Source organism: Uloborus diversus, chromosome 9 (genome assembly GCF_026930045.1).
Source record: "Uloborus diversus isolate 005 chromosome 9, Udiv.v.3.1, whole genome shotgun sequence".
NCBI classification, from domain to species: domain Eukaryota; kingdom Metazoa; phylum Arthropoda; class Arachnida; order Araneae; family Uloboridae; genus Uloborus; species Uloborus diversus.
Window position 1 is genome coordinate 6,951,004 of NC_072739.1, and position 62,095 is coordinate 7,013,098.

The window sequence follows — 62,095 nt, forward strand, 5'->3', positions numbered from 1 at the left end:
TTCCCCATTCCCCCTCTTTTTTCCCATCTCATTTTTATCTATCTTCCTTTGTTTATTTTTACCTTTTTTTCTTGTTGACATCCCCCCCCCCCCCCAATTTTCTTCTATTTACCTTTTTTTTCCTTTCTTGCGGTTCACGGTTACTGACAATTTCTTTTCTTTTTGTTTAAGTTTTGGCTTAATCTTTGACCAATTGAATTCTTTCTCTCTGGGTTTCGTACCTAAGAGAAAGCTCTTGGCCTTTGCTTGCATTCCTATTGGTTCCTGATTTGTTTCTAACTTTGTCATTGGTGTTTGGCTAATCCGCTGTTTTTATCTTTTAAGCTGCATGCTTGTCCGCTCTTGGCTTTTGTCGGATGTCTTTTCATCCATAAGCTCATTATTTTTTGCATTGAAAAAGGCGTTCCCTGTAACGCCGAAACACGTGTCTGCTGTAATTTGAAAATTTGTGCTTCTTCTGAAGTTGTTTGTCTTACATTACTGTTCAGCACAAAGGTATTTATTAATCTTATTGGTGGCTTAAACGGGCCCTACGTTTATATTTTCCGCCGTTTTTGCATTTTCTGTTTTTGTTTTCTGAATTTTTTTTATTGTTGTATTTTGATCGGTGACTTTTCACTTCTTGTTTCTTATTCATTCTGTTATTGTTTGATTTTGTTTATTCTCATTCGGTTTTGTTTTTTGCTTTTGATTATGTCTCAAATCAATAGGTTTGCCAATCTTCGGATTAAGAAATGACGTTTTTTAAACCATTTAAAATTTCTTCAAGACTGTAAGCGCATTATTCCGAAGTTTATCTCTTTGAAATGTAATTTACCACGTTCTGTCAAAATTGACAAAATAATCTTTCGGTCGAAATTGGCTTTACTCAGAGCTTCGATCCAGGAAACTAGGAAGCATTTATCGTTTATTGAACGTGAACTTTATGATTTACATCTTTCGGTTTCTAATTCCATTCCCGACTTTAACATTATTGACAGAAATTCTTGGTCTAGAACCCTTCGTTCCTCTGATAAACATCAAATTGTTTTGAAAAAGAAATTAGCTATGCTTTGTGAATCTTCTCATGTCGTTCCTCTTGATACTTTACCTGTTGTTAATAAGAATGTTGTTGTTAATCTTTCTAGCGTTCCATTAGGCAATTCTAAAATTGAGGCTCTAAAATGTAAAAAAAATTTTGCTGTAAGTGTTAAACCTTCTTTTTCAAAGCTTGTTGCTCTTGTTGAGAAAGCTTTTAAATTTAGTGCCTTAACTTCCTCTCAAAAAGATTCGATTCGGCATCTTATAGCTTCTAATATTGACTTTAACTCGAAAATTTCTAAACCTGTATTTGCGAATTCTGTTAGCCGTTCTGTTAAAGACTTAGTTTCGAATTCTGATCTGGTTGTTACCAAAGCTGACAAGGGTAGCCAAATTGTTGTTCTTGACAAATTATCTTATGTTGATAAAACTAATGATTTGATTTCTTCTGGGTCATATGCTGAAATTTCTAAAAATCCTAGTGATAAAGAGTTAAAAACTATTTCATCTGCTGTCAAGTCTGTTAAGTCTATTCCTTCAAATGCTAAACGCTCTGTTGTTCCATCTATTGCTAATTGTGATAGATTTTATGCTTTACCTAAGGTACATAAAGCTGGTATTCCTTTCAGTCCGATTGATTCCAATATTGGTACGGCTTCGTACAAACTTGCAAAATATTTAGTCTCTGTGTTTTCTCCTCTTAGGAGTCACAATTTATTTACTATTTAAAATTCTATTGAGTTTGTTAAAAAAATTCATTGTTTCGTTCCAATTAATTCTTTTATGGCTTCTTTTGATGTTAACTCTTTATTTACGAACGTTCCCGTCGAGGGTTCATTGTTATGCCTTCGTGGAAGACTTTTTGAATTTCATTTCACCAATACGGAAATTGAGGATTTAATTTTCCTTACCCGTACTTGTCTTAAGCAATGTTCTTTTGTTTTTAATGGGAAGTTTTATATTATGTTAGATGGTCTGGCTATGGGAAACCCACTTATCCCCATTCTTTGTGATATTTACATGCATTATTTTGAGGTTAAGCTGTTCCAACAGGAGTTTCAACAACTGCAGTTTCAATTTTATGTTCGGTATGTTGATGATTGTTTTGTTCTAATGAACTAGAATCAGTTTGAGAGGGATGAGGTTTGATGTATTTTAAACTCCATTGATCCTCATATTCAGTTTTCTTGTGAGAAAGATCGGAATAATTGCATTTCATTTCTTGATGTACTGGTTTCTAGTACTGAAATTGGTTTTGAAACTACTGTTTATCGCAAACATTTTGCTGTTTTTTTACCTCCTCATAGATTATCGTCTCATCCCCCAAATCAAAAATATTCTGCTTTCAATTCTTTTGTTTATCGCGCAATTAATATTTGTTCTTCGTCGGAACTTCATAAAGTGGAACTTAATTATCTTAAAGCAGTTGCAATTGATAGAGACTATCCGCCAACTTTGATTGATTCCATTTATAAAAAACTTTCAAATAAATCCCAAACTAATGTTCTTAACCGAACCTTCATCAGAAAGAATTTGGTTGTTTTGCCATTCTTTCCATCTGTAAGCTATCAGGTTCCTAAGATTCTAAAACGTTTCAAATTCCAGGTGGTGTTCTCTCCTATTAATAAACTTTCATTCTCTTCTCTTAAAGATCCTATTCACCCTCTTAATTGTCGTGGAATTTATAGAATTAATTGTAGTTGTAAACTTGCTTATACTGGACAGACTCGGCGTGCTTTAAAAATTCGCTTGAAAGAGCATCAAAATTATGTGAAAAAACAACAATTAAATAAGTCTAGTATTGCTCAACATTGTTGGGATTTGAATCACTCTTTTGATTTTAACTCTTATCAGATTATCCAAAAATGCCCCAATTCATCAGATCTTGACTTTTGGGAATCCTTTCATATTTTGAGGAACAGTTCTAACTTAGTTAACGATCTTAGTGCATTTCCACATTTTTCCAACATTTGGCTCCCATATCTTTAATACTGTCCTTTCCCCATTTCCCCCGTTTTTTCCCATTCATTTTTATCTATCTTCCTTTGTTTATTTTTACCTTTTTGTCTTGTTGACATCCCCTCACCCTCAATTTTCTTCTATTTATCTTTTTTTCAATATTTTTTTTTCTGTTTATTTTATTTCATGATTTTCCATTCAGCTTTTCCTTTCTTGCGGTTCACGATTACTGACAATTTCTTTTCGTTTTGTTTAAGCTTTGGCTTAATCTTCGTCCAATTGAATTCTTTCTTTCTGGGTTTCGTACCTAAGAGAGAGCTCTTGGCCTTTGTTTGCATTCCTATTGGTTCCTGATTGGTTTATAACTTTGTCATTGGTGTTTGGCTAATCCGCTGTTTTTATCTTTTAAGCTGCATGCTTGTCCGCTCTTGGCTTTTGTGGGATGTCTTTTCATCCATAAGCTCATTATTTTTTTGCATTGAAAAAGGCGTTCCCTGTAACGCCGAAACACGTGTCTGCTGTAATTTGAAAATTTGTGCTTCTTCTGACGTTGTTTGTCTTACATTACTGTTCAGCACAAAGGTATTGATTTATCTTATTGGTGGATTAAACGGGCCTTACGTTTACATTTTCCGCCGTTTTTGCATTTTCTGTTTTTGTTTTCTGAATTTTGTTTATTGTTGTATTTTGATCGGTGACTTTTCACTTCTTGTTTCTTATTCATTCTGTTATTGTTTGATTTTGTTTATTCTCATTTGGTTTTGTTTTTTGCTTTTGATTATGTCTCAAATCAATAGGTTTGCCAATCTTCGGATTAAGAAATTTCATTTTTTGAACCATTTAAAATTTCTTCAAGAGTGTAGGCGCAAGAAAATTATTCCGAAGTTTATCTCTTTGAAATGTAATTTACCACGTTCTGTCAAAAATGACAAAGTAATCTTTCGGTCGAAATTGGCTTTACTGAGAGCTTCGATCCAGGAAACTGGGAAGCATTCATCGTTTATTGAACGTGAACTTTATGATTTACATCTTTCGGTTTCTAATTCCATTCCCGACTTTAACATTATTGACAGAAATTCTTGGTCTAGAACCCTTCGTTCCTCTGATAAACATCAAATTGTTTTGAAAAAGAAATTAGCTATGCTTTGTAAATCTTCTCATGTCGTTCCTCTTGATAATTTACCTGTTGTTAGCAAGAATGTTGTTGTTAATCTTTCTAGCGTTCCATTAAGCAATTCTCAAATTCAGGCTCTAAAATGTAATGATAATTTTTATGTGAGTGTTAAACTTACTTTTTCAAAGCTTATGCTCCTGTTGAGAAAGCTTTTAAATTTAGTGCCTTAACTTCCTCTCAAAAAGATTCGATTCGGCATCTTATGGCTTCTAATATTGACTTTAACTCGAAAATTTCTAAACCTGTATTTGCTAATTCTGTTAGCCGTTCTGTTAAAGACTTAATTTCGAATTCTGATCTGTTCGTTACCAAAGCTCACAAGGGTAGCAAAATTGTTGTTCTTGACAAATAATCTTACGTTGATAAAACTAATGATTTGATTTCTTCTGGGCCATATGCTGAAATTTCTGAAAATCCTACTGACAAGGAGTTAAAAACTTTTTCATCTGCTGTCAAGTCTGTGAAGTCTATTCCTTCAAATGTTAAACACTCTGTTGTTCCATCTGTTGCTAATTGTGCTAGATTTTATGCTTTACCTAAGGTACATAAAGCTGGTATTCCTTTCAGTCCGATTGTTTCCAATATTGGTACGGCTTCGTACAAACTTGCAAAATATTTATTCTCTGTTTTTTCTCTTCGTAGGAATCACAATTTATTTACTATTAAAAATTCTGTTGAGTTTGTTAAAAAAATTCAATGTTTCGTTCCAAATAATTCTTTTTTGGCTTCTTTTTATGTTAAATCTTTATTTACGAACGTTCCCGTTGAGGGTTCATTTTGATGCCTTCGTAGAAGACTTTCGGAATTTCATTTCACCAATATGGAATTTGAGGATTTAATTTTCCTTACCCGTACTTGTCTTAAGCAATGTTCTTTTGTTTTAATGGGAAATTTTATATTATGTTAGATGGTCTGGCTATGGGAAACCCACTTAGCCCCATTCTTAGTGATATTTACATGTATTATTTTGAGGTTAAGCTGTTCCAAAAACTGCAGTTTCAATTTTATGTTCGGTATGTTGATGACTGTTTTGTTCTAATGAACCAGAATCAGTTTGAGAGTGATGAGGTTTTATCTATTTTAAACTCCATTGATCCTCATATTCAGTTTTCTTGTGAGAAAGAACGGAATAATTGCATTTCATTTCTTGATGCACTTGTTTCTCGTACTGAAATTGATTTTGAAACTACTGTTTATTGCAAACCTTTTGCTTTATCTTTACCTCCTCATAGATTATCGTCTCATCCTCCAAATCAAAAATATTCAGCTTTCAATTCTTTTGTTTATCGCGCAATTAATATTTGTTCTTCGTCGGAACTTCTTAAAGTGGAACTTAATTATCTTAAAGCTGTGGCAATTGATAGAGACTATCTGCCAACTTTGACTGATTCCATTTATAAAAAACTTTCAAATAAATCCCAAACTAATGTTCGTAACCGAACCTTCATCAGAAAGAATTTGGTTGTTTTGCCATTGTTTCCATCTGTAAGCTATCAGGTTGCTAAGATTCTAAAACGTTTCCAATTCCAGGTGGTGTTCTCTCCTATTAATAAACTTTCATTCTCCTCTCTTAAAGATCCTATTTACCCTCTTAATTGTCGTGGAATTTATAGAATTAATTGTAGTTGTAAACTTGCCTATGCTGGACAGACTCGGCGTGCTTTAAAAATTCGCTTGAAAGAGGATCAAAATTATGTGAAAAAACAACAGTTAAATAAATCTAGTATTGCTCAACATTGTTGGGATTTGAATCACTCTTTTGATTTTAACTCTTATCAGATTATCCAAAAATGCCCCAATGCATCAGATCTTGACTTTTGGGAATCCTTTCATATTTTGAGGAACAGTTCTAACTTAGTTAACGATCTTAGTGCATTTCCATATTTTTCAACATTTGGCTCCCATATCTTTAATACTGTCCTTTTCCCATTCCCCCTTTTTTCCCATTCATTTTTATCTATCTTCCTTTGTTTATTTTTACCTTTTTGTCTTGTTGACATCCCCTCACCCCCAATTTTCTTCTATTTATCTTTTTTTCCTTTTTTCGAATTTTTTTGTTTCTGTTTATTTTATTTCATGGTTTTCCATTCAGCTTTTCCTTTCTTGCGGTTCACGGTTACTGACAATTTCTTTTCTTTTTGTTTAAGCTTTGGCTTAATCTTCGTCCAACTGAATTCTTTCTTTCTGGGTTTCGTACCTAAGAGAAAGCTCTTGGCCTTTGCTTGCATTCCTATTGGTTCGTGATTGGTTTATAACTTTGTCATTGGTGTTTGGCTAATCCGTTGTTTTTATCTTTTAAGCTGCATGTTTGTCTGCTCTTGGCTTTTGTGGGATGTCTTTTTATCCATAAGCTCATTATTTTTTGTATTGAAAAAGGCGTTCCCTGTAACGCCGAAACACGTGTCTGCTGTAATTTGCAAATTTGTGCTTCTTCTAATGTTGTTTGTCTTACATTACTGTTCAGCACAAAGGTATTTATTTATCTTATAATTAAGTGTGTTTTAGATATTCATAATTCTTTTCTCCTCATTGCTTTATATCGTACTTTAAATTAATATTCAGACTAACGTTTTATTCAAGTAGTTACCTATTATTTAAGTACCCTGTCAAGTGTATTATATACTTAATTTGATGTCTGTATTTATTGGGTTTTCCTTACATTGTTCAAAAAACAATAGCTGGTTATGCTACAGTAATTGTTTCATGTCACAAGAATTCTGCTCAAAAATCTTGCAATTATGAAAATTACTGTCTCTATCTTTATGGAATCCTTATATATTATTTCTATAGCCGGTTTTTGGTTTCTACGCGAGATTTTCCTCAATTCTTGATCGATTTCTTTGATTTACACCTTATTTTAAACCTTATCGTGCAGACTACTGACGAAAAATAGGCCCACGGTCTAAAAATTGTTTCTTCGGGGAAAGAAACCTTTTTAAAGAACCAGAATGAGGTTTTCGATTAAATTTATAACTTTAACTCGCACTGCTACCGATAGAGCTGACTAGCTTGATCGGCAGAGCGTTCGTCTGGTAACCAGGAGAATGCGTGTTCGGGCCCACGTCCGGACAATCTGCATCAAAAAATTAGAAAAATATCGCGCTTTACATGAAAAACAAATAGGAGGGAATACATGAGGAAAAAACGCTCCTAGCTGTTATGTAAACTTGATGCAACACGGAGCTAAATTGATACTCAATTGTGCGGGTTTATTATTTTTTAAGCTTTGGCTCCGGGAAGAAAATTAAAGCATAATGTAAGCGAAAATATAATTATCAGGTTTAAGATTTCAGATTACATTGGAATTGTTTTTTGTTCAGTAAAATATAATAAATCGTACGTTGAAATATAGATTCTTCTAATGAGTTTTTGACTCTTTGTACAAATAAAAGAATACTACCTCAATTTAAAGGGTAATATATATATATTTCTTCTTTTTGCAAAAGAACAAATAGCGTATCACATTTTTACTATATTTGAAAAGCTACGCTTAAAAAAGAACTTAGTTCAAATTATTTTGTATTTTAACCGTGCTATTAAAGGATGAACACGTGCTGCCATCCAAGTCATAACGGTTCAAACAGCCTGCGATAACAAATTGTAAAAATTTTAAAAAATAAAAACACTTCTCGGCAAGGAAAAAAATTTAAAATTACCTGTGTTTTTTTTTTTTTTTTCGGTAGAGCGTTGGGCTCTACCGAAAAAACCGAAACCTCTACCGAACTGTCTGAACTTCGGGCCAGTTCGAGCTGTCCGACATAATAGCAAATTTACAGTAATATTACGCACTACATGTTCTCATAACATACAACAGATAACACACGTAATAAAATAAATACAGTGGGAATGCTATTTGGTGTTTCGACTCCTTTACGCAGGCTACAGTTATCATTCAGATAAGTTGACTGTTAATCGAAGGGTGTTCTTCCCTTTTTTTTAAAGCTTTGACTCCGTCCAGACCACTGAGCATAATGTGAGCATGAAAAAAAAGTATTAGATATACCTCAAGGGAATCCTTTTTGTGCAGAAAAATATTTTCATTGTATGCTGAAATGTAGATTTTTCTAATAGCAGTGTTCGAACTTTTGTACAAATGAAAAAATACTACGCCAAATTAAAACTACGAGTTTCAACCAGTAAATTTTTAATTATTTATTCGAATACGATATAAAACATTAAAATTATTATCAACTTCATTAGTAAGAAATTCTTTTCTATTCCTCTGCTTTCGGCTGAAAAAAAAAAAAAAAAAAAAAACATTCTGTCTACGTTCGAAAAATTACACTTAAAAAACGGACTCAGTTCAACTGGTTTTGGTTTTGAATTTTAAGTGTTCGATTAAAAGAAAAACAAGTGCGGATTTTTAAGCCGTACAGGTTAAAGAAGCATGCTATGGGAAATTGTTGAATATTTAAAAATAAAAACACTTTTTTTTCAACCGAATTTATTACTTCTCTAGAATGTTTGTTTCAATCGCTACGTGAGATCTTCCTCATTCTTTAATCAAATTCCATGTTTTACGAATAATATTAAATCGTATCATGCTGGCTAATGACAAAACATAGACGCATGATCTTTTTATTTTTTTTTCGGCGAAAATCTTTTTTACTGTGTTTTATTACGCATTCCTTCAATGAATAGCATTCGAAAAGGAAGGCACAGTTGCTAGGTTTGTTGGAGCGTCGTACTGTTAATCAGAATGGCCCCAGTTCGAATCCGTGCCACTTAATATCTCTTTAATGTTTCTTTTTTTTCCGTCCGATGCTCACATGGGCAGGACTGTATTTGCCACAACCTGTTTTTGCACATGCAAAATTACTGATATTTCACGTGTCACTCAGTCACACTTTTAATGATATTTATATTTCAATTAAAAATACGTACAACCAAAAAGGGAGCGATGATCAAATTATCATAACGTTGTATTTAACGAGGTTTTGTTACTGATGTCTTCAAATTACATGCCTTCTCTTGTGCGCTTACTTTTTTCCGTTTACTTTTTTCGGTTTTTCTTCATAATATTCTTTCTTTGCAATTTTTAAAGAGCGAAATGCCTTATGAAACGATTCGAAGTACAGTGCGGAGTTCCGCACGGGTCGACTAGTGACCCTTATAGTGTATTTGCAGTCATCTATTAATAACGATTTCGATGACTCTAAGTTATTTAAGAGAAGTTGTTTTAAAGCATGTCGTCTTAAAAGTTATCTAGTTGCTGTTTTCAGTCTCCTTTGTAGATGTGATTCCCGTGGCGAAAACTGATTTTGCAAATTTTCAGTGCGTCCTGTTTTCAGTGTGTTGTTGAAACAGTAAGACAGCAAGGAGGTATGTGGAAAACGTTTTTGAATAATCATCAGAATTCATTGACAACAAATACCTCTTTAAAAGTAATGAGCTAATACTTCATAGAAGTTTCTAAATTTTTCTTTAAATGTGCTCAATATTGTTTGTTTCAATTTTTTTTTTATAACCATTTCAATTTGATGCTTATAGACATACCACATCAAGTTGGTACGTGGATATAATTTCACCGAGTAATCAATTAAACAACAGATGTACTCCTTGTTAACAGGTTAAGAGAGTCTGGAGGAGGATATCCTGGAAACAAAGATTAATCCTGCTGAGGATTATCCTTTTATAAAAAGTTGATTTCTGGCTCCTGATCTTCATCGTTCTATTATGTTGATAAGACACTCGTGATCAACCCTAAAACATTTTTGATCAACTGTTACATATGTTCTTTCATAAATTCAAAAAAAAAAAAAAAAAATTGTATTCTTTTTTCAGTTATTTGAGAAGCTATATTCAACGGCTGATTGAAATCCACGTGCGTGGACATAAATTCATCAAGTAATAAATTATCCGGATTCAACAGCAACAGATGTACTCCTTGATAACAGATTAAAAGAGATCCTGGTCAAATACATCCTGGATACATCGATTCCTCCTACCGGGGATTATCCTTTTAAGAAAGGTTGATCTCTGGTTCCTGAACTTCATAATTTGTTATATTTGCAAGACACTCGTGATCAACGATTTTAATCAACTGTTTGAGATGTTCTTCCATAAATTTTCAAAAAATAAATTTGTATCCTTTTTCTCAGGTATTTGAGTTATTAACTATGCATCGGTTGACTAAAATCCACGGTTGACTAAAATAAATTCACCAAGAAATAAATTATCCAGTTTCTACAGCAACAGATGTACTCCTTGATAATAAGGTTGAGAGGATCCTAGATAAGGACAACCAGGAAACATCGACTCATCGTGCCAAGGATTATTCTTTTGCAAAAATTTGATCTATGGTTGATGATCTTCATGGTTTAATTATGTTGGTAAGACACTCGTGAACAACTCCAAAACGATTTTAATCAGTTGTTACATTTTCAAAAAGTAATGTTGTATCCTTTTTTCAGGTATTTGAGTCAGTAGCTATGCAACGGTTGACTGAAATCTACGTGCTTGGACATAAACTCATCGAGTAATCAGATTCTACAGCAACAAACATATTTCTTGATAACAGGTTTAGAGATCCTGGACGAGGACACCCTGGAAATATCAATTCATCCTACCAAAGATAATCCTTTTAGAAAAAGTAAATCTCTGGTTCCAGGTCTTCATGATTTCATTATATTAGTAAGACACTCGTGATGAACTCTAAAATGTTTTTAAAATCAACAGCTTGCCATGTTTCTCCCATAAATTTTCAAAAAATAATTTCATACTCTTTTTTTAGTAATTTGAGTCAGTAGCTATGCAACGGTTGACTGAAATCCACGCGCGTAAACATAAACTCACCGAGTAATCAATAGGGAAGTTTTCGATTTTTCAATTATATTTTTATATGATAGAGTTTTTATATGTATGAACATCATAGATGAAAACATTTTTGCGATACGATAAGTAGTGTTTTTTTAATTAATTTTTAAAGTTCAAGCGATTGTGACGTCAAATGGCACAGGAAGTGACGTCATGCGCTCTTCCGCCTCGCTTAGCTGACAAGGAGAAGTCGAAAGATGTGCAGTTGCCTTCGTTTAAGACGGACTTTCTAGAACATTAAACCTCTCATCCTTTCGAAAATATTCGAATACCATCATTGATGTTACTTGAGGAAGATTATTAGATTGTGCTTTAACGCATCCGGCCTCCATAGTGTGTTCAAAAGGATTATTGAATTTCTTAAAAATAAAAATATCAGCGCGCTCAAAATGTGCGTAGCGGAAACAAGGGATCTTCGGCGGAAGGCTGCCCATTAGTGTGACGTAAGCTCGTGACGCTTCAGAAGCGCGCACTTTTGCGGGTGGATTTTTAAAAATTCATTAAAAATCCATCATGGTGTTTTAAAATTCGGCGATGGTGAATTTTTTAGTTTTGAGGGTCAATTAACAATATCCAATAGTCAAAATAGGAACATTTAATAGGTTGAAACTTCCCTATTATCCAGATTCTGCAGCAACAAACATACTTCTTGATTACAGGTTTAGAGAGCCTGGACGAGGACACCCTGGAAGCACCGATTCCAGCTACCAAAGATTATCCTTTAATAAAATTAATCTCTGATTCCTGATCGTCATGATTTCATTATAATGATAGACACTCGTGATGGACTTAAACACGTTTTTAATCAACTTCTTAAGGTGTTTCTCTCATAAATTTTCAAAAAATTATTCTGTGGCGTTTTTTTTTTTTTTTTTTCGTAATTTCAGTCAGCAGTGAGCTATGCAGCAGTTGACTGAAATCTATTTTCCGTGAGGATATAGATGAGGTAACGAAACAACATAAAAACATTTCTTCGGGGCAGGGAAGTCAGAGGAATGGTTCATGGTGCCGTAATTTCCTGCCGTAATAATTACGACGAGATCATGTTGAAAAAGATTTCGGATATTCTTCACTTTGCTGAGACTGGAACATGATATTTTGATTCTGCAAGTACATCTGTATAGTCAACGTTAACCTCAGTAAAACTTTATGATTATAATATTCACAAAATTAACTTACAACCAAACGGCGCGACCTTGAGGGTCACGGATTTGGACAAAATTGTAGATAAAGGTGCATTCCCACTAGATATGAACGCAGGTGAAGTGTTTTGACCATAGACTAATAATAAGAGTAGACCGAGCTTTCTCATTCTTGCTGATGAAGAAAATTGGTTCATAGATGTATCATGTGACTAGTGGAAGGGCTTGGCGAAGACTTTGGCAGCATGGTTGCTATAGATGGCAGCATTATCTATAGTTTGGCACTCGACATGCATTTTAAGACAATGTGTTTTCATTAAAAAAAACTTCCAGGTGCAGAGATTGAACTGTTTTTCTTTTAGTTATGCATTATTTTGACATTAGTAATATTTTTTGATCAGTTTTCGGTAACTTTTATTTCATTTGGAGCTGTCAGCGTTGGCGAGAACGAAATGGCGTAAACGTTTTGCGTTAACGCAAAAATGTACTAATCGGTATCTTAAATTGAAACTGTAGGTAAAAATCTTACCGTTTGCTGATTCTTCTTGGTTGCTTGCATCTTTTATTGCTTAGAGAGTTATTGAAATTGACAAAAGAAAATGCACAATACTATCTAAACGAAAAATTCACTATATTAACAAAATATTTACAACTTAGAATAACAAATTGACAAATCGGACTCCATAAAAGATCATTCTTCCGTGTTCCATCAATTCTATTTATTTTATTTCGCTGATTCGCAATTCTATTTATTTTATTTATTGATCGTCTGCTACGATTAACGCCCGCTGTTGCTAGGATATCCACCAGTCACATGGTTTGGTTTGTGAGCAGCAAAAGGGTTACCATAGCTCGGTCTACTGTTATTATTAGTCTATGGTTTTGACTGCATAGGCCCTAGTTTGGCTGCAACGAGGATTCAAAGTTGCTAGTTCGGCTCCAAAAATGCAATGGCGTTTCCATTGGAATTTCCGACTTAGGTACAAAGCTCGTTCTCCAAACACATTTGGTGTCTTTTGTTAGTACAACAAGGGAAGGGAGAACACTTATTTATTTATAGGCATTATTTAAGTTACTTGGAAAGTCGAAACGATCTTGTTTTTTTTTTTTTTTTTTTTTTTTTGAGCAATCACGATTGCTTATTATTCTCATTTGACCGTTTTTGATGTTCCGTGCCTTTTTTAACTGCCACCTGCAGGCACGACTCCGTCCTCCGGTAGCCGCTCCTGGTAGGTGGCGTCCATGTCCTAGGCACATGCACGCTCATACACATACGCACTCACACACATACGCCAACGTGCATACATACAGGTCTACGCACACACAAAAGCCTACACATACACAACTAATACACACGTCTCCGTTCAACAGGAGGGTAGACTTGGAGGGACAAGAGCCGTGTCTAGAGACAAGTGAGTAGAGTAGTAACCAATGAGTAGGGTCCTGTCGCAACTCATCATTGCGAAAAACATAATTTGCATTCAAAATTTAAGAATTCAAATTAATTTTTTTAATTTATTTTTTTATTTATTTTTTTTATGTGCCACGTGCAATAAATCGGAGCTTTTTCTCCTCTCCGATTTTTGTTGCCTGTTATTGAGAAACATATTTGATAACAAATGGTAAATATCCAGTTAAAGTAATGATAAATACTTTTTACTAGCAACCAATTAATATAAAGCGAAAATAATTTAGTTTAATTTGCAAACGATAAATATTCTGTAACTATGCTGTTTTAGCATTCAAGTTCTTGAAATTAAAAGTCGTATCCAATTTAAATTTGAGAACCACTTATTAAAATTGGTATTCAACGTAGTTCATTCAAAGCCAAGTGCATATAAATGACTCATACTGTAGTAGAATAGCAGTAAAAGGGGTAAAAATGGAAAATCTAAAGGAAATTCTATTACATTTCTGGGTCCAAATTAGCAACTTTGGCCCCCCCCCCCATTGAGGCCGAACTAGGGCCTATGCAGTCAAACCGCTTTACCTGTACTAACAAAAGACACTAAATGTATTTGGAGCGTTCTCCAAACTTTGTACCTAAGTCGGAAATTCCAGTGGAAACGCCATTGCATTTTTTTAGCCGAACTAGAAACTTCGAATCCTCGTTGCAGTCAAACTAGGGCCTATGCAGTCAAATCGCTTTACCTGCGTTCATATCTAGTGGGAATGGACCTATATCTAGAATTTTGTCCAAAACCGTGACCCTCAAGGTCGGACCGTTTGGTAGTTGTTCTTACCTTGAAACAATGTGCAACGTTACACAAATTCTGAAGTGCGTAGCATCGTTGTTTTAAAAACTCAAGTTTTTGGAGGAACTTGCACTATAGTTTCAGAGTAGAATTCAAAGCGCATGCGTAAAGATCAGAATCACCGCAGAGGAGGTAAACTCTTATAAGCGAAACGAAAACCATTCTTGGTGGCCAAGCGGTAAAAACTCTTGCATTGAGAGTATGCAAGATTCGCATTGAGGGTTCGAACACCACTCATGTCATTTCCTCTCTTAGTGCAATGGAAATGTCTTGTTCGTATACTTAAATAAATTATGTATATTATAATAATTGGTTGTTAAAAAGCATGAACTTAATAAATCGTTGAAGAAAGTCAGATGAAAGCTTAATATTTGCTAATGTATAATATTTCAAGTAATTTCTCTGCAAGCATACAAAAGATTCTGGTGCAATCTTACGCAGAAATTGGTGAGATGTTACGCTACAGTTACATTACCATGGTGAAACCTTCCACAAGCGATATGTAACCTTACACCAGTTGTATCAGTTCAAGTTACTCCAGAGCAGTCGGTGGCAGCTAAGCTGGCACCAAATTTATCGAGTAGGGTTACACACATTGTTTTACAGTGTGAGGTATTAAAAACTACTTGAGAGTATAAAAAAAATTTGCATTCTTAAAATAAAGCAGTTTACATGAACGATGTCAAATTAATATGAAGAAAAACTGCAACTTTACAGTTATGTCAGTACACTGAAAGCAAGTTTTTTAAGTAACCTTATGCATTTTTTCAAAATAAATACATTTCGTTCTGTTATTGTTTTAATTAAAAGCTGTAATGATAAAGATGAAAATGGAAAAGGTAGCTGTGCAAGGATTTTGTAAGTCTTAAAGGTTCTTATTTTAAAAAATGTCCTTAAATTCTTAATTCTTAAAACTATCTGCAGATTCTTAACAGTTTTAATTTGAATTTTTAATTTTTTCTGTTACCGCAAGAAAATAAACACCACATTCCTGTGTAAACAAGTTTTTTTGCGAAAAGGTTTCCTGAATCGCAACAAGTTCCATAAATGCCGATTCTACACTGAGGTGTAAAACATTTTCAACTACAGGCGTAAAGATGTAATAAATTTCATTATTAGGTGTTTCTCCTTCAGCTTAGTTACGGTCTCTCCGGATTGACTGATCCCTAATTCAAGGGCAAACTGCAGTCTCCGAATATTGTAGCTATGAAGGAATTGCTTGCAATTTCGTCTTAGCTGCCACCATGTTTGCTTTAGGAGCTTTCCTGATAAACTAGGAAAGTGCCAAGCTATTACTTCTATACATTTATAAGTTTTCAGACAAAGTTCCTTATTCTAGACACATGACTGGCTTTGATTAGGAAGGTTTCTGAATTCTTCAGAAAGGTTCCAGGTTTATGTCAGGAATATCACTAACTTTTCGCAGGAAACATTTCTGCTTTTGTAAGATATGCTACTGACAGAAATTAGGCACATTAGCTGCCCATTATTTTCCAGGAACGTTCCGATTTTTTTTTACTGTGTAGTTTGAGAAGACCATTTTTTACCTGCAAATTACTTTAAAAACTTAAAGTTGGAATTATATCGAAAATTATGCAGAAGGGCAACTGTTTCAATGTACATTGCATCCATTTTCATTGAAAGGGCATAAGTCACAAATTGCAATTTTTTTCAAGCAATAATAATAATAATAACTACATTTTGAAGAAATGTTTCAAAGGACATGAACCATGCTGTTTTCTAGTTTATTGTGCCGTTATAGATAGTTAGAAACGCCTTCTTAACACAAATAAATGTGTCTAACCATATCAAACTCATCTTGATTTAAATTTGACGAATGCCCTTTTAACAAATAATTCAAATATATGAGCAGAAGCAAAATAATTAATAATAAATGACACAGTAAGTAAAAAAGTAAGCATATAAAAAAAATCTCAAGGTTTTAATTTTTGTTAAAGAAAATTAGCAATAAAGTAATGTTCATGAAAATGCTGAAAGTAGCTTTTTTCCCCCACTTCTATTCTTTCACTGTAAGTAACGTTTTTTTACTACGGTAGTGCTTGTGCAGCAAAACCCTCTTTAAGTATTTCTGCGCAGAAGTTCTACTGTACAAGTCCGAAACGTTTACTAGATTTTTTTTTGTGTTCTTGAACACATTTTAGATACATAAACTGACTCTCTGAAAACTTTGATACTCTTTTTGGTTCTAATCTTGCGAAATGAGGCAGATTTTACCAAAGAATATGTCATGAAAATAATAATAATCATAATAATAACAAGGAAGATAGCTGAAAATCATTTGACGAACTCAAGCGGCAATCAGTTAAGTTTGTATTTAAAGTGTAAAAATGGAATTTCAACCTATTTCCTTCGAAATATTTTTGTACTTATAAGAGACTAGCAGTACCCGCACGGCGATGCCCGTGCTAAGAAGTTAAAAGAAGTCCGTTGAACACAAAAAAAATCCACGCCCCCTGCCCCCCTGCTGATGTGAAATTATCATGTGATGTCAAAAGTACATCAGCATCTGCTAAAACAAAGAAGTTGCCACCATAGGAACATAAACTGGCTCATTGCTCTAAAAATTTGGTCAAGAAGTAGGACTGGTACTGCCATTACTTGAGAATTCTTCAAGATTTTTTGCTTGACGCTATCCTACACTGTAAAAACGATTCAGAAACGTTCCTGGAAAATAATAGGCAGCTGATGTGCCCAATTTCTTCCAGTAACATATCTTGGAAAAATCATGAACGTTTCCGCTAAAAGTCAGTAACCTTTCTGAAATTAACCTTGAAACTTTATGAAGAAATGCGAAATCTCCCCTGTTAAAGCCAGTCATGTCTCTAGAACCTTCTAGAAAGATTAATTAGGTTTAGTGTAATTGATTAGAACCTTCTTGATTTACCAAGAAGGCTCCATAGAAATCAGAACGACCACGGCCAAAGCTATGCAAGAAGGAACCAGCCATATCTCTTGCCTGCAGTCCCTGCCTTGCAAAGCTGTAGCCATCCATTGACATTTACGCTCATCATTAATAGCTTAGTCACCCTGGACAGGCATTAAGCAACCATAGGCCGATACACTTAATAAACACGCTCATTCAATCTTTAAACTGGTTGCTAAAAATATTTTCCACAACAGTGAAAAGTCTGCACGCGTGCAACTTGTAGCGATTTAGGAAAGTTTTTTTGTGAAGATACTTGTTTTTACGGGGAAATAGGTGAAAACGTGTGAAATCCCGAGACGTTCCACGAAAATAACCAGTAACGTTTCGGAATTTTTCCACAGTGTAGTAAAACATAACATATTCACATGTGCCCCATTTTCCCCTAAATATATACATATACATACCTGCCAACTCTACTGGTTTTTCCGGGAGATTCCTGGATTTTGGTCATTTCTCTTGATTGTGTATATGATGTAAGGAACATTTGGTTGTACTAAGAAGAATCATAAGAAATCCCTTTTCTTCCCTAAATAACAATGAAGAATCTATCGTAATCATCCACTGGATTTCTTAAACATCTACTGGATTTTTTCCCAGTAGATGTTGACAGGTATGCATATAGACACATAAACGCATAAAAATATAAAACATATTTTCTCGCAGATGTTTTTTGTCTCGATTTTTAATGATTTCACTGTTTGGACTGTTGTTATTTTTATTTTAATTATTCACCTTTGTAGTGGTAAGGATAACAGGACAGTGTCCCTTTAAGTCGGATGTAGAACATTCATAATTTCAGGGGGTCCACATTTTTTTGAAAAATATGTATAAAAATCTGTATTTTGAGGCCTTATATGGGGTAATTGAGACTACAAAAATATGAAGAAAAATAGGCAAACAATGTCTTTCAAAAATTATGCATTCTTTTGTAAATCAAGATCAATCAAAATAAGAAATGCTTGCTCGATAAATCGTTGATATTAAGGGACAGAGAGGAAAAACGAGAGAGGAGAAAAGAGAAGCACATTGTCATTTGCTCATATCAGCTTTTAGTGTAGTTTGTTTTTGATCACTTCTTCAACATCCCCCTCCCCTTTTTATCAAAGGTCCTACAGTATAAAAAACACAGTAGTAAAATGGTGTAAAAGAAATGGTGTAGCAATTCAGAAAATAAGAACGAAAGAGTAATATTCTGGCCATTTGGACAATTCATACTTTATTTTCTTGATAAGAGACAAAATTGAAGAACTTTTCAAAGAATTTCAAAAACTGTGTAATTTTTCAAGACTCTAGAAAAGTTGTAATTTTGAAGCACTTAATTTGCATTTTTCAGAAATGGATTTCAGTCTTGCAAAATGATTATAACTTTGTAAGACATACCCGTTTTAAATTAAAAATAAATGTAATGTATAACAAAATATTTCTTAAAACAAACAATTTTTTTTTCAATCAAAAGTAGTGCAGAAAATGAAATAGAGTAGAGTAAGAGCTTTTTTTTTCCTCTCTCATGCTTATATATAAGATATTAACAGTATGCAGTAGAAGTAAGATAAAAACAAACAATAACAAAAGAACTTATAAAACACTGAATTCGGCATTAAATAAATGGCAAGAAATGGAACATATCAATCACAAAAATGCATCTTGAAAGATATGCTACAAAACGCGAGAATCATGATTTTTGCATTTTTTACTCAGAATGTATCAAGGAGCTGAATTTGGTACATCGTGGTAACCAGATACTAGCCTAATCGGAAACTAGGGGCCCCCTGTCTTTGGAGAGTCCCCGGCTCGAAATCGGTGCAGTGTAAGTTTTATAAGAGTTTAGGGGGAGCAGGGCAGGGGCGTGCACAGGGGGAGAAGGGACACCTGTTGGCCCGGGCCCGTGCCTGAAGGGGACAAATATTTTTTTAATTACGGGTAAAAATTGGGAAACAATATAGAGGGGGGAGCAAAAAAATCATTTGCGACGGGCCCCAAAATTTCTGTGCACGCCCCTGAAAGAGGGCAAGTTTACTAAACTGATAAGGGTCCTCCTTAGCCCCGGACGGCCCAGAATTGAATTGGGAAAGAGAGAAGGAAGTCCTAATGAAGGGTATAAATTTCAAGTATACTTTGCAGCTAATGAAAACTAGAATTGCTTTTCCTTTATTTCTTCAAATTTTCACTGCAAAAAAAAAACTTTGTTATTTTCCGTTTCTGACCTCAGAAATTAAAAAAAAAAAGAGAGAAAAATTTTCTTCCGTTTTACGGTATAAAACCTTTTGAGTTTCGGCCTCTGGATACGGCCCTGCACCCCCCTCCCCCTTACAAACGCAAAAAAGAAAGGTTTTAGAGTTCTATGTTAACATGAAATTCATACAATGTTCAGAAACAACTAAATACCTTTAGAACAAAATTCTAAGTTAGCTAATTCACAAAAAGACGGGAAAAAAAAACAAAAACAAATATGAACACTTTTTATAATATTTGCCCTAGACGTCTATGTGCAGGGCCGTCGCGAGGTCAAAAAATAAATAAATAAATAAATAAATATAAATAAACAACGCGGTGTATGAAATCAATCGCTCCTCAATTATTTCAAACAAGGGGAAAGATAATGGGTTTTAGTTCTTTTGGTTTAAAAAGTTACTACCAGGTCTAAGTATTGACAATATGATATCAGCGCTGGGTATAATGATAACTGTCTGAGGGTTTCTCCCTCGGGAAATTTTCAAATTTTTGGGCTTAAAAAATGCATTTTAGATGATCTTTGATAATGTTTGGGGATGAAAAAGTTCGTCGTGCTGATACAACTGCGTTTAATAGAGTAAATATAATTTACAATATGGGAGGAAATTTTCTGAATTGAAACATTCATATTTTTCAAAAATTTACAATTCTACTTTGGGGGTCATCCCCCCAGATGGGTGACTGGGGATGGTCTAGTAAGTAGTAAATGATCATTCCCCAGTAAGAGAACTCCATATTTAACTAGTTAGAATCTTAAAAATGTCATTATTTCATAAGTCAAATTTTATTTAAAAAATCATAAAAATATGATCCCATTGAGATCCCAACTTGAAACTTTGCACAAATGAACATAAAATACACACAAATTTTTGAGAATTAAAAAAAAAAAAATCATTATACCTTTTCTAAAAAATTTAAATTTAAAATTTAAATTTCATTTTTTTTAAATTAGAAATTTTCTGACTTTAGTCATGTTGCATATCCTATTTAAACAGCAACTAATGTACTTTTAAATGCTTTTTACAAAATCTTTCTATCCATATTTGGTGTTGAATTATCGTCCATTTTATGTTCAAGCATTCATGAAAAAAAGAGGGTTTTTCTAAAAATCAAAGTGTCATAAATAAAAAAATAATAGAGATAAAAATCTAAAAATTTGGACTTTTGATTACGTTGAAGGGTACAGTCGATGAGCCAAATTTTAAAGAAATACAAAAGGGTGTGGGAAAAAATTTCCCAAATTTTGGATCACTTGACATGGAATGACCCAGAAACAAAACATTGGAAAAGATTTTAATTGGGAATTAAGAAACAGGAGATATCAAAAAGTGTTAAATTATGAATAAGAGATAAAGTATTTATCTCGCGAAAAGCCTATCTAATATGGAGTGTGAGCACTGTACAAGCTTCACAACAAGCTCTCATTCTGTTTATGAGGGATTCAGTAAATGCCTGGGGCAACAAAGCCCATTCTTCTGAAAGCACTGCTTTTAACTCTACTCTAGAGAGGTAATAGGAGGGGGGTTTCGGTGTGCAATGACTCTTCCTAGACCATCCCAAACATGCTCAAAAAGATTGCGATCCAGAGACCTCTAGAGCCAGCCCATACTAGGACTGGGCGATATCAGAATTTTAATACCGCGATATATCGCTCGCCAAATATCGATCTTTTCGATATATCGGAATATTCTTGGGAGGGGGGGGGGGAGGGGTGCAAAGGATCAAAAAACAACAAAAAAATTTCCAAATATAATATTATTTCTCTAATTTAAAACTTTCCTGGAGGGGGGGGGGGGAAAGAGGGCGTGCTCAATGGTATAGCTCAATGCATGACAAAAGTGCTTCATAACAAAAAGTTTTAAATATTCAATTCAATATTTTGTTTAAATCTTTCAATTTGAGCAGTCTCAATAATTTGAATGCACTATGAACTATATTTGGTATTGATGTCTTAAATAGTTTGTTTTTAGTCATTTAATAGCTTTTGCTTTAAGACTTTTTAGTTTTTAGTTGAGTAAGATTAAGTAAAATACTAATAATAAATCTTTAAAGAATGCAGCTATACATGCACTGCAATTTGATATGTAACTTAAATATTTTCAAGGGAAAAAATTAAAATTAAAAAAATTATTTATTTATTTTTTTGAAAAAATCTGAATGTTATCCAACTTAATGCAGTAAACTTCTTTTTTTGACGTTTTTAAATAAATTATAAGACATTTTTTTTATTTCAATAAAATTTTTTATAATTTTTAAAATCCACGAATTATGTATATTATTCATTTATGTTACATTAGTAGATAAAAAAATGCTTAAAAATTGTACTTACTTTTTATCTTCATCCGATGGTCTTGGGTAAACCATCCAATAAATGTCCATTGGTAATCCATCCAATAAATCGACAAGCTCAGCTTTTCAATCATACTTGGTACTTGTTACTCTTCCGAAAATGCGTAGAACTTTTACAAAGAACATAAGCCCCTTCATGGTAGAACTGAATTCCATCTTTGTTAATGCGTACAACTTTCACAAACATTAATGCCATTGCATTAATGTTAATGCATACAGCTTTCACAAAATACACTATGTTCGCGCATTAATGTTAATGCGTACAACTTTCACAAAAGACACTATGTCTGCGCATTAACAGTAATGTCTGGCAAGAAGAGTTCAGTTTCAGGGTTGCCGGAGATAACGCTTTAAAATTGGATTACCGTGTTATGATCGGAATAAAAAATATCAAAGATAAAGCTACTATTTTCATTCAGTTATGACGTTATGAGTTGTGCTCTTTTTGATACGACAGCTTGGATGGAAATGATTAAGCTGGCGGCGCATTTTATTTAGTCTCATTAGGTTTTTTTTTTCGTTTTTCATTTCTTTTTTAATACAAACATTTCTGTTCAGTATATTTCGCAAAACTTTTATTCAGCGTAATATCAATGGTTTACGTTTAATTAGAATTATGAACAGTGTTGGTACCTCCATTGGTTAATGTTTAATTGTTGCATTAAGATGCTTTTTTAACCAACACGCATTCACTTTTCAGGGCCAACGAGAGGCCATATCAGCCCTTGTCAGAAACTAGGGGCGCGGTCCTAAGAAGGGCCCCGCTCTTGAAAACTTTTTAGGGGAATGGGATCTGGAGACCAATCTGACAATGGGTTCACCTTGACCTTCGGCGGCCCTGTTGTTAATTTTCCCTTGTACTATAATTAAAAATAAAATAACTGATTGGAGAATGCAGTTAATTTCTTGAAATTTCAAGCCCTCATCCATCATACAGAACTGTAAAAAGTTATATATTTTTGAGTCAGTATTTCCATTTCTCCATAATTATGTCCCGTATTTCTGTTTAAACCAATATATCGGATGGATAGAAATCTAAATAATGTTGGTACTTGTCATATATCGATATATGACGATATATCGGTATATCGCCCAGCCCTGGTCCATACATCAAATATTCTCTTCCTCAAAATGTTTGTTACCTTAATTTTGGACATAAGTGTTTGAACTTGTTTATTTATTGCTACTGTAAACTAAAGTAAACAATTAAGGTAAATAGCAAACAATTCAGTTCATGTCACATCACCAAGGGGTGGGAGATCCCTTTTCGATGTTGTTCAACTTTTACCATAAAATAATAAAGGTCTTAAAGGACTTGAGGCAAAACTTTAGGGCAATATTTAATGTGATTGAGGCTCTTGGGGCCCTTTTGTGCAAGGGCCAAGTTGGCATTTTCATTGTTCTTGTATCAAAGGTACTTCACATTTCCAAGATTTTCTAGCTCAGTTTTTTTACTTCCTTTTACAAAAAAGGAAGTATTGTATTCGCGAAAAAAGTTTCACTCAAAAATCGCCCTTAATTTCCATTTTGCTCACCCCCAAATGAATGTTGAGTTTTTTTTTCGATTCGACCACATGCGGAAAAGTGCCTAAGAATGTATAGACACGCGAAATATCCATTTTGACCATCACCGAGGTAATTACAACGACTTTTCTCGTGACGTCTGTATGTATGTGCGTATGTGCGTATGTATCTCGCATAACTCAAAAATGGTATGTCCTAGAAAGTTGAAAATTGGTACATAGACTCGTAGTGGGGTCTAGTTGTGCACCTCCCCTTTTGGTTGCTTTCGGATGTTCCTAAGGGGGTCTTTTGCACCTTTTTGGGGGAAATCATTGTTAATTTCGATGTAAACTCAAGTGGCGTTATAATTTGTCGGACACTTGGCGATATATCGCCAGTCTTTTGGTCGCCAAGTTTGTCGCCAACTTGGCGACAAATTTGGCGGAGTTTTTTTTTTTTTTTTGGTTTCAATTTGGCCATTGTTGGTGATATTTAGAGAATAAATATTGAATCACATTAAAATAGCGAATAATGGGGAAATGACATTAAATTGGAGTAAAAGGAAGTCATGTGATTCACACATCAGCTCGTTTTCTTTCTTTTTTCAGATAGTTCAAAAATACATTTAATGGCCTTTACCCCTGATTCGTTTTTTTTTTTCTTCTTTGAAATTTTTCGTTCAAACCATCTCATAAATTAGGTTACAGAAATTTAAGGCCAACTTTGGTGACCGTGGCCAAGCAGAAGTTGACAGCATAAATGAAACATATCAGCATCATTATGAAAGCGATGTCCTGTACTCAGTCGGTACTCGTTTTAAGTAGTCCTTGGGAAGGTTTTAAAAAATATAACACCAGATATCAAGGTCATTGGTAATGCTAAAGAATTTTCATACATTACCTATTAATAAAGAAGTTGAACAAAAAATAAAAGTGTGGTAAAGTTGTTGTGGGATATAGTATCTATTGAATCTAGACTTTTAGATATGTTATTAGTTTGAATTCTTTTATATGTTACTTTGGTGATATGACGCAGTGAGAAGCAAAGGGATGTAAGTGGACATTTTCAAGTTTGGAGCAAAACGAGTTTAAAGATAATGCCCTAAGTAAACTTTCATTGAAAAGATTTTCTGAATCATGCTGTATAGCAGCAACTACGAGGGCTACTAGTACTACCTTTTGCCTCAAGACAGAGGAGAGGCTCACCTACCATTTGTACATGTTATCTCAAATTTTTTAATTTGGCCGTTTACATCCCTTTGCTTCTCACTGCCTCATATGTACTCCATTTTTAATGTTATCTACATTATTTTATTCTTCCAACATTTCATTTTTCACTCCAGGCTCCCCCGTACCTACCACTGTTTATGATTTAACCTGCTGGATGGGACTATGAAGACAGCTCTGATTTTTGATCTGGACCAGAAGCCGAACAATACCTAGTCCAGCACCCCTAGAGGTATCGTTTCATTTGGAGAACTTTGTGACTACAAGCATATTTAACGTCCCCCCAGTCACCATTAATGAAGACGGTTCATCTTCTACCGACTAAGATCGAACCTGGGACCCTTTGGTCACAAGTCAGATACCTTACCGATCAGACCACAATGGCCTTTTCCTACAGGGTAGCAGAATAACTGGGAAATTCTCACACTGCTCTCAAAACGTTATAGAGAACACCACTAGGAAACAGACAATCATTTAAAAAAAAAAGAAGGCAACAAAAAAAAAAGTTAAACAACTATAATTTTTGAAGACAAAAAGACATTAAACATAAAAATAAGTTAGATTGTTTAATAAATAAAAACAATTTCATCAAAAATACATCGAAAAGATGTACAGATGAAGTTAAGCATCAAAATTCCAACAGTAAATCCCTTTTCCCCTAAAAACCTGAAAGACAATTATTTTTACTAATTTTATTCTTAATATTATTTATTCTGATTGAAACATAAAATACAGCAATTATTAAAAAATACAATAAATAATCAAGAAATTTTTTTTCTCCTACAGCATACCACGTTAAAAAGAAAACAAATATTAAATTTGAATTCTTTCATAAATTTTAAGGGGGAAAAAACATATAAGAATCACGGACTAAACTTTTGCACTCTTTGCAATTTGTGAGACATGATAATGTAAGGCTTTTAATAAAGATAAGCCATAATGTAGAGCAAGCCATGGAAGAGCAATCAAACATGGATGTGTTGAGTCTCAATTTGCTACTCCATGAAGCATTTATTGTAGAATTTGTTTTTTGTTTGATTTTGCAAAAGCATGTGAAATGGAGAATACTTTACATTTTCAACTGAAAAGAAACTTTTATCGAAAAAAATTTCAATTTATTTGAAAAATATTTTTAACTCAATCATTTTTGTTTTTCCTCCAAAAAATATGTTATAGGTGAACTTGGAACTCATTTAGCTTGCTTAAGTTTGGCACCACAGTGATAATCTTTGATTCCTATGAAGGCAGCAAATATGCTAACCATTTAGTTTGTTACAAACATGACACTGTTATCTAGCTTGAAAGTATTAGGCAGCCAGCTTGAAAAAAGTTTGCTAGCATAAAAAAAAGAAAAGAAAGAAAAAAGAAGCTGTTCTCCATGTAGATTGAAAATTATGGAGACAGGGGCAGTTTATCTCCTTTTTTGATGGAGTTTGTTACGTTTATTTGAATCAGTGGAACTATGATTTAATGTTACACATTGCATTTATTCATTTTATAAGTTTATAAGTTAGAATAAAATATTAAAAGAAAAAAACTAACAATTGGTAAAAGTATCCATCCTTTAAGGGGACTTTATTCTGGGGGAACAAGTGTCCTAATAAGTGCTTTAGGTACAAGTCAAACTTTTATTTTTGCTTCTTGTTACATTTTTACTCATGGAAAAAATCAATATTTTTCATATCAAATTAAAAATAAAACAAAATAAAATCAATAGCTATTAAAAATAATATTTAACAAGTAAAATCAACTCTATAATAGGAAATTACTAGCACTGCTAAAGGAACCTATACCAGTCTTGATTAAGTACTAAGTGAAAACTAAGAAGTAAATGCCGAAAAGACATTTCAAATCTAAACTATGTACTATAAGTGATGAGGAAAATTAGTACTTCAATGGCATACACTATAAAAGTATCTCATATTTTACACCAATAATCAGGTTAAAAGAAAAAATATTCATTTTTGAATATTAACAATGGTTTTTGGAAGTGTAAAGCAAAAGATTTAAAAGCTTAATGAAAGATTTAGAAGCTGGTGTGGTTTTTTTTAAATATGTAATGTAGTAACAAAGCAAATCTATCAAGTCAACTTTTAAAAAACTTTTTGCTTTACTTCAGCTGTAGGCTTGTTTTGAGATGCAAAGGCATTACTGCAAAACAGTAAGTACAACATATGTATATACTTAGGTGTATGTAATCGCATTAAAGGACATTTACACTGGTGTGCAAAAATTAAGGACGAGAAGGTTTTTTCAATATAACTTTGTACAAAAGCTTTCCAAATCAACACATTTAATACCGTAAGATCCCCAATACGTAAGGACATGTGTAATGTAAGCAACACTTACTAAAAGGGAAATTAGAGGGATAAAAAGAAGCTTTATTGAAAAAGTAGCATGGAGCGCAATGCGACTGAAGGCCGAAACATCCCTGTGATGGGTGTCCAGCAAGAAACATCCGGTCTTTAGTAGGGGATATGACCTCCCCCGACTGCTAGGCAGGTTTCACAGCGTCTGCCCATGCTGAGAATGAGGGTGTCAATGAGTTGTTGAGGCATTACTGCCCATTCGTCTTGCAGCTCCAATCGAAGCTCCCGAATCGTTACTGGTGGTAAGGTACGAGCTGCCAAGCGTCTGCCTAGAAAATCCCATACATGCTCAATGGGATTGAGATCCGGAGATCGTGCCGACCAATCCATACGTTCAATATCCTCACTCCCTGAGAGCTGTTCGGCAGCTACTGTGCGATGACATGGTGCATTGTCGTCCATGAAAAGGAACTGCGAACCCATAGCGCCTCTAAAAAGACGCACATACGGAAGAAGAATCTCGTCACAATAACGGGTCCCGTTGACTGAACCTGCGTCGAAGATGTGAAGGTCTGTACGATTACCAAGCATGATGCCTCCCCAAACGAGAACACCGCGACCTCCATACCTGTCCCTTTCAATGATGTTCGAGGGATGATCCCCGCTCTCTCCAGATGAGTATGCGATGAGAATCGCTACTCAGACTGAATCTTCTGTCATCTGTAAAGAGTACTCGTCCCCATTCATTGTCTCTCCAATTCCGGTGTTCCCGGCACCACAGAGAACGCCTTCTCCGATCGGCAGGCGTTAGAGGTACACACCGTATAGGGCGTCGTGCAAACAGACCACCACCGTGCAGTCTTCTGTCCACGGTGAAACGCGATATCGGTCGGTCAGTCGCCTGTCTAGCGATTTCTCCCGCTGTCTGCCGCCTGTTTCTTCTGGCCTGTAAGACAATATACCGGTCATCTGCGGGTGTGGTTCCTCGTGGACGACCACTACTGAACCCCCGGATAGCTGTTCCTGTAGTTTGAAATTGTCTCCAAAGTCGTGAAACGATGCTGTGAGCACAATTCCGAACTCTGCAGCCACACTTGTCACACTGCGGCCTTCCTCCAACTTCCCAATGATTCGACCTCGGCTAAAAGCATCCAGATGTCGTCTAACAAATTGATTATTCGCCGTTTCTCGCTGCGGCAGCAATTTGGTGCGATTTTAACGGCTATACGGCGTGCAATCTCTTTGCCAGAAATACTGATCTTACACCGACAACATGCTTTATACTACTCAGACACTCCCCCGTTAGGTCTGCCTGCATATCTGCGCATGTGCTACCCTACATCACCTTACTTAATCTCCTGATTGGTCTTTCTGTCAGCTCTGCCTCTTTGTTCAGCTGATATGCTAATTTTTCGACTTCGTCCTTAATTTTTGCACACCAGTATAATTCCGGATCAAGGATCCCCAAGTATACTTTTCAAACATATTTTTAAATTACAGCAAAAAGTCAAAAATTGGTACTTTTCACACTTGTAATGCTGTTTTGAATTTTCTACAATTTAATAAAATGAATTAATTAACCAACATTTTGATGCACAAAAATTGAAAATTACTGCAGACATGTGTTTTGGTGTTACAAGGAACACTTTTTTGGGTGCAAAGAAGTGTGAGCTTTCGGATGAAGAGTCATCTGAGGAAACCTTTCCTCGGATGACCTTGGATTCCTAGGAAATTACGCTATGTTCTTCAACATTCAGTTATAATAAAGGTTGTGAATTTAGCGGGCTTTTGCACCACATTGTGGAATACCATCATGGAGTCTTCATCAAATCTCTAAACAGTTAACAATATAACTAATTAACATAATTTTCAAGTACTTACTTCTAATGTTATTCATTTCGTTCACGAATATTGTGATACCACATGAATATTCGTTCTCTTCTATCCCAGATATATTCACGACCATAATTAAGATAAGTTCTAGAATTAAGAAAAGTCAAATTGAGAAATCTAGCAATCTTACAAACTGAAATAAAAAGGGGAAACATTTCTCAAACACGCTTCTTTAACTTTTTAACTTTCAAGTGGTTTTAATGATTTGGGTACATAAGTTATCAATTTTTTTTATTGCAAAAATCAAAATATATAGTACAAAATAAAATATACTAAAAATTGATATTTTGAATTACATGCATACAATTTTTATGGTTTTGTAGCAACTACATAGTCGCCTGAGGCGGCTGCCACTGAGTGTGGCAGTGGTAAAGTTCTCTTCCAGTGGAGAATTATTTTCTAAAAAATAAATAAATAGAAATAATATGCACTTTGAACATAAACCTCTATCCTTTGAAACCTTAGTTTCATTCAACTTCATTTTCAACCTCCGACACACAAAGGAAGGGGTTTATAAGTTTGACATGTCTGTGTATCTGTCTCTGGCACTCTAGCACCTGAATGGAAGGACCGATTTTGAAAAACCTTTTTTTGTTCATAAGGAGAGTTGATTGAGAGTGTTCTTAGCGAGGTTGCGTCTTTGAATGACATTAATTAATGAAGACTTTAATTAAAAACCTCTAAAAGGTTTTTCATAATTTTTTGCAATAAAACATATTTAAAAAATTTAAAATTTAGCACCAAAATAAAGAGCATTTTTTTCTGTGACTGATAGAATGAATTTAGAACTTCCATGTTGTATAGAATTCAAATTATAACATTTTTTAAAGCAGATTTTATATATGGCTAAGTTTTTATTCACAAGATTGGCAACCAAATTCATTGTTGGCTGAGAAGGAAATTAAATGCAATGATTGAAAATTTATATCTGCTGCCAGTTTCTATTTGACAACAAATAAAATATTTGTAATTGATTTTTAATAGTAAAAGACTTTTAAATGAATTTTCAATTTTCTCACTTAATTCTTCATTTGCGACCCAGTCGTTTTTTTTTTTTTTAAATATTTTATTTTACTTACTTGTCACTTGTTTACTTTATTTTAATGTTTTTATGCTTTCTCTTTCTGTACACATCAAAACAATTCTTTTCACCCCAACCACCACATCTGGTTGAACCCTCACCAGGTTAGGTGTTACGGTGGTGATTGTTGGGGTTTAAATAAATAAATAAATACATAAATCAAAAGAAACTTTCAGTAAAAAGCTGTTATGTATTGAATTGAGTGCAAATTAACATTTCTCAAGATAGGATCGGGTTTGACTAAGTGTTGAAGTCAAAATAAACTTCTCTGATATATATTCGGGTCTAATAATAATACCATGCACTCAAAAAACAAGTCGGAGTAATATTCGGGTGTGACATTTTAGATCGCCAGTGCTGTGCTCGAGATTATCTCGAGCATGACAGTTAAAAGGTTAAATGGTTCAAGGCTTATCTAGATTAATAACTGAACAATAAAAAATATTTCCTACTTAAGAAAACGACAAAAAAAAAAAAAAAAAAAAAAATCCTGATGGCTCCAAATTATGAAAGTCCCACTATTGTTTTTTTAAAATGATCTAACAACTAAACTAAAAAGCAGTTATTGATCGAATCTGACACCTCTTTCAGAAAAATTCCAGCACCTTTCAAAGAAACAAACATTTTAATGCCAAACACTTTTCAATCGAACTTAAATGTATCTTGTAAATTATAAATATCAAACAATGAATAAAAGTGTTAGCTATAACTAAATAGAAAGAAACTTTAAGTAGTGATAGGAAACATTTAGCTTCTTATTTTATATTTTAGTACTTACATTTTATGATACAAAAACATTTAAGGGGATGTTTTTGTATTATAAAACGGATTATTTAAGAGGAAAACTACAAATGATGTCGCACATAGAAATTCTGAAATTGTGAGTTTGTGACAAGGGGGAGGGAAGGGATTTCAAGAAGTGTGACATTATACATTTAATATGTTTGTATGTATTATACAGCGAGACATGTGACAAGAGGTGTGGGTAAGGTGAAGTGTGACACTTTGTGAAGGGGGGGGGGGATGTTAAACTTTGTGTGTGAAGTTATCTAGCTTTGTAATCCTAATCAGCTTCAGTTAGCTTTGAATTTGCATTAACCCTAAATGGGGGAGGGGGCTGATTTCACGTCAGTATTCAACGGGGCATAGAAAGACCCTGTTTTAGAGTATCACATTGTCAATTGTTTGTAATGCTGCACAAATGGGCTCTTTAAGTTTGGGGGCAGAGTTAAAGGCATTTTGGTTTGACAAAGTGTCTTAGAGGTCATCCTATTGCATGTGGAATGAACTAGATTACCAATTGGACTTTTGTCCTGTAACAAAAGGCTCACACATTGAACATTTGTGATTGAAAAAAAAAAATCGGTATATTTCCCTATACATTCATTATACTATTCATTCACTTATTGTAATAGGGGCAGTAGTTTCAAAAATACGATTTTCTTAAAATCAAGTCTATCATTTGCCCCAAAGCAGAATACAACGAAATTTGCGATGTACATCGCAGAACAGATGCCCGAGCTGCAGAACAATTCTGTTCAAATTTGAGAGGAACTCAGACAAATTTTCTGCAGAAATTCTACAGTTTTCTGTGAAATATTTGCAGAAACTGCAGATTTTCTGCAAATATCTTCCAACTCAAGACAGCTTTGCACAAATCCTGCAAATTTCTTTAAATTAGTAAAAAATCTAAAATTCTCGGAAATGACAATAATTCGACAGAAACCTCACGAAAAATGTTGATTTCGACAAGTCATCTGCAGAAACTTTAGATTTACTTTGAACTTGGAAGAAACCTGCAGTATTTGTGCAAAATTCTATCTTGTGTTGGAAGATATTAGTAGAAAATGGCAGTTTCTGCAGATTTTCTGCAGAAATTTCATATTTTAAATCTGAAAAAGGTTCTGATTTTTTTAGTGTTTTTGGTTCCCCATTTCCTTATTTTTCCCATTCGATCTCCATCCACTGCAATTTCCTCCATAAACGTATGTTTTGGAAACATGCCAACAAAACAATGATGATTAAACGTGTCCATCGCCGAAAAATGGATATCTTGTTTGAGATTTCAATCCTTTTGCATCCTGAAAATATTTGAATTATTTGTAAAATTTTGAAGCACTTTATCATATGCTACCCTAACTCGACTCATTTTACTTATTATTTTAATAATTTATTTATTTATTAACATTATTTTTATAGCTCCTTCATACCATGTAAAATTAACAAAAAAAAAAAAAGAAAAGAAAAAAGAAAGAAAAAGTGGTTTGGCACCTAGATTCTGATTTTTATAAAATCTTGTTTCTCTGCGCTTTAGAAAGCAATAAAATATTTTTGGAGAATTTCAAGCGGTTTAAGTTCTATAGAAATGCATAACAACAATGAAGTTTTTAAATCTGAAAACAAACGAAAAAAAAAAACACTTCTGCATGAAACGAACGATTTTGATTTAATGCTCCCGTTTTGTGGAAAAGATCACGCTATTCTGTTCAAATTTGAGAGGAACTCAGACAAATTTTCTGCAGAAATTCTACAGTTTTCTGTGAAATATTTGCAGAAACTGCAGATTTTCTGCAAATATCTTCCAACTCAAGACAGCTTTGCACAAATCCTGCAAATTTCTTTAAATTAGTAAAAAATCTAAAATTCTCGGAAATGACAATAGTTTGACAGAAACCTCGCAAAAAATGTTGAATTCGACAAGTTTATGTAGCAGAACATCATCAAGTATTTTGTTTTGGGGATCATTTGTACTCAGGAGCTCTCCACAAAGGTGTTGCCTTCAAAGGGGTGAGAGGGGGTGTTCAATGAATAGTAAGTTTGTGACAAGGCAGAGGAATGAGGTAACAAGAAATGTGACACGAGAATTTTTTTTCATAAGAATATGTTAAAAAATAGTGTGACATGTGACAAAGGGAAAAAAGGAGGAAGGGGCATCAAAAAAAGAAAAAAAAATGTGACACCATTTATGGATGACCCCTTACTCAATATTGCACTGATATTTGACAACTCTATGAAAAGCTTGCATAGAGCGAAACAGCTTCAAATAGCGAAAAATAATGCAAACTCACATCCCCCAGACTGCGCCACCTAAATGAGCTGCATGGTCAAAGAGTTTCCACTTGGCAAAGAGACCTACTACGTCAACAGCCATAATTGCTTTTATAGCCTATAAAAACACACAACACACTTAACTGTCATTGTTAAAATGTATAAGCAAAATGTACATTTAAAGCTAAATAACTTTAATATTGAAATAATCTTAATAATGAAAAGGATAGAATACCATTTCTTCTTTTTTTGGATTATTTGGCAGTGCATATTTGCATGAAAATTAAGATATTATAGCATGCATGTGATTGGTTACATATTAAAAAAATCTGAATTCTTTTTTTGCCAAATTCTTGATTAGTTGCATCTGTTTTGTTCAGCAAAAAGGTTACTTCTTCAGAGTATATTGACTAGTTTAATTTAAAAGCATTACAAGTATAAAATGCTAAGTAAATAATTTTTGCATGCACTGCTTTTACTTTATTTATTAATTTTTTTGTAACGCAAAAACAAGATGTTTTTAATAAAGCTATGATTTTGCCCAGTGTTGACTGGTCATTTTTAAATTGCCACATTAATCTGAGACAGTTGAAAGAAGGAATTTTATCTACATTCACATGAAAAATATTGCATCACCCCTAAAATTTTTGATTACATTACATGTAATGCATTAAACTAAATACAGTAGAATACCTTTATAACGCCGACCTATATAACGCAATTCTCTATAAACCGCACACAAGTTTTCAAAAGTAAACAAAGAGGTTTTGAAGTTTAAAAAATCCCTCTGTTTTGTCTTGCAAACACAAAAATGGTTAGGCAAATTAAATTTTGAAACACTTTTTCATTTTTCCATCGTAATTCCAAAGCTTTTAAATGAAAATGAGTATTCACAGTGAAAGAAAATACCAGATGGCTCTTTAAAATGCAGCTGTTATGCAAAATATGAAACTAGCAGAGGTACAGGATAATTCACTTTCTTTTGATTATGAAACATATTTATTTGGAAGTGATTAATTGTATAATTAGTGCTTTAATGCTCATTGCAGATAAAACTCATTCTGAAGTGCTAATATATAGATGCATTCTGAACATTAAATTCGTGAAATGACCTATATAACACCAAAACCTGTATAACGCAAAAGCTCTGGTCCCAAGGTATGCGTTATAACAGTCTTCTACTGTAATAAATACATTTTTTACGTGCAAATGTCATTATATAATTTTTCTTATAAAGACAGGTTCTTTGATTGTCTGAAGTAAGTTGAACTGAGCATCTTCAATATTATTTCGTTAGAAACAAATGATCCAAATGTTTTAATTTTCAAGCAGATCATGTAAAACTCTTCTAATGCAGCTTTTTACATGCATTAAACTGGTATAAAATGCAAAACAATCTGTGAATTATTAATATCTTGGGTCAAAAAAAGCAAATTTAGGACTTTATATTCAAATTTAAAGCAGCTTGGAACTTTTTTGAGTTTCAAAAGTTCTTCTGAGCACAAGGCGCGTCTAACTTAAATTTTTGGGAAGGGGTGACATTTTTAGTTTGCCGAATGAAACGCCAATATTTAGGGAATGACAAAAATACACATAGCATCATTATAAATTTTGGTAAAAAATTGTAATTTTGCAATGCTGTCTCAAAAATTTGCTAAGTTGTCAGACAAAACTTGCAGAGTAAGGAAATTTTCTGGAGCCCACAGTGACCTCCAGTGACCTCACCATCGAGGCACCCTTGCCTGAGTGTCAAAGTACCTCTGTGTGGAACTTGGCTCAGTTATCCTTTGGATTTGTATACTTGGGAAGACATACAAACACACATACTACGTCTTAACAGGGTATACGCAACGGTCGCATTTTTGGCAAAATGCAAAAATGCCATCTAAATTACGAAAATGTAGCAAGGCTATTTTGCCTTTTTTGCTCAAATAAAAATTGATAAAATAAAATGAAAATGACCGACCATTTGAAAGAGGAAACTTGCATTGAGTTTTTCAAATTGATCTTATAAATTTTAGCTAATATGTTTAAATCATTATCAAGTTCAATACTTAGTCTTAATGGATATTACAAAATACAAACACAAAACTGACAACCAGCAACAGGCTCTGGGCCCAGCTAGGATAGTCATAGTCAATTTACAATCCCCAGTGAAGATCAATGGCCCTCTTAAAACTATCTACTCCCTTGCTCATTACCACCTCTTCCGGTCAGCTGTTCCAAGGTTCCAGTACCCTGCTAAAATAATAATTTTTCCTAATAGCCATGTTAGCCTGAGATTTAAACAGCTTAAAACAATGACCCCTTGTACTGTTTTCAGTGCTAGAATTTAGCCCCGTAACATCTTTCATTTTAACAAATTTAAACAACTGAATCATGTCCCCTCGATCTCTTCTTTGCTCAAGACTACATTTTTAGCCTTCTAAGCCTGGAATCATAGTCTAAATGAGAAAGTCCATTTATTAGCCTTGTAGCTCGCCTTTGAACCCTTTCCAATGCATTAATGTCTTTCTTAAGGTAAGGAGACCAAAACTGAACAGCATACTCCAAATGAGGTCTTACTAAACTTCTATATAAGGGCAGAAGAACTTCTTTAGATTTGTTTGAAATAGATCTATTGATAAACCCAAGCATCTTATTGGCTTTGTTACTAGCTATGCTGCACTGTTGACTAAACTTTAAATCCTGATTTATTAAGACGCCCAGATCAGTATCTTTTTCTTCCTTATTAATGACTGAACCTTGCAAATAATAACTACGTTCCCTTCTTCATCAGCACAGCAGCCTGGTGCAGGGCAAGGCTTTCTCCGTCTGCTTCCTCCAGCCGGTACGACACATTGTCAGGTTTCTCCACCTATTCACTCCCAAAATTTCTAGGTCCTTTTCAACACTATCCAGCCACCTTGTTGCTGGTCTTCCCCTTCTCCTTGTACCCTCAATCTTCGAAAAAGTTAGCTTTTTAACCGGGTCCAGAACTGCACGCCTAAATACGTGCCCCTGCCATCTGATTCTGTTGGCTTTAATTACTCTTAAGATGTTGGGTTGTCTGTATTTATGGTATACTTCAAAGTTATATAAACTTCTCCAAGCATCATTTTCCTTTACTACTCCAAAAATTGACCGAAGGATCTTTCTTTTAAAAATGAGGAGTTTGTTTTCCTCTGTTTTATTAATTGTCCATGTCTCACTACCGTATAAAATGATCGGTCTTATGAGGGTTTTGTATAGGTTTATTTTTGTATTAATGGAAAGGAGCTTAGAATTTAATTGGCTCTTTAAGCCAAAGTAGCATCTATTTGACATCAAAATTTGATTTCCAATTTCAACTTTAAACTCATTCTTACTAGTAAAAGTGTACCCAAGTATTTAAACTGGGTGACTCCTTCAAAAGTATAGTTTCCAATATTAAGCGACGGCTGCACTTCATGTATTCTAGTGCTTGCAACCAAAAACTTAGTTTTTTCCTCGTTTACAGCCAAGCCCAACTCCTTGGCAGAGCTCTCAAGGGCAACAAACTACGTTCCCTACCGCCCAATAAATACATTACTGGAGGGACGGGACCTGTATTGTTTTAAAAATCAAACTTCCCTCAATGGTAAGTACAACTCTAAATTTTTAACACGCTTTTATTAGCTTCACCTGTAGTATCTTGTAACGGAATCTTGCAACTCAAATTTTGCCCACTTCCTGACTAGGATTATTTTGAAATTTGGCATACGGCCTCAGATCCGATGACAATGCAATTTTCTATTTTCAAATTGATTTATTAACTGTTATTTATTAGTTTATTCTAATTTTAATCAATATTTTTGCATAAATCCACTAATATGAGGATGAAAAAGTCTCACATAAATTTAACTTAAATATTGATAGAAGCCTGACTTTTCTGTATCAAATTAAATTTGTTCCAATGTTCCAAGGTAATTAAAACATGAATTATAATTGTTTTTAACTAATTTTATGCCAAAATGTAGGTAAGCCTTCAAATGAAAATTCAAGGTTGATCAAGGTCATTGCTGAAATGTGGTTTTGTTAATGGTTTGGTCTCAAGTCTTAAAAGTAATATAAATATGATTTTCACACACATACATTGATGACTGGTAAGGATTAGCTGGATTAGTCAACTATTCACGTTTAAGTAAAGATAAGAAAAAAAAAAGAAAAGGAAAGAAAATAATAGTTTAAAAAACCAAAAAAAAAAAAAACACGCATTTGTAGCAACATGAACTAAAATGTAAAAAATAATCTTTGGATGTTAAGTATGATGAAATAATTGACCAAATAATTAACTTTAATGTAAAAAATGAGTAGGGGGGCTTCATATCAGTTAAATTTCTACCATTTGTTGTCCTTGCAAAAATGTTAATAGACAACACCCCACGTTTTTTTTTTTTTTTTGCATTAAAGTTAATTGTTTGGTCAGTTATTTCATCATACTTAACATCCAAAAATTATTTTTTACTTTTTAGTTCATGTTGCTGCATAAAGTGTTTTCTTTTAGTATTTTAAACCATTATTTTTATATCAAACTTAAATAAAAATAGCTACTGTGTATTTATTTCTTTAAAGATGTCAAGGTGGAATTTTGAATGTAGTTTTCAACTGGTGATCGAACATGCTGAGGCATTTAGAAAGATATGTACACAAATTCATTAACTTTTGACAAGCATTGTGCTAAAGCTTTTTTTCCTCCAATTTTAACTTTTTGGCTAAAGAACTTTAGAACTCAGCTTTAACCCTGTGTCTTATAATTCTGAATTCATTTATGCTTATGCTTTACTTATTTATTTATTTTGAAAAACCAAACCAACCCATTGGCACAACAGCCCATGAAGGCCAAGGCCTACCGTACTCATCTCAGTTTTCCTGATCGAGTGCTCTGGGGTGTAAGGCAGATGTTACAGTTAGGAGATCAGCCAAACAAGGAACACCATGAGTTTAGTTCCCAAGTACACTTGGTACTCATTTTATTGACCCATCGACCCACTGATGGGATGAACAGCCAAGTCGACCGTGCTCAACCCGGGACTGCAGCGTGGAAGTGCAAGGTGCTACCACTGAGCCACTAGGTTTCTTTTTACTTCCTTTTACAAAGTAAAGGAAGTACTGTATTCACAAAAAAAAAAAAAAAAAAATTCACTCAAAAATCGGCCTTAATTTTCATTTTGCTCACCCTGGAATGAATATTGATTTTTTTTTCTCAACCTGACCACAAGTGGATACATGCCTAAGAACGTATAGACACCCGAAATATCCATTTTGACAATTCCTGAGTTTTTTCAACAAGTTTTCTTGTGACCTCCATATGTACGTATGTATGTGTGCATGTATGTCGCATAACTCAAAAACGGTATGTCCTAGAAAGTTGAAGTTTGGTATGTAGACTTCTAGTGGGATCTAGTTGTGCACTTTCCCTTTTAGTTGCATTTGGATGTTCCAAAGGGGGTCATTTACACTTTTTTTGGGGGAAATCATTGTTAATTTCAATGTAAGCTCAAGTGGTGTTATAATTTGGCAAACACTTGGCAATGCGTCGCCAAGCTTTTGGTGCCTAAGTTTTTTTGCCAACTTGGCGACAAATTTAGCGACTTTTTTCTTCTCCAAATCTGGTGTTATTTTATCCACTATTGGCATCATTTAGAGAGTTAACCATTGAATCACATTAAAATGTCCAATATTGGGAAAATTTATCTGTACTTATATAACGTTTTTTTGCTTCAGTTTGCAACAAACTAGGGGTGGAAATACTTAAAGTGTTTCTTTGCTTACTCCAAGGCACTATTATCATTAAATTGGCAAAAAAAGAAGTCGTTTTTTTTAAAATGTAATATGTAAACAAGAGACAAATCAAATTTTTTAAATCACTTACAGCACCGGCAGAAAATGTGAAGAAAGGGAAAAACACAATTTGAAGGGGAATATCAGGATATTGGAAGCACATGGAAGACAGAATGGCCATCAATGCACCTGACTAGCAAGAAAGGAAAATTAGGACACAACTGTAACACATTTTACTCTGAATGCTCATTAATATACAGTAGAACCTTGTTTATTTGGACCAAATTTGTAGAGTTATTAAAAAGTTAAAAATTCACAACAATAATTTTAAATACAGGGGGATGGTGTCCCTCGTATACACAGTTAATTCATTCCGTGTAGTATCAAAACCGTGTTATAGGAGACTTTTTTAAAAATAACATTTTTACTTATTTTTAATACTAATTATGTATGTGCATGAGAAAAATCAGGTTAAGATGGATCGTGTTATATCAAAACCATGTTCCGTATCATATCAAAACTGTGTTATACGAGACTTGGAAATAATGTAAATCAAGGAATGTGTACCCTGTAGTATCGAAACCAAGTTTGATAAAAACAAAGTATTTCGAGATATTATCAAAAATTAACAGAATGTATGTTAGGCATAAATGCCTGTTAATAACAACAGTAAATAATCCTATCTCATCACCTCACAACACCAATAGTAAAAGAATGTTTTTCCTTACTTATAATGTATTACCAATCGTTCTGCATGACTGGGGTAAAAGAATCTTATCAGCACTCATTCACATTGGTCGAATCGACCGAATGTTTGTTTCACTTTCGTCCACCCTTGGCGGGAACTCCGTTGTGGATGACGTCATAGAAAGCTTCTAGAAGGAATCTGATGGCACGTGTGCTCAACGATGGCAGCGATGTGTCCGTTCACGTGACTCGGATATGCTAATGACCCGGGGGGGGGGGGATATTTAAACTGCTCGCGGCTTTAGTTCGCTCTCTCTTTGATCATCTCTCGTCGTGGTAGGCGGTCGCTCGTTCGGCATTCGAACCTGCTTGTTCGTGCCATTCGCCCTTTATTAGAAACTAGTGGCACCCGCACGGCTTTGCCCGTAATAGAAAAATTAAAAGGTCTTTTGGTTCGCCTGTATATTTACAAATAGTGTATGGTGAATTTTCTCGCCAATTGGCTTGTACCCACGTTACAGTTCCACGTTATGATAATTTCGTATTTTATCATAGTTTTGTTCTTAAAACTGGAATAGAAAAAGAACCACATCGAATTTTCGAAAAATCGCTTCGAGGTGCACACCCCCATGCCACAAACTAACTTTGTGCCAAATTTCATGAAAATCGGCCCAACGGTCTAGGCGCTATGCGCGTCACAGACATCCTCCAGACATCCAGACATCCTCCGGACAGAGAGACTTTCAGCTTTATTATTAGTAAAGAAGACTAGTGGCACCCGCACGGCTTCGCCCGTACTAGAAAAATTAAAGGTCTTTTGGTTCGCTTGTATATTTACAAATAATGTATGGTGAATTTTCTCGCCAATTGGCTTGTACCGACGTTACGGTTCCACGCTATGATAATTTCGTATCTCGCCAATTGGCTTGTGCCCATGTTACGGTTCCACGTTATGATAATTTCGTAATTTATGATAGTTTTTTTTCTTAAAATTGGAATAAAAAAAGAACCACATCGAATTTTCGAAAAATCGCTTCGAGGTGCACACCCCCATGCCACAAACTAACTTTGTGCCAAATTTCATGAAAATCGGCCCAACGGTTTAGGCGCTATGCTCGTCACAGACATCCTACGGACATCCTACAGACATCCAGACATCCTCCGGACAGAGAGACTTTCTGCTTTATTATTAGTAAAGATGATTAGCTGGACTTAGCTTATTTCCCGATGGGTCTACTTCATCAAAGTTTTTAGTCAATAGTCATGCAGTTTGCGTTGCACTGTCAGTTATCTCATGCAGAAGTAGCATGTGGAGAGATTATGTTGTTAGTATTTATTTTTATCATTTACAGCGTGTTTTTATCTATTTACATTATCGTTCAAATAAACTTCATGAAAGTTAGAAATAGTTTGTCAAGTTCTTATTTCCGAACTCACTCTGCTAGTATCAAAGAAACATTGGGGAGATATTATTAGATTAGAAATTCTCCACAACAATGTATTAAATAAAAGTGAAATTCCATCTTTTATAAATATAACATTCATGTTGTATCAAAACCATGAAGCATTAAATTCAAATTTCGTACCATGTAATATCGAAACCATGTTGTAGAAGTACCGTGTTATACGAGGGACGGCTGTAATAACAGCTGAACTATAAGTAACCCAAACATTTGCTTCTGATTTTGATCAAATGTATAACTCCTGCACAGATCTTGCAATAAATTACAGTACCCTAACAAACAGCGAGGTCTACTTGCAGCGTCAATCTGACACCACTGCAGCTGAACTATAGATGATAAAGTGTTTGCGTGAAACAATACAGTGTAAATTCGTTACAAAGCACTGTATTTTACTGTAACATACGGTACGTATGCTCTTTTAAATTGTTTTTGCTTACTTCTCATATTACCCAGATTTTCATTTGTTATCCGCATTGCCTTTGGTCCCAGTTAGTCTGGATAAACAAGGTTGTACTGCACTACAATAAGTATGTAAAGAATTATGATAATAGTAAAAATGACGGGACACATACAAGTATAGTAAAAAAAAATCAAAGGTTTTGAAAAATGTAAAACAAACAAGTAAAATTAAGGAAAATTAGAATCTAAGTTAAATAATAAAGTGAGCATAAAGTTTTGTGTGCAACAATCATAAAGACCCTGTGCATCAAGTGTAAAAGAAAAATATCATCACCTAAACAGGTGGTAGCAAAATATTTGCTTATATATATTTAATGAACATAGTTACATAATGAATTATGAATGTGTTTTATTTCTTAAAGTCCAGTGAACATACAATTATGAAGCACCGACTATAATTATAAGCTGTAGGTAGGGGAGGGTGGCCCAAAGCGGGTAGTGCTTCCTATGCTCCCCCACGGTGTGTAAGCGGTGATGCATATGTATATCGTGTTTACATGAACACCCCCAGAGTTTTTATCAGTCCCTGTGAAGCAGCAATGAAGCAGCATGGTGCGACCATGCTTAAAGTAATAAAAATGATACATTTATTTTTAAAAATGAAGTTTTGTAACTTGTGATTGGTCAAAGACCAGCTTATTCTTTCGATTGTTAATAATATTACGTTATTCTAACACCATCCACCAACAAACTACGATAATCATTTCATTTCTTTTTTAAATTTAAGTTTATAACTATTGAAATAAAAAACATGCCTTTGGGCAAAGCGGGTCGAGCAAAGCAGGTATAGGATTTAATCATATATTTATTTATAATTTCTTGATTCATGTGCTGACTTAGATTTTCTGTTTCAATAGGATAAGTAAATCATTAAAAAGTTATTTTTTAGGATGGAAATTAATTACTCTATTAATTTGATCAGTTATTTCTTTATGTTTTATTAACAAATGTGTTGACTTTAAATTGGAAGTACAACTGTTTTATTAATTTTTTTTTATAATGGCAGGTAGCTAGACAACTTTTTTAATCATTTATAACTTCATACTTGATTGGCAAATGTACCAAATCACAATTAGTTAATCTTACCCACTTTGGGCTCCCTAGCAGGGCAAAGCGGTTTTTTCAAATGTTTGTAAAGTTTGATAATAAAGAAATATTGGGTTCAAAATAATACAAAAATCACTTTTTATTTTGAAGTTCAAGAGCCCTGCTAGGAAATAAGACCGTAATTGTTACGATAAAAGTTAAAAAGCTACAATTTTCGAGCGTTCTTCGAAAACCTACCCGCTTTGGGCCACCCTCCCCTATATGCTCCGAAATAGAGATTTCATATTTTTGGAAATATTTCTATGTATTAACATTCAAACTGCTTTGCTTTCAAATCATTCCACATCAATTGAATATATAAATATACAAACTAAATTAGACGGCAATAACTTCAATAATAATGATTGAAACCTTTATGGAATGTGGACCAAGTTTTGAATGCAAAGTGAAAAACTATGTTGTACATTGGCATGAATACAAAGAAAAGGTATGAAATTACTTGAAAATAATGAAAGAATACTTACTGCACCAAGAGATGTAACTAACCGTCCAGAAAAAACTTTATAGGCATAGCTAGTGAATGATGATATAACACCTTTAATGATTTTCAAAAGTAAGTTAAAATTTGCATGGATTACTATAATGAAATAACAGAATTCCAACTACTGTATCTACTTTGGAGTTTCTTAAGGGGTCACACTACCTTCCAAACATTTTTTTTTTAATTTAAGGAGGTATTCTAGTCTAGAGGCTTGATTTTAAGGTAATTTTCATATCCATTTTTATCAGTGTTTTTATTGATACTTTAAAAGCATAAAAATGCATAATAGTTGAAAAAAAAAAAAAAAAAAAAAAATCAAAATTGAGGTTGGTGGAGGCTGGCAAAGTGGGGACTCTAAAAAAAGGGGGGTCTCCTGGTTGACATGATTCCAATCCTCCAGGTGATCTAAAACATATAGTTAAGGTTACTTCTTATTAAACAAGGATGTAGAATTGTCTGGACATAGCCGATTGGAAAATAATTTTTTTTTTCACAAATGGCGTTGTTTTGAAAAAAAAAGTTCAATTTTTGGCTTCTTTTTAAAATTTGGTACTTTTTAAAAAATAATAAAAATAAAAAAAATACAAAAACCTCTACGTTGAGACAATTTTGATAGTACTAAGAAAGACTGACAAATTTCAAGTAAATCGGTGCACTAGAGTTTGAGATATCTTGTCAACCGTATCGAAGAAACTAGTTTCGCGAAAAACGCGTTTAAAGTTTGCAGTCTCATTTCAGCAAAAGAGTTTATTTTAACAAAATTAACTGTAACTCCAAAAATAATTTGAATTTCCATAAGTTCTCTTAGAAACTTATTTTTAAAAGTCTAAACTGTGTGAGAACATGAAAGGGAAAAAAAATCTTTTTTTTTTTTTTGAATTTCTAGACTAGAATACACCCTTAAGTAAATTTTATTATTTTTTTTGAAACCATAACATGTATACTTATATTATAATCAATAATTTATTTTAAAAATTTTAAAATATTGCCTACTTTTTATAAAAATTCAAAAAATTTAGGGAAATTTAAATTTTTTAAAATCTCTAAGGCTTTGTTGTTTTTGCACTAATATACAAAAGTGCTCGTTCACTTTTGGGAGACCCTACACCGACTTTCAATGAAATAGGCCCCTATGGCATTGGGTAGAACTAATATTTCGGAATAGATATTTAATTATCAAATCTATGATCTACTTTTAACAAAACTACACGAAATTTTTTAATAAAACATTAAAAATTAATTTTTTAAATATCAAAAACCGAAAAGTGCCGGAAATTTTATCTCACAAAAGTCTTCGTACACTTTGAAAAAAATGCCAAAAAATTAGTAAATAATCTAACTTTTTACAAAATTATTATTTAGTAGAATATCATGCAATATCAACAACAGCTTTTGAAAGTCTGGGAATAGATTTCATTATTTTTTCTTTCTTTTTTTGTGCAATTTCTGAGTAAGTGTTCAGCCACACTTTGAGTCTTACTGTTTCTATTTCGCATTTCGTTTCAATGGTGTATTTTCGTAATCTAGCCACCAGATATCTCCAAATATGTTCCATTAAGTTTAAATCTGGCGATTGAGGAAATATTTCTAAGTTTAAGGACAATTTTTGAGGCACCAAACGCAAACGTGTACTTCTTATTGTTATCTTGATAAAAAAAAAACAAAGTTGTTTCCGATTGCCAAATTTTGGGCAAATAGTTTAAAATTGTTTTTTGAAATATTTAACTGAACAGCATAATTCATTATTTCATAAAAAAAATTTCAAATTTCCAACTCCTGATGCTGTTATGCACCCTCACACAAGAACACCTTCACCATCCTGATTAACTGATGCAGCTAAGTTCTCAAAATTCCTCATTTTTTCTTCTATTGACATTTATACAACAATTTAACCCAAAATATTGAACTTATTTTCATCTATAAGTAAGATGTAATTCCAAAACGTTTTGAGCTTATTTATCATTGATTTTACAATGGAAAGCGTAAGTTTACTATTACAAGAAAATTTCTGTGGGAAGAAGTCTCCTTTAATCCAGCTAATCAGAGAACTTGGCGAACAATTTTAGGTGAAAATTAGACGTAAAACGTTTCATTCAATTCTGCAGAAACTTTTTCAGCGCTCAAATGTGTATTTTTCACATTTTTTTTAACTGTAAACCTTCGATCACACTTTGCTAACTTTGCCAGTTGACCTTTAAAGCATTTTATCAAGCATTTCACTATAGAATGGTATAGATTAACTAATTTAGAGACATTTCAAAACAATTTATGGCTACTGTGAGGGAAAAAAAATCAAATTTCGAGTCGTGTTTGTTGTTTTCTACACATGCCTGCCATTTTAAAAGAATAAGCAACAATAAACAAATAATTAAAGGCAAATGACTTTACAGTGTCATTACAATGCAAAAAAATAATTAAAAAAACCACATATGATAATTTTAATCATGAATTTATTCGAAAATATTTCAGTGTACGATGACTTTTGTGGCGTATTTTTTCTCTGTCTCGTCATTTTTTGACAAATTTCAAAAATAAAATTTCGCAATATTTTGAAAAAAACTACTTGGTTTTATTTAGAATGGCATAGGAATGGTGTGAAAAAAAATTGGACTTCATATTCGAATTCAGTTTTGCGTTATTTTGGTTTTACTATAAAATTTCAAGGTGTACGGACACTTTTGGGAGACACCGTATATATTTAAAAAAATAGCAGCTTTTTGCTAAACGATCACAATCATCAGCTCTAAAAATATGTGCATTCATTTACTTTTGTGTTCATTAGAAAATTTCCTGTGATTAATTATGTAAAAAATCGTAATTAAAAACATTTTTTGGTTTTTAAAGGTATAATATGCTCTAAACATTTGAGTAACTTATAAAACGCTTATCCAACACACAGTTTTGTTAAATATGTTACAAATCATTTTTGAGGTACTGTAACCCCTTAAGAATGTGTATACTTTACCTGCACTGCAATACAAAGCAACAAACTGTTCCTTTCCGAAATATGTGATAGCAGTAGTGGAAAAGCTGTACAGCACATACATATTTGCAGCCAAGTGGAGGAATGAATAATGGCTGAAGGTGGATAAAAACATTGGCAGACAGGAAGATTCTAAATAAAAAATTAAAAAATAAATGAAAAGTTATTTCAAGGGAAAACAGAAGCTTACAAATACAACTCTCAAGTTTACCGTATATACTCGCGTATAAGTCAAGATATTTATTACAAAAAATGAGGGTTCAAGTAAATAGGGTCAACTTTAAGGAAGGGAGAATTTCTGAAAATTTTCCACGATTTTTTCGGGGAAAAAAACACATGAAAACGTGAACACTTTCCTGATTTTAGTCCATCCCTTTTGAGTAGGTACTAAAGAAGTAAATACTTAAATATTCTGCTATGATATTACATGGTCTGACTGTGAAATAAAGAATAAATAATTACAGTAAAAGGCCACATAAGTGAAAAGTGCGGGGATCGCCATATTCGCAAATTTTCCCGATAGTCACGACATAATGCTCATTTTTAAAAAAATAATGTAATATGCCTACATCATTAAATTTTATTGATATAAAATCAAAATAAAAGCAACAAATTAAAAAAATCGTATCTTATAATCAAACCCTTTACAAAAATCGTGATTGCAAAAGTGAACCCTTTTGGTGCAAAGAAGAAAACTCAGATGTTTTTTAATACAAAAATGTACTCTTACATTTCATTTCTCTCTTTTTATAACGTTTACATTCAAAATTAGTAGCAAAACGCTCCCAGTGGTTTCCAAAAGTAGAGACTCTACTTATACGCCAGTTTTCGATTTTTACGCCATTTGTCTCCCAAAAGCAGTGACAAGTCTAACGATAAGCAGACTATGCAGCCGCGTGATGGGGCAAGGCCCCGAAGTTCGGCTTGAAACTGAAACAAGAGTACAGTGGTTTTAGATACTACCCACCATAACTAAGCGAACAAGATTTGTTTTTTTTACACGCGGACACAGTTATCTGCATTGATGTTGGGCTAAATGCCTTTATTTTTGGTTCTTGAAGGATTTCACCAATATTGTTTAAAAGAAAAATCATTTTGTGACTTACCTTTTGCCATTCCGAGAGAAAACTTTGCGCGAAGAATCCCATCCACCTGCCGCCAACACTCAAATGTCCGAGTTTGAATCGGAAGTGTTTGAAAAACATGCGGCATGCTATGATTGGTTGTTGTCATTCGGCAGATGTCGGTAAACTTCCGAAAGAGCACGTGTCAATGACGTGATGAAATCATGTTGAGGTGTTAAGTGCTGAATGCCAAATTAAATAAGAATTGTGCAACCGGCAAGCTGTGTTTTCTCCGGGTTGTGTTGTTTTGGCAATATGCAAATTAGGTAATGTCACATTGTTTCTGGAAAGGCCGAATCTGGCTATAAATACGCAGACCGGCAGGAGCTCGATCGCTTGGGCTTCGCTTCGTTTTTTTACTTCTACTCGTCTCCTCGTCTTGTGTTGTCTGTGTCCCGTGAACGTGTTCGTCAAATGTCATCCTAAATTTTTGCTATTGGCCTCTTGGTGAGGTCTGGTTTTTCCTGGAAAAGCACTGATGTTGTTTTGAGTTTGGAACCCGTGTGTTGTGATGACGTCTACAAAAGCAAAGAGTTCTAAGTTTCCCTGATGTGGGTCTTTTGTTCTCCTGTGGAAGAAGATCGCGTCCATCCCTGGTATACCTTTCCCTGATGTGGTGAACTGTTGCTCACGCGGTGTGAATCGACTTGCCTGCAATTCGTGGAAATTGCCATGCTGTCCAACGACCGGTGAGGCGTCACCTTGGAACACCAACAGGACTTTTAATCCATGCATGGACTCATTGTAAGATCTCTTTTTCTAATTTTTCCCGGGGAACAAATCATTGTGTTGTAACCAATTTTCAATATGTGTCAAATAAATGTTTTTCAGTGTAAAGAATGATTCATGTTTTATTTTCTTCGGGCAGACCACTACCTCAAATTTTTAGTTGGAAATGAGTTGCCTAATTTTCAGCTTAGCTGTAGGCCATAAACCTCAAATTATATCCAACAATTGAGAAGAGATAATTTTAATTCCTGCTCTAAGGTTATCTGTATCTTGAAGAGGCCAAAAATATGAAGTTGTGCTAGAGCCATTTTGAATCATCTTTGATCCAAACATGACATCAGAAGAAAGAAAAGCATCACTCAAATGTTTGAAGGATATGTACAGAAATGATTTTGATGTTTGCATTTTGGAAGATGAATTTTATCATTTTAACATGTTTCTCCAAGAAAACGAAGACACCTTAAAAACAACACCAGAAATTCCAGACAAATTAGGTCTCTTTTCTTATCATATTTATCACAGCTAAAGGAATGTCTTGTACATTTCCGATCATAGAAACATTTTTTAAAATTTTTTTAACAATTCCACTGACGAATGCATCTGGCGAACAATCCTTTTCAGTTTTGAAAAGAGTAAAAAATTATTTACAAAATAAAGTGGGAGAAAAGAGACTGAGTAACTTAGCTATTTTATACATAGAGCAGGAAATGTTAAACCGCTTCGTAAAAAAAAAAGACGATTTTGTTACCAATAAAACACGACGAAAATTCATATAAGGTATTGAAATAAAAATTATTGTGTAACAATACTGCTTTAATTTTTTTAAAACTTTATTTTCTATTTTATTGGAACTTCTATCTTTTTTTAACTTAAGTTGGGGGGGGGGGCAAAAATTTCACCGCTTAGGGGCCCCACTTCACTTGATCCGCCTCTGCCTATAAGTGGGGTGGGGGGTCGACTTATATGCGAGTATATACGGTAAAAAGTTTTGAATCATTCTATTTTTCAGTGAATTTATTGCAGAGCTCTTAGTCAAGAAAACTGAGATAGGCACAGAAGATATTAGTGAACAAAATACTCAAAGTGTTCCAGTTCTTTACCATTTTCAAAATTCCAAGCTCAATTAGTTTTCAAAACTGTTAAGATCTATCACATTCATTTCATTTATAAGAATACTTCATTCTAAATATTAGATGCATAGGAAATTTTTAACATACTTAAAGCAGGACTTGAACAGAAATATTTCCCCATAGTAGGGAAAAAGTAAGGTACTTTCCAAAGCAGGAACACGCACAGATTGATACCAATGATACAGGAGGCTACTTTCTGTCCCTCTGACTGGTTGTGCCACCAAGTGTGAAGCTAAAAAAGACACATTGAACATAATAGCTTAGAAACAGTACCACCCCGATTTAACGATTGTCAATGGACTGGAAACAGTTATCGTTAAATCAAGGATATCATCAAATCAGGGAACATAAACATTCAATGCAGCCAAATCCGGCCTAGTAAAATATATCTTTAAATTGGGGAAATCGTTAAATCAGGTATCGTTCAATCAAAGTTATACTTATATGTATTGAAATCAGGGTTCAAAAATATGATATTTTTGAAAATATCTGATATTTTGATATGTATCGGATATTATGATACATATCCGATATTTTCAATTAGCACTAAAGTCTTCAAAATAGTAAATGCATCCTCAAATTACTCTTTATTTTCTTATATTATAACTACAATATGTAGATTTAAAATTAAGGTTTTTTTTATTATTTATTTCTAATATTTTGTTTTACATTTCTGTCAATTTTAGAGGTTAGTGGAGTTAATTTAGCATTAGCTGTTTTACTCATTTTTCTTCTGTTAGCTACTTTTACAGTTATATAATTCATCAGAAATAAATTATATGCATTAGTCGGTGTACAGTCGTAAGACATTTTCTTTTTTTCTGAGCAATGGCTCCGCTCAGCGAGTTGCTACAAGAAGCCTTCTACAGTCCTGATGCATCGATACTGGCTGAAGCTGTGATCAAGACCTTTGGTAAAATTTAATGTCCATGGACACAACAACAACCAAACAAAATTTTACATGCATTTTACAGACCATTGCTAAACGTTTTGCGGGTGAACATTTCAACTCCCATTAAGAATACAAAAGATAGTAGATTGATCCTGTCAAGGATGCAAAAATAGAAGGAAGAAAAACTAAAAAACAAAAACTGGTAATGGGGTTGTTTCATTCAGTCAAAAGTACTACTTTTATGCCCTAAAATTGATAGAATAAGCAAAAAAAAAAACACATGGAGCAAGAAAATACTTTTATTTTCCCAACGCTTAATTTTTAATTAATTTTTTAAAGTTCCGATTTTGAAAATAAGGCATGGTCTTTATGACCTCACAAATAATGTACTTCGGCGCATCTGTCTACGCTTTTCCACATTATGATAATCAAGAAGCGAAATAAATATTACACTCTCTGCTTGTTATCAACCATATCGTTGCCAGTACATGTGAGAAAAGAAGAGAATTAAATATTGTGCTGTGTGAATCGCATTTCATTAATTGTGATGATATAGGCAGAAACGTAAACAATGAAAGCGCATCGATTAAAATATTTTTTTAACAGTCAAATTATTTAAAAAAAGATCAGATCCTATGTTTTTAAGCATGCTCTTTCAGAAAAAAATACTTTTAAAACTTCGGAAACGACCCCATTGAAAACAGGAAAAAAGATACATTTAAAAAAATTTAAAAAATCCCAATGACAAAAGTAATTTAAAAAAAAAAGAGAAACAGAAGAAAAACAAGTAACTTTGTGGTCTATTTTATTATTGGTAAGGAACTCGGCAAGGATTCGGTAGAACAATTTATGCAAAAGATGGATACTTTAACCCAAAGTTTGTTGTTGGACATTGAATCCGAATTCTTTAATAAAGGCATTAAAAAAACACTAGACTTTGAAAAATGTTTAAATAAAGTCGATGATTACATTGAAAGACATGATGATTACATTGAATCACAAATTGGTTCATGAATTTATTTTATCCAGTAATATAGCTTTCAATAGTCTTCCAAACCTGGTGTGGCAAGCTCCATAACAGTGTAAGGATTACCTACATTGTCAGTCTTTTCACCAATCTGTCACAACCATTAAAATATTTTCATGCTATACTACTAAACAAATTCCTGCGCCTCTGTTTTTCAAGCAATGTAAATAATTTTTTTGATGACTCTCAGACATGAAAAAGGTCAGAAAAAGAAATAGATAACTGAGTTTGGAATAAAATCATTTTGGATCCTTAATTTCGAATTCAAAAGACAATAGTGTAGGAAAATTAAAGCAAAAATTTTCGTTTCATTAAAAAAAAATTGCTGTACTATATACATTTTCTGAAACCTAACAAAAATACCAACTTAAACAGATCATGAAGAATATTAAACTATTGCCATTGCTTACCTGTCTTCGAATTTCACCTCTTTTATATCTGGGAACATGAGAATCAAATAGAGAACTTTTTGAAAAACGTCTCATATAAGTTCGCATGTTTTCATATTGCCAAATAGAAGCTGCAACAAAGCAGGAACCACTGAACTGGAAGAGAAAAAACTTTCAACTAACAAAATTGTTAAAATACACAACATTTTTACAATTACTAATTTACTTTAAGCGATAAACTTATCAAGACTTAAACCCTGAACTGAGGTAGTGAGAAGCAAAGAGATGTAAGTGGCAAAATTAAAAATTTGGAGATAACCAGTACAGATGGTAGGTGAACCTCTCCTCTGTCTTGGTGCAAGGGATGGTACTAGTAGCCCTGGTAGGTGCTGCTGTATAGCATGATTTTAAAAAAAATTCAATGAAAGCCTACCTAAGACGTAATTTTTATACGCGTTTTACTCAAAACTTGGAAATGTTCACTTGCATCCCTTTGCTTCTCACTGCCTCAATCTTTACTAATAATAAAGCTGAAAGTCTCTCTGTCCGGATGATGTCTGGATCTCTGTGACGCGCATAGCGCCTAGACTGTTTGGCTGATTTTCATGAAATTTGGCACAAAGTTAGTTTGTAGCATGGGGGTGTGCACCTTGAAGCGATTTTTCGAACATTCGATGTGGTTCTTTTTCTATTCCAATTTTAAGAACAAAAATATCATAAGATGGGCGAGTAAATTACGAAATTATCATAACGTGGAACCGTAACATGGGCACAAGCCAATTGGCGAGATACGAAATGATCATAACGTGGAACCGTAACATGGGCACAAGCCAATTGGTGAGATACGAAATTATTATAACATGGAACCGTAACATGGGTACTCATAGCTGCCAACCTCAAGATAAAAAAAATAGGAGCACTTAAGGGTAAAAATAGGAGCAATGAGGGTTAAAATAGGAGCACGAAATCATGCTCCTATTCAAAAATAGTCTTTTATACATATCCTATATGCATTGAAAATGCATTGCATAAGAACATATTGAAGATTAAAACACAATTACTTCTTATACTTGGAAGTAAAACAACTTCATGGTAAAGGTCAAGACTCGGAAATTTTCTAATTGGCCAGTGGCCACTAGACTCCAAAAACTTAGTGGCCACCCCGAAAGCAGAATACTTGACGATGTTCTGCAATGCAAAATCAGTTGACAAAATTGTTCTGCAAGTACTTCCAGCATCCTTTTCCACAAATCTGGAGCCCTAAACCAAAATCATTTTGAACTGGAGGATTTTTTTTTCTTCAATTTTTAAACTGCACTGTTGCTATGCATTTCTGTGGAACCTAAACCGATTAAGATTCTCCAAAAACATTTTATATGCTTTCTCAAATGCATAAAAAACGCAAAGATACAAAATTTTATAAAAATCTGAACCTAGGCGTCAAACCACGTTTTTTTGGGGGGGGGGGGGATTTTACATGGCATGAAGGAGAAATTAAAACAAAGTGAATTACTAAAATAATAAATAAACTGAATCGAATTAGGGTAGCTTATAATAAGCACTTCAAAACTTTCTAAACAATTCAAATATTTTCAGCATGCCAGAAGATTGAAACCTCAAACAAGACATGCAAGTTTTGGCGATGGACGTGTTTCAATGTTGGCATGTTTCCAAAACATACGTTTATGGAGGAAGTTGCTGTGGTAACAATCCATTGGGGAAAATAAGGAAAAGGGGAAGCAAAAACTCTAGAAAAATCAGAATCTTTTGAGATTGAGAACATGAAACTTCTGACGAAAATCAGCAGAAACTGCCGATTTTCTACAAATATCTTCTAACTCAATGTAGAATTTAGCACTAACTCTGCAGATTTCTTTAAGCCCCTTAAAGTAAAACTAAAGTTCCTGCAGATAACTTTTCAAATTCAATATTTTTCGCGAGCTTTCCGCCGAATTGTCGTAATTTCCTAGAATTTTAGATTTTCTTCTAATTTAAAGAAATTTGCAGAATTTTTGCACAATTCTATCTTGAGTTGGAAGATATTTGTAGGAAAACTGCAGTTTCTGTAGATTTTCTACAGGAATTTCACAGAAATCTGTAGAATTTTGCAGAAAATTTGTCTGAGTTTTCCTCTCACATTTGCACAGAATTGTTCTGCGGCTCAGGCACCTGTTCTGCGACGTACGTCGCAAATTTAGTAGTATTCTGCTTTGGGGATGGCCACCACTGTCGCCAAAGTTTTGAAATACAAACTGGAGGGGGGGGGGGCAGTTTTTACAACTTTCATAAGAAAAATAGATGAATAGGACTCTCTCTCTTTGCACATTCTAAAAGAGAGTTATTCAATACTTTTTTTTGCACATGGAAAATTTAGTGTAAAAGTTTTCTGAATTATCTAAAAAAAAAACCCAAAAAACAAATAAATAAATAAGAAGTCAGCAGGAACCTTTATTTTCGATGAAATAGTTTTAGTTTATAGCAAAACCTCCAAGGCAATGAGAGAGGATCAAATACAGATAAAATTTCCCCTTCAAGAAAATAATTTAAAAAAAAAACCATAACTTTTTGCCTTTTGTTATTTTTAATAGTTTGCATTGAGACAAACAACCAATTCTGTTTTCGGAAACTTAGGCTATTAATAGACTAGTCTACTTCCATGTTGCAAATGACCAAACATGGCAACAACGGGAAAAATTTAAGATGATAGATTTCTGAATTTTTTGCATTAAAAGTAATTATAAATAATTAATAATCCTTAAAAAACTAAAATTTAGACGAAATAGTCAGTTTTTAGCATATTAGTGTCTAAAGCAATGATGATAAAATAAAATTTTATCATCATTGCTTTAGAAATAATTTTGAATTTTAAGAGAAAAAGTTTTAAATTTTAAGAAAAAAAAATTACGAATTTTCCGAAACCCCCCCCCCCCCCCCAGCTTTTTTTGCATTATTTTCAATAGTTTACATTGCAATAAACATCTAGTTCCGATTTTGAAAACTTGGCCACTTACGAGTCTTGAGTACTTAAATCTCGCAAATGACCAAATATGGCGACTAAGTCAAAAATTCAGATATAAAATTTTGTATTTGTTGCATGAAAATAATTTTAAAATAAAAAAAACCCATGAAACTACAATTTAATTGAGAATATTTAGCACATTCGTGTCCAAAGCAATAAGGTAAGATGAAATTTTAAAAATAGTACAATTGTTTTCATTTCTTAATAAAATTATTTAAAATAACCAAAAAAAAAATTTTTTTTTTTTGCAGCACATGTTGCTTATTTTCATTAGTTTCCAGTTAAAAGAAAAACCCAATTCTGCTTTGTCTTTGAAAACAAAGGCACTTAATCATCGTCTACTTCCATCTTGTGAATGACCAAACATGGTGGCTACGTTTTACACGTAGCTGAAATGCTCTATGAAAAAACGACGTTCTCCGATTGACGCTCCCCCTCAGTGTTTATCCTGATACTAATGCTTCCAAAGCATCAAATTGTCTTCTCTTTTGTTGTGTTTGTGCACAATTCCTGCCTTCGAAGATAGGGAAATTTCTTCTTTTTCCTCAGAAATCAAAAAGTGTACTAGTAAAGTCAAAAAACCGGAGTTTTTTGGAATAAATCGGATTTTCGGAGCACGCAATAAAAATCGGAGAAACTCCGGGAAAAACAGAGCACTTGGCAGCTATGGGTACTAGTCAATTGGCGAGAAAATTCACCATACATTATTTGTAAATATATAGGCGAACCAAAAGACCTTTTAATTTTTCTATTACGGGCAAAGCCGTGCGGGTACCCCTAGTTGTAAAATAAAGTAGTGACATGTCCACCATCTTAGGGCTAAACGATGCTTTCTGCCCATGTCTGATATGTTGAAGTAGTGAGTTTTGCTTCTTAATTGTGGTTTCTTATCAATTCCATGTTAATTCACAATCAAGTAACACCATAATCAAAAAGAAACACACGCTACTTCAGAGCAGAAATAGGAAGAAAGCAGCACTTAGCACCAAGATGGCGGACCTGTCGCTACTTAAGCTACGATCTGGGCTTTAGTTAAGGCAACCTCGTTTCAATTTTCACTTCTTTGTGAATAGAAGTAAAGGAAATATTGTAATCATGAGTAAATTTGTATTCAAATTTCAGCCTAAATTTCTATTTTACCTACACCAGAATGAATGTCAACATTTTTTCGTCCTGTTAAATGCACATGCACCCATACCCACAAAGTCATTGACAGCCCAAAAACCTATTTTCATCATTCTTGATTAAATTATAATGAGTTTTATCATGTCTGTATGTATGTATCCTGCATGTTATAAAAATGATTGTTAAATAGAAACTAATAAAGTGCACATAAAGAGGGCACTTCGTGCCAACATCAAATGTCTTCCCTTTCAGCTAATGATGACCAGTAATTATTAGATTTCTTCCTGATATTGACAGATAGTTGGTGCAAGATCCCCATTTTAACAAAAGTACCACAAAATTTTCACCCAATTTTTTATCTTTTTCCAATATAAACCTTTTGGAAGTCTTTATTGACACTATATATTTTAACCTATGAAAATCAATTTAAAAAAAAGGCAAAAATATTATCCTGAAAAAATACAGCTGGTCTCTTTTGAAAAATTAAAATTTGACAAGAACTCAATGGTGCACTATGAATCATCCTAATTTATGCATGATTCGATAAAGACCGCTTGGTATGAAAAAGGCGAACTAGCTGGATGCAGCAGGCATGTTTATCTTTGTAACCAGCAATTTTTTAATTATTTTACGAGAACCCCAAGTGTTTAGAGCATTTTTTTTAATTCAATCTCCAGAAAAATTTTCTTAAGTTCCTAGTTAGGAACCAATTTTGATGAATAACCTTTGGTTTTGTACGTGAAAGCAGAAAAATTATAGAGAGCAGTTCATTTTAATGGCACTAGGACCAGTCTAGCTGGGCCCAGAGCCTGTTGCTGGTCGTCACTTTTGTATTTGTATTTGTATTTTGGGTTTTACCTGTCAAATAAATATTATATCAAAAACAAGAAAAAACATGCCCACATGCATGTAAATACATTAATTTCCTAAATCCAAGAAACGGTGGACAATTGCCCCTCCTGTGTCCTCTAAATGACAGGCCTGCATATTGCGTCTATGGGGAAATATTTGGTTCTGACCAGGAAACATCACGAGTTCAGTAATCATGAAAAAAGTTAAAAATGGTCGCATTCGAAAGAGTATCTTTAGAAAAAAATTTGACCCAAATATTGTGTGCCCTCGTCCTTTTGTTTTTGAGATATGGAGGGTCAAAGTCTGTCGAAATCTTACGAAAATTCGCCAAATTTAAAGACTTGGCAAGAAATGAAAAATACCACGTGATTTCATCGCCTGCGTCTAGCAAGACTCTCATTTCCATTTCTGGTCATCTGCAAAGCGCGTAAACGATGTTTCGAATTAACCCTTTACTTGTGTGGGTAAAATTAAAAAGTAACTATGAAGCCTGTGAAATGGAAACTAGTGAGCTTTATCCAGAGGAGCTACAACTTTATAACGAAATTGAATGTAGGATTTAACTTTGTAATCGTGATAATAATGCATTTCAGAATTTAAGTGCATTTCAAGTGTGTTTTACTTAACTAATTTAAGTTAGTACTCTTGTAATGAAATGTGTTGTAAGTAATTAATAATTATGTACAAGAATTAATATGAATAAATAAAAAAAAACATGCTTATTAAAGCTTATATATTGAAAAAAAATGGATAGTTTTTGATGTTGAAAGAACATGATCATGGATTGTAGTATCCCAGCTCTTATTTATTTTTTCAAAAGTTATTATCATTCATGAAGTTTTATTGTCTGACCACTGCTAGCGAAAATGTTTAATTTAAAATCGAAAAAAATAATAATTAAAAAAAAGAAAACAACGGATAGTAAATGTCAAAAATTTGCACAGCAAAACTAACGATGTCGGAAATTACTTCATAACAGATTCTTATCAAAAATTTTATAGTCGACGCTCATTACAACAACCCCTGTAGTTCGAAAAAGTCTGTCACTGCAACTGAAAGTCGCTATAACGTAAATGCACATCATATTGCATGTTATTTAGTCATTTTTAAAAATACTGAATTCTCTTTTACCAATTATGCTTCACGTTAAAAGGGAATTCAAATACAAGCAAAATAAAAATTAATACAGTTTTTTTTTATTTGACTTGTTAGAGGGTTTACACATAACTTGAAAACGATACACATAACGAAAAACACACTGGAAATAACTGACAGAAATCGTTTTTTTTTTAAATTTGAGAACATGGTTTGAAATCTTTAAAAATGTCGTTTTCTTCGTATTTAGATACTGTTGAAGACTTCAGATTTACGACTTTTCAAAAAAAAAAAAAGACTTTAAAGTGTGTTTACCGTTTCTCTACGGTTATCATATTTTTTTCAAAACAGTTTCATCATCGAAAAAACTCTTTCAGTGGAAATATTTCACCCGCAGAAGCATAAAAGTTTTAAACATCAGTTTTTTAACAGTCTTAAGAATAACAAAAAATTCCATTGTTTTTACAATAAAATAAAACAAATATTTCGGGCTGTGGCGTTTTCCCCTATACAGTTGCACGTTAATATCCCGGAACACAAGCCCCTAAAAATTTCAATGCCGCCACGACACCCCGCGCCATGGTAGTCACCCCGAGTAAAGAATTAATGCGATATTTCTCATGCGCTTTGGTGGTGACCAAATATGGAAGTGAAATGTCTTGTCAGATGCAGATGTTGAATTCGCGCCGTACCTTCCATTTCTGAACAAAACTCGCTAAATTTGGCGACTTTACTAAAAATTTCGGCAATTTTTAAGACATCATATTTCGATAACGTGGTCACGAGGGCACGTAGTTTCAGTGCCATAAACATGTTTTCCAATGCTCTGTCGAATGCCATGAATTTGGAATTTTTTTGAATTTCCTTGATCGTGATGTTTCCTGGTGAGAGGTTTTATTCGTATATCCGTTACCCAATTAAGCGGGGCTGTCATTAAATGCAATACCTTCTTTAGCACTGGCTTGGGGGTGGTGATAACTTACTGCTAAATTCTCATGAGATATTCTTGACTGACAAAAGAAAACTAGGTATTAAGCGGAAATTCCCGCCCCCCCTCCCCCCCAAAAAAAAGAAACAGAAACCTCTCAAAGAACATGAGCCTCCCGAAGAAAGAGAAAACTACCCCTGAAAAAACCTCACCTAAAAATTTCAATGGAGAAGTCTGCGTCAAGACCTTCCTCTGAGCAGGACACCCAGGGCCGGATTTGGAAGTGTGGAGGCCCCGGGGCAACGAAGGAGTGGAGGCCCCTAGTCAAGGTTCGAAAAGATCATCATACTTTCGAAAATATCCGATATTTTGATATATATCCGAATATTTTGATATATATATATGTATATATCCAATATTTTCGACCCGTGAAAGTTAGGATATTTTGTAAAAATGTTATTGTGGGGGTCCCTTTGTTGTGGAGGCCCAAGGGCAGTAGCCCCGCCTGCCCTCCCCTAAATCCAGCCCTGAGGACACCTCTGTATAAGTGGCTATGAAAGTCTGAAATCTGGTAAATATTATAGGTGTTCCTACCCCCTCTAAGAGCAGGGATCCCCTCCCCCAAAAAAAGAGGATATTACCCCCCACCCCCTAAAAATTTCAACGTCGCAGTCTGCGCCATGTCCTTTTCAGGTGGACGCCTCTGAATATTGCCATTAGTTGGTGAATATCAACATTCACATACCAACATCGGAAAATGACCAAATACCTTCAGTGAAAGTTAACATGCTGCAATTTCTGTCTTTCAAGGAAAAATACACAAAATACAAGTGCTAAAACTTTAAATTTTGGAAAGGAGTTGAGACTTTACAATCAAAATACAGTAATAATGACAAAGCATGAACCAAAATATGTAAATAATCCTCTTCAATAACAGAACATAAATGAGAACTGTTTAAGCAATTTCACTTTTTAAAATGAGTATGTTCAGATTTTGTTGTTCACACTTACAGAAACAGTGAAAATGAAAGGCTTGATAAGACTTTTCATTCCAACATTGGAGCTCACTGACTCCGAGGTAGCTATAAACATTTCGCTGTTTTTTATAGCAGGCCATTTAGAATTTCTTGAATTTCTGTTGAATCCTTTCACAAGGCTTGAAAACTTGTTGCTACTGTAAAGAAATGCATGTTACAATAACAATTTTAAAATGATTTTTTTTTCAAAAAGCTATTTTTTCAAAAGTCATAACTAAGCTTCAACAAAACTTATATTAAAGAAGATGTAATGAAGAAGTTAATATTTATGATAACAATTATAATACATGCAATAAAAACATAATTGCCGCCCCCCCCCCCCCATTTTTTTCTATGAAACATGGGTAGGGAACCTGTTTTCACTGAAATGCCACATCAGTTATCTGCCTGAGCAGCATCTTCAGGTGGGTTGTTTTTATTTATTATGCTACTTTTAAAATATTTCCAGACTAAAAAAACAACAACTGTAATTATGATTTTATTGCCTGCAAATCTAGTAATAATGTTAATGAAAAATTACTGCACCAATACTAAATGTATATGTTTGGATAACTGAATATATTTTTGCAAATTGAAAGGATAAGTAAGGTCACTAAAGAAACTGAGAGAAAAAAAAAACATATAAGGGCTGGGTTGCGGCAATGTCATTACACATAATAAAGTATAAAACGAAATTAAATTTAGTTAAAGACGTATTTTAGTTTGATGGAACTTTGAATCTTATTTATAATGGCTTTTTCATTTTATTGAAGGATATTCTAAATTTTAATGGCCCTATTAATGATTTTTGATGGCCTAATTCAATCAAATTGTGGAACTTTCATATTCAAATAGAACTTTTAGAATAGCTATGGCTCCAAGATGTATAAAAACTCGTCACCACTAACTTTGCCCGATGCCGTAAGAGGCCGCAGGATTCCCATGCTTGGTACATTACTTTTAAACTTTTATTACAGCTCGATATGACAGCGTTTTACAATTAAATCTGAATAGTATTAAAAGAAATTTAAAAAAAAAAATGATTGATTTTACGAATACTTTTATAATTAGTACTAACATACTAAAACAATTGTTTATAACAAATCAGGGAAAATAAGTTTTCGGAAACATTTTAGTCACTGAAACAATACGGAATAATGCAATAATTTTTTCACGTCAATGTTACCGTATCTGACACAACTGACGTGAATGCAAACAAGAAATCATTTTAATTTAAGGTTCACAAATAATACTTCGTTCAAAACCTCGATTACATCATTAGATTGTTTACAATTTTGCAGAATGCAGTTAAATGAACAGTTAGTAGTTAGTATGCTTTTAAACCGTGAACAAAGCTTTTGCTGCACCAGAATTCCTCGAATTTTAAAGAAAAAAACCCTTTGCTGTTATTTTTTATGTTATATATGAAAAAGTACTTTGAATTCTTTCTATTCTGATAATATTTCTTCTGTATATAAAAGTAAAAAAAAAAAGTAACCATAGTTTTTTTTAAATAGTAAAAAGGTTTTGGCAACAGCTTGTAGTTCTTGAATAGTCTACATGTCATTAGAGTTCACTAGGAACTCGGAAATACGCAAATCTGATTGGCTAGTTCATGATCACGTGATGTCACGTGATAGTTTTCTGACGTCATATCACGTGGTCTTCTCGTTGTGTAGGGTTCCCTTAGTTTGAACTTTTATCGCCAGAAAAAAATTACTTGTCTTGAGTGCTTAGTGCTTGTAAAAAGAAATAACGATTCCTTCACTAAGCATCGGACAGATCGGCGTTCACGGAGCCAGCCGTAGCCATGGATAGGAGATATAAACAAGGCTGGAAATCAGTGTTCCTGCTCCGAATTCGTAAGTTTTAGTGAAGTATTTTAGGATCTTTTAATAAGTTTTGAACTCATTGCAGCTGCAATTCGTTATTTTTCGATATCGTAGATATTTAAACCGTCACCAACATTTTGAGCACTAAATCGTTGACAAATACTAACAAAGTATTTCAATCATATTTAACTATGATTTGCTTGAATAATTTAATTGAAGCAAAACTGTAGGACTTTTTTTTTTAAGAAATTTTTAAAATCTTGTGACGTTTGCGATACATGAGTGTATCACATCTTTTCAGAGACCTTACTACTTCAAATTGAACCAAAACAATTTAAGTGTCAAACACTGACTTTGGTCGAGCTCTGATTTCAGTGTGTCAGTTAAAAAAGTTTCATATAAAAAGTGCAAAAATATATTTTTCTTGTTATAAACAATTAAGTGTTAAATTTCTGTATCTTGTAGAAATTTTTTTGTTATGGTACATTGCCTTGCTGTAGAAAAGAATGCAAATCTGTGTTCAATTTGACCTAACTTTAATATTTTCTTTTATTATGTAATCATATAATTGTTTCATGTGTGGTTTATCATATTTATCATAGAAGTTTAAAGTGAGAAGTTCCTTATAAAGTTTGATAAGATATAGCTTGTAGTGAGCGTAGAACCACAAATAGGCATTTTTTGTGTTGAGACCAGTAACTAAACTAAAGTTTAGGAAGTGTTTTGATTCAAATTTGACAATTCTGAAATAATTTTATCAAAAATATTTCTTTTACAAGCTGTTTTTGTACTTTTGATGCCTTCACTTTGAGGATTGCGATTTCTCTGCATCCACTATGGAAATCAGATTTCTCGAATTTTTGATGTTTAGTACGCTTTGTTAAGAAGTAAACAAATGAGATCCCTTTTATTATTTTTTAATACTATACAAAAAACACTTTCTAGTACAATTGAACAGAATGTAGAATGGTAAATAAATATTGATACTTGAGGGTTGGCCATCTCCAAGAAAGCAATGCCGC

At 33.7% G+C, this 62,095-nt stretch overlaps 1 protein-coding gene across 1 annotated transcript; it reads right to left on the reverse strand.

Moving 5' to 3' along the window:
* Positions 1 to 25,172: 25,172 nt before the first annotated feature.
* On the reverse strand, positions 25,173 to 60,542 carry LOC129229846 (presenilins-associated rhomboid-like protein, mitochondrial). The gene is made up of 10 exons (XM_054864221.1): positions 60,428 to 60,542; positions 59,237 to 59,399; positions 51,228 to 51,362; positions 48,986 to 49,130; positions 45,898 to 46,047; positions 42,916 to 42,986; positions 38,827 to 38,928; positions 32,975 to 33,072; positions 28,814 to 28,912; positions 25,173 to 25,289 (listed from the first exon to the last, which is right to left on the reverse strand). The coding sequence occupies exons 1-9, from the start codon at positions 60,466 to 60,468 to the stop codon at positions 28,822 to 28,824; spliced, it is 996 nt and encodes a 331-aa protein (XP_054720196.1). The 5' UTR covers positions 60,469 to 60,542; the 3' UTR covers positions 25,173 to 25,289; positions 28,814 to 28,821.
* Positions 60,543 to 62,095: the final 1,553 nt, after the last annotated feature.

What these genes read in the sequence shown, in the direction of transcription:
- LOC129229846 (XM_054864221.1), bottom strand. Translation starts at nt 60,468, where the DNA reads ATGATTTCTTGTTTGCATTCACGTCAGTTGTGTCAGATACG. An exon ending in CGTCAGTTGTGTCAGATACG is followed by an intron (nt 59,400 to 60,427) that starts GTAACATTGACG and finishes ATTTCTTTACAG; the next exon opens with TAGCAACAAGTTTTCAAGCC. An exon ending in TGCTTTGTATTGCAGTGCAG is followed by an intron (nt 42,987 to 45,897) that starts GTAAAGTATACA and finishes AAATCATTAAAG; the next exon opens with GTGTTATATCATCATTCACT.